At 44.8% G+C, this 72089-nt stretch overlaps 2 protein-coding genes across 2 annotated transcripts in view; one reads left to right on the top strand and one right to left on the bottom strand.

Annotated features, from left to right (window-relative positions):
* Positions 1–12865, bottom strand: part of LOC146662881 (V-type proton ATPase 116 kDa subunit a 1-like) — a 30208-nt gene extending 17343 nt beyond the window's left edge. The window contains exons 1-16 of the mRNA XM_085415452.1: positions 12785–12865; positions 11336–11492; positions 11119–11197; positions 10941–11038; positions 10687–10815; positions 9052–9134; positions 8052–8178; positions 7830–7912; positions 7370–7463; positions 6620–6832; positions 4865–5015; positions 4466–4605; positions 4201–4364; positions 3306–3396; positions 1826–1944; positions 1467–1683 (exon numbers count right to left, since the gene is read on the bottom strand). Of these exons, the coding sequence (XP_085271578.1) occupies positions 1467–1683; positions 1826–1944; positions 3306–3396; positions 4201–4364; positions 4466–4605; positions 4865–5015; positions 6620–6832; positions 7370–7463; positions 7830–7912; positions 8052–8178; positions 9052–9134; positions 10687–10815; positions 10941–11038; positions 11119–11197; positions 11336–11452 (1905 nt within the window). The 5' untranslated portion in view covers positions 11453–11492; positions 12785–12865. The remainder of the gene's footprint in view (positions 1–1466; positions 1684–1825; positions 1945–3305; positions 3397–4200; positions 4365–4465; positions 4606–4864; positions 5016–6619; positions 6833–7369; positions 7464–7829; positions 7913–8051; positions 8179–9051; positions 9135–10686; positions 10816–10940; positions 11039–11118; positions 11198–11335; positions 11493–12784) is intronic.
* A 5054-nt stretch (positions 12866–17919) lies between these two features.
* Positions 17920–57189, top strand: LOC146662880 (caveolae-associated protein 1-like). The gene is made up of 2 exons (XM_085415448.1): positions 17920–18781; positions 54245–57189. Exons 1-2 carry the CDS (start codon positions 18251–18253, stop codon positions 55121–55123), a joined length of 1410 nt encoding a protein of 469 aa, XP_085271574.1. The 5' UTR covers positions 17920–18250; the 3' UTR covers positions 55124–57189.
* The last annotated feature ends 14900 nt before the right edge of the window (positions 57190–72089 follow it).

The following is a 72089-nucleotide window of genomic DNA, read 5'->3' as shown; positions in this document are numbered from 1 at the left end:
GCTGGACAAAGCTGGACTGAAAGACAGCACAGAGGCACTAATCATGGCAGCACAGGAACAAGCTCTGAGTACAAGATCCATAGAGGCTGGGGTCTATCACACCAGGCAAGACCCCAGGTGCAGGCTGTGTAAAGATGAGACAATCCAGCACATAACAGCAGGGCGCAAGATGCTAGCAGGCAAGGCATACATGGAACGCCATAACCAAGTGGCCGGCATAATGTACAGGAACATCTGTGCCGAGTATAACCTGGAAGTCCCGAGGTCAAAATGGGAGATGCCCCCAAGGGTGGTGGAGAATGACCGAGCTAAGATCCTGTGGGACTTCCAGATACAGACGGACAAAATGGTGGTGGCTAACCAACCGGACATAGTGGTGGTAGACAAACAGAAGCAGACGGCCGTAGTGATCGATGTAGCGGTTCCGAATGACAGCAATATCAGGAAGAAGGAACACGAGAAGCTGGAGAAATACCAAGGGCTCAGAGAAGAGCTCGAGAGGATGTGGAGGGTGAAGGTAACGGTGGTCCCCGTGGTAATCGGAGCACTAGGTGCGGTGACTCCCAAGCTAGGCGAGTGGCTCCAGCAGATCCCGGGAACAACATCTCTGTCCAGAAGAGCGCAGTCCTGGGAACAGCTAAGATACTGCAGGACCCTCAAGCTCCCAGGCCTCTGGTAGAGGACCCGAGCTTGGAGGATAAACCGCCTGCAGAGGCGAGCGGGGAATTTAATGTTTTTGGTTTTTTAAAATGAGAAAATCCTAAATAAATTCAAACTTGTGCACTGAATTATTTTTCTTAGTCATTAAAGATGAAAGATGCTGAAAACAACTCAAAGGAATCATTAAAAGCCAAAATTACCATGATTTTAAGCCCCGTAATGAATGTATATACCTGACCCCAACTGTACCACTAGAGCGTTTCACTAACAACAAAGCATCCGTGCAGGTTGTCCATGTTCATGTTCTAAGGTGGAACTGTTGCATACTGTGTTATAATATATAGTATATAAATGAACCCCACTAGGTGCCAGCAGCACAACCATCATACTGAGAGGTGAGAATGATAAGGAATTTCAAATCACACACACACACACACACACACACACACACACACACACACACACACACACACACACACACACACACACACACACACCTCGATTTAAAACTGCAAAAAAAATTAACAATTTAAAACCTCGGCATACTGACAGAACGACACGACCTGCACCGTTATGAGAAGAGATGGTATCAATAAGCAAAGCTCAAACTGCTCCAAGCTGCTCTGTTTGTTTTTGTTCTACAGTGAAGCTCGACCTCAAGTTTCTGAAAAAAGGTCATCAGGAAAGTAAAGCACAATGAAATATCTGTTTGCTCTGTAGAACTGCTGAGAGAACGTCCATGCACGACTCTAACATGTCAGTGTGACGCGGATATGTTAGGAGAGGGTGGGTAATGGAAGGAGCACCTGTCCCTCGTAGAGGCGTTTGCTGGTGGGGTCACCGTAGTTGAAGAGACACATGTTGATAAAGTGGATGAGCAGGCTGGGAGCATCCTTGGAAGTCCGGGCGGTGTAGGCTGTCCACTTGTAGAAGATCAGCAGGGCAAGGTAGCCAAACAAGCTCGACATGAAGACAATCTCTGGGATGAAGCCCAGGAAAATGTTCAGAGGCTTCTTGAAGTACCTGCAGCACAGTGAGGTCACACATGAACAACAGAACAGCATGGTACCTGTTTGAAAATGATCAGCTGTGAATATGAAGCTAGACGGCACACAACCTTAAAAGTGTTTGAACATTCAGTATCAGCCCTCAGTGTGACTCTTACAGGTGGTTGAAGAGGCTGAGAGACACTCCAAATATCATGTGGATGACGCCCAGGATGACGGACATCTTCATCTTAAAGGAGTTGAGGAAAGTTAGCTTGTTGGTGGCAATATTCCAGATCTGCAGAGAGCACACAGCAGGTTCAACGAAGAGCACCCTGCTACTCTGACACAAGTACAAACAGGCTGACATACAGGTCTGTGCTGACCTCTCAGTGATCTCAGACAGATGGTCTTTTTTAAAGGTACAGTTGTTAGTTTATGAAACAGCTCTGGAGCTGGATATGAGGCGATATGACCAAAAGTATTTATCACGATATACATCTGAAAATTTGTGATAACGATATAACTGACGATGTACTTGACACGAGACAAAATACTTTACAACTCCACAACTTTATTAGTGAAAAAAAACCCCATCAATGTATTTTCACTTAAACAAGCAGCTGTTTTTTTTTATGTGCATTAAAGTTATATAAAAATGTAACAGTGCAAATGCAAATTCTTTGCTGACAGTTTAACCAAAAGGCATTTCCAGTGGAAACTGGCCGACACATCCTCAGCATAACCATGTATAACATCCACAAAACTTAAAAACAGTTATACACACACACAACACGGTAACATTATGTTGAAGCACAGTACGTATCACTCCGCGAGGCTCCGCCTATGATAGCCGTAATGCTCCCACAATCCATCAAGCGGTGCGGCTTCGTAGCTTAGCAAAGTCGTACTGAAACATTTGACAGATTTTCGAGCGCCGTGCACATAAAATCGTTTCGAGGTCAGTAAACACAACCAGAGTTCATACATAAGGCGCACGGGATTATAAGGGGCTCTGTCGACTTTCAGAAAAATCAAAGGATTGATTTTAAGTGCGCCGTATTTTCCAAACAACACGGTAATAACGACGGCCTGCTAGCATGCGCTACCAAAAAAAGTGCTTTGTTGTGTATCTGACGGACGAAAGCTAAACCAGTTCCACACCAGTGAAGTTACAGCATTTTTACAAACCAGTTCTGGTTCATCTGTTTCACTCAACGATCCGCTTTCGCCGCCATGCTTTTTCCGTCATGCGCGTATGAAAACAAAGGCACTGCGCCTGCGCGTTTTACCCATATTCTATCGCGATATCTCATTTTCTTATCGTTGCCCAACATTATACTGGTATCACCGTGAACGGTATGATGTGGCCCAGCCCTACTGGATACTGCAGTTTTCTCAGACAGGGTTCAGGGGCTAGTGACTCATTGTGTCACATGGTCTCACATCTGTGGGGTGTTTAATCATCTCTGTAACACAGGACCAACAGCTATGGAGCTCTGACAGGATCGATTGTTGCTTGGCTCACAAACTGGATTATTGGCATTCCTATCACTGATTTCACCAGCCCAAGATGAAATGAGCAGGTTGTCGTGCACTGGAGACAATTAGAGCCGGTAATTTGATTTAGTTGTTATAGTGAGTACATGTATTGTTTACCGGGTCAATTCCGAGTGGATAAGGTCCACCGAACACGCCGGGAATAGCAGGATCTAACTGGAGAACTGCATTTCCATCAAGAGTCTCAGACCTAGGACAGACGGAAGGAGAAGAACTACAATCCATGCTGCAAGATGAGAAACAGTTTAGAGCACGAACCTGCCAACACACACACACTGGCCACTTCTTTAGTTACACCTGGCTAGTAACAGGTTGGACCCATATGATGACATTGACTTCCTGTCTTACTTTGACAGTCAGTTATCTTGTGTTTTGTATAATTAGCTTTGCTGCATTTAAATTCTAACACTCTTAAATATGAGAGTTTGTGCAGAGATGCTCTCCTGCATGTTATTAACTTACTGCTACCTTCCTGTTAGCGCTGACATCAAACAGGCATTTTCACCAAAGAGCTGCTGCTCACTGAGATGATCTCAGCGGACCAGACCGTCTGGCACAACAACCATGCCGTGTTCAAAGTGAGTGATTGGCTGATTAGATAACTGTTAACAAGCAGCTGAACAAGTGCTCCTGACAAAGTGGCCAGTCAGCAGATCCCTGCCCGCTCTGACTACAGAAGCCTCCTTTAGGTTCCTGCAGGCTCACACACTGAACTGGATTACATGCATCAGATTCGTTTTTTCCTCTGAGGCTGTGTTTGTGCTACTGTTGGTCATTTTAAAGGTTTAGCTGTTACGTCCCAGCTACAGCCGGGTCGTAACAATAGTGTTTTCAGTTATTTCTTGGAGACTGAAGTAAGTTTAATCTTCTAGTTGGCTGCTTCGAGTTAGTGCTGGGGATGACATTCAGTACTGGTTTTAGTCTGGTAGTGGTCACAAACAGGAAAAGTGGAAATCTAAACTTCATTTGTGATGCAGAAAAAGCCTGAACTCACGTCCAGTTGGCTCCTTTGGGGCCAAACATGGGCCTGACACTCCAGCCAGACCCAAACATGTTGAGTGACTTAGAGAAACAGTCATTGTAAATGACGCCTGTGTAGACGGAGAAGATCCCCATCAGGAGGATGATGTAGCGCCCAGCAAAAATCATGTTGAACATCTACAGAAGCAAACAGAAAACACTGGAATATGATGCTTCTGCTCACTGACTGAACAACGATGATTTACTATATTGGATTACTTCTACTTGTGTTAACGTACCTCATTGTCACTCTTCTGGGCGAGGAGGCGACTCTCTCGAATGACCAGGTAGAGGGCAGCGCAGGTCATCAACAGGCCGTGGCCCATGTCACCAAACATGACAGCAAACAGGAAGGGAAAGGTGATGATGGTGTACGGAGCTGTAGGCACACAGGGATCCAAACAACCATCATCCAACTCTGCTGCTGAAACTTCACTAAAATGTTTGGCTAGAAGCAAATTTTACACACAAAGTAACGAATCCTTTGTAACAGAACCAAAATCACTCTGTTCGTTTGGTTGACACTCGATTAGTTTGGCCTGAACACTGAACTGCTGCAGAGTCAGCGAGAGCTTCACATTCACCGCAGTCACAATCACAAGTTTGAATGAACAGTCATTTCAATATGAGCCAATGACCTGGATTGATTTCCCGGTAACTTCCGATGCCGTAGGCGTCCACAATATTCTGGAAGCCTGATGTGAACTTGTTGGTCTTGTTGAAGGTGGGTGGAGTCTGTTTGGTCTGCATCCTGTTTAGGATGGAGGGCACTGTTGATCCACTCCTCTCCTGTGAAATAAAGCCTCGTTTAGAAAACCTCAGACCTCAGTGAGTTTCACAGTCACTGTGACCTCGCCCTGTACCAAGAACATGGCCATGTTCCTTATCCACAGGTCCACAGACCAGTGAACGTTGTCTTTACAGCTAAACACAGAGCATCTCTCAGATACTGTCCTCATCCAACTATCAGCGGTCCCCAACCCACGGGGGCTCGTTTGGTACCAAGAATTGAGGCTCAGGTGTGAAATTTATGGTTTTGATCATTAACTCGGTTTCCCTGGGTCTTTTCCCGTGTGCTATGAATAAATCTTCTCTTGGTACTGGTGCAAGATACCACAGTTTGTGTCTCGGTCCTATCACTTTATTGTGTTGGATTTATCCACGACACCTTAAAGGCCGGTCCGTGAAAATATTGGTCCGTGGTGCAAAAAAGGTTTGGGACCGCTGAGGTAACTTATTAGTCTAAAGAGGGAGATTCCCCGTCAGGTGTTCTTTAAGCATTACGCAGCTTTCTGAGGCTTTTGTTGCCCTGTGCCAACTTAAATGTAAAATATGACATATAGAAGTGTTTTTCTATACATTCCCTTCCATTCTGCTCAGACATCTCTTATCTCTGCTATGCAGATGATATTCAGCTGTACAGACAGTTTTCTTCAACTAAATCGAGACAAACTGAAATAACTGTCTGTGCAGCAGAAACATGTGTCTGGGATAAAGGAGACACTTGGACGTGTTGGTTCTGTGACTCCTTCCTGTGTTTATCATCTCAAACATAAGCTGCACTGTGTCACGTCCTGAACTGGAAATGATTATTCACGCTGTTGTTTCATCACATTTGGATTCCTGCAGTGCACACGTGTCTTAGCAAAACCTCCGTAGAGCGTTTGCTCAGAATGATCCCGACAGGCTTCGACAAAATCCTGATGCAGCTGCACTGGCTTCTGGTTTATTTCAGCGTGCAATATAAGATTCTTTTATTAACATGGAGAGCGTTTCACGTGCAGGCACTAGTTTATATCAGAGAGCTTCTGCACCCATGTGTACCTCGTGGTCCTGTGACCAGGGCCGGCTTGCGGCGCCCCACACTGAGCTGAACACAAAAGGATCAGAGCCGTGTGTTCAGTGGGCCCACGCTCTGGAACTCTCTCTTCGGACTTCAGATCAGTCGCCTCCAGTTAAAAACATATTGTTTTAAACCTGTTTTGTATTCACGTTTTTTATGCATTGTTGGCTCTTGTGAAGCACTTCGTGACTGTATTTCTTAAAAGGTGCCATAAAGTTTTACTGACTTACTGCTGGGTAGTAACTATGGGAACATTTCAACAACATCATCTGCTCTTTGCACTTCTGATTAGATGCAAACTGCACTTGGTTCACCCGTATTTATACATGTGTAATGACAATAAAGTTGACTCCTAACTAAGACACAGCGATTCTCTTTGGAGACATTCTAGTTTCTTTTTGCTTACTTTATAAAAATTCTCCAAAGTAGGACTAGAGATCCCAACCTGAGTCCAGGTTTGTGACCGTGGGTGTCTGTGGGCTCAGATGCACAGCACGAGAAGCAGAACAGAGAAATGTGCGACAGGCTGCAGAGACAGGACCAAACTCACCGTTCCTCTGCGCAGAGCAAACTGGATAGAGTCCAGGTCTGAGACAGGACACCACACCTCAGCTATCAGACACTTCTGCGTGACGTCGATGTTGCAGAGGTTCAGCGTGTGGTAGATGGCCTTCATCTTCCTCACCTTGATGAACCACACCCGCATGGTCTTAGAAGCAGCCTGCAGCACTCGCTGACGGTGGTCCTCGGTTTGGTTCAGCACCTACAGCAGCAGCGTGGAAGGATGTTTCATTCTGTTAACCTGACGCACGCTTCTTTGATTTTTCACGTTTTCTTGTTGAAGTTTGAAATGTGCAGTTTTAGCAGTGCAGAAAACCTCCGTCATATTCATTCACACAACTTGTATTTCAGTGTACTGCTCGGCTCTGCTGTGGCAGGGCGTCTGGCAGCATCAGACCGGTGCAGACCTTTCAAGCAGAACAGGCTTTTTTCCTGTCTTAATAAGGAGAAACGGGGGAACCACAGCACATAAAGGACGCGGCTCTTTCAGAGATAAGACGTGTAGCACAATGAAGCCTGTCTACACTACAAGGGCCTTTGTAATTTGACTGGAAATAAATGTTCTCAAGGAAAGGTGCAGGAGCCAGAGCGTCTCATGGATTTCATCTGGTTTAGTGAACAAAAGAAGTGCACAGCTAACAGCTCTGCGGCATCTGTCCAGGGTCGACTCCTCCCCTCTGCTTTATTTTTACAAGACTGTAAGCATTTGGCTGATGCCTGTAGGGCACACATAACTTACCATTTGGAGGTCATCGATGCGGCTGTTGACTCCAGCCAGCATCTCCTTCCTCTCCTGCGGGGTCTCTGGGCAGGGGTAGAGCGACGCACGGAACCTGCAGGAGCGCCACAGTCAGTCTGACCACACAGCGTGCAACACAGCAGATGGCCCCGCCCCTCCCTGACTTTATCACAGGCCATGTTACACTGGACATGTCGTACATTTCACTAGAATAAGATCAAAGCCTTTCGTGACGACAGACAGACGGGACATGTGTGTCACTCTCTACAGAAAATGTTCCACTCTGTGGATTTACAGCTGTCACACAGCGCTCACATTCCCACCTTCACTAGCACTCAGCTGTGATGCTACTATGTGATCGTGAAACGGTGTCAGGACTAAACATAAGCATGACGCTGCGTGATTCTACATTCTAAAACCTAACAGTGACAGCAGCAACGGTTTTTCATGCAACACCCACCCCTCACAGATCTTCTTCACCCGGTTCTTCAGCTGGTCACCCTGGAAGAAGATGATGAACACTGACTTGTGGACTTGGTCTCCCTGTTGAGAGGGAACGAAACATTAGATAGTGCTCTGTGTTCAACCCCACATGTATTATTCATCTGCTTTATTATCCCATTCTTGTTTGAAATTCTGTTCTCACTACTACTCTCCACAGCTCCACTGTTAGTATACTCACTGTAGTGGGGTCTTCTAGTGGGTCCTCGATCTCTGCCTTCCTTAAAAAGACATTACCACGGCACACCCTCCACAGCATCCGCTCAAAGGTGGGAATCCTCTCCCTGCTGATCACTCCAGCCACAAAACTGCACAGACACGAAACCAGCACGACAGAAACGTTGCAGCTTATAATCGATCACAGTTCACGAGTGACAAATGTGACCTTGAGATCCACTAAGACACAGGTGTCCAACTCCAGGCCTCAAGGGCCGGTGTCCTGCAGGTTTGAGACGTGTCCTTGGTCCAACACAGCTGATTGAAATGGCTCAATGACCTCCTCAACATGTCTTGAAGTTCTCCAGAGGCCTGATAACGAATTCATCATTAGATTCAGGTGTGTTGACCCAGGGGGAGATCTAAAACCTGCAGGACACCAGCGCTCGAGGCCTGGAGTTGCCTATCCCTGCACTAAGGGATCAGGATCATATATTTGATGAAATTCTGACGAGTACTGTGCCGACACGCCTTTAGCCAAATGAGCTAAACATGCAAACTCCCAGAGAGAGCAGTTATAAGAGACAACAGTCTCAGTACTTCTTCAGTACTGTGGTGAGCATTTAGCATCTAGCTCCGCTTGCATCAGCAGATAAGGTTGGCTTTTTCTGATGTTTAGACTGACTGTAGCTCAGCAGGTACAGCAGGTTATCTACTAATCAGAAGGTTGACGGTTCGATCCCTGCCTGCTCCAGTCTGCCTGCCAAACACTGTTCGACAAGATGCTAACCCCAAGTTGCTCTCTGATGCATCCAGTGGAGTGTGAGTGTTAGAGAGAAAGCCCTTCTGCTTGTGTGAACGAGGCGCGTTGTATAAAGTGCTCATAAGAGGAAGTCCTTTCACCATTAACCATTCCTTCACTGTGGACTTTATAGTTCCCCAGGATCACTTTCCATGAGAGAGCCAGAAGATCATTTTTAGTTTTTAAATTGATGTTACTTTATACATTTATCCTTATTATTTACCCCAGTCTGAGTGGGGCCCCGCGGCCCCCCTCACTACCCTCCATCAGAGCCGATGACTCCTCCAGCAGGTTAGGATCCTCCATCTGCCAACAAAATAACAAAAAGCACCTCATCAGGTGTAGGAAGTTAGCAGTTAGGCCCATGCATCACACAAAGACTTTTGCACTGCCGCTGCAAGGCCTGTAACAGCTGCACAGGGTGTGAAACATCAAATAAAGAGTTAACACATGTTCCAGTGAGTTACTGCAGAGTGCTGTGACTACTAGAACCATTCTTTTACATTTTATGTTCGAAAGCCGTTTTTAGGTCAGCTAGTCACAAATTTGTTGCACAGACTCATGTGACCTGGAACAGAGCAGGTGCATGGAATGGGAAACTGAAGAAGCTTATAGTATTTGTTCAACAGGAAAGTGATCCTGATTAAATAAAACAACGAATACATCACTGCCAGAGCGCACACAGTACAAGAAGGACAAAGGCAGGACTGAGGCCATACAGCATAGACACACAAGGGAACAGGTGTGCAAACATACAGGTGAAAACAAGGCAGTAAAACTGAGTGCAACACACACTGGACAACAGACTACCAAAATAAAACAGGAAGTAAGGTAACACAGAGACAGCGGGAAACAGGAGCTCCACACTATAACCACGAACAGAACTGGGACCAGGCCAGGACAGAAAAGTCCCAGAGCAGCTGGTTTGTGGGTCTGTCTGCATCCACTCTGGTGCCCAGTAACAGAAAAGCTGGCCTCACATTAATGACTGACTCTGATATTGAAGTTTTTCCCATCATGCTTTTGCAGTTAGTTTTGGGTCCTTTGCACTGTGGTGTGCTGTGTTATCAGTGTCTGAGCCCTTCACTGCACCACTGGTCACTTTGGTTCCACCCGTCCCAGTATGTCTGTGTACAGACTGTGAGAGTAATCAGTGCTTTGTTGTAAACTAGGCTAACGGTGGCGGTAGACTCTGACGGGGACACGCCTGCCTGAGTGTTTCTGTCCTGGTTACGTGTTATGAAAGGGTTTTTTCCTAATCATGGAAATAATTCTGCCATCATGCACTTTGTCTTCTCTCAGTCATCCATGTTGAGTTAACCGCCTCCTGCCTGTCTGACGCTGTAGGTTTATCCAGCCTAATGATGCCCGCCCTCACCTGCACTAACATCTCTTTCAGTCTCGTATTTAAAATTACCTTTAAAAGCAGCGAAAGGCATAAAACACTAAGTCAAGACTTTAAATCAACTTCAGAGGTTGTGTCTGCTTCCTCTGGCCTCACCAGGCCTGCACCACTGACAGCTGACTGATCTGCTGTCAGTCCACTGTCCCAGAAACTTGAAGGCTGTGGACTGTTTATGGACATAGCTGCAGTTCTTAAATAAAATCTCTCAAAAATGTCTGCACTTCAATGAGATACTCGATGTTTGATTTACAATCCAGTGTTCAGAGGTAAACCTGCAAAACTGTGTTTGTCCCAAACATTCTGGAGGCACAGCAGGCGGCTCCAGACAATGTTGTAGCTGCAAAGCTAATGTCATCGTCTGCTGTCTGACAGGGAACTGCTGCCTTAATCGATGCGTAAACAAAGCCACTCTAACACTCTTTGTTCTTCTGTGTAGTGTACGTGTGAGCAAACCTCGTTAAAAAACTGCTGCGTTCGGTGGAGGATGTGTTTGAGCTCCGTCAGCTCCAGGAAGTTCTTCTTCAGGGCTTCCTGGTTGGTGTTTATCTCCTTTAGTTCATTCTCCAGCTTCTCAAATGTGGCCTGCCAAACACACACAGTTAATTGTGATAATGTTGATACGTTATTTTGATAGATACAACATTTTGTACCAACTCAATAAAAGCGATGGACAAGAAGGAAACACTGTTTTGGAAATGGCTGATTACCTCCAGATCAATCATGTCTCTGGGAAAAGGTACTTCCGGGTTCTCTCCAGTGTCCACTGTCGGGATGTTGGCTTTTTTGATCTCCTTCTCAACAAACCCTGTTCATCAAGGAAACTCGGTGATTACCTCGTTACCACAACAAGGGAACAGAAAGTGAGTCAGACTCAGCAGCACTCACTCAGCTTCCTGTCCATCTCCTCGCATCTCCTCACTTCATTCACAAACTTGCGCTGGAACACGTTTACATCTGGATTCAGCTGTTGTTAGAAAAAGACCAGAAATACATGTTTCAAAATGTATTATTGGAATTTGTCATTCACTAAAACCAGCTTACACCATGATAATCAAAAATGACTTCTACATGTCAGTGTCAGTCTGGCACCATTCATACTCACATCTCTAAACTGGACCATGCCCAGTTCTCCCAGCTCGCTCACACAGCAGTAGGCTGCCTCTGACTGGAGAAAGAGCTGGGCCAGAGTCATCTCCTCACTTCTGAACAGTTCCCCCATGATGACCTCTGCACTCCACCTCAGCTAGGATCAACAAACACTGCAGCAACGACAGGAAGGTTCAATAACAAGTACACAGTGCACAATAACTAGATAATATAGCAAATATACCACAGTCTCATTATACTTGGCTGCCCTCTTCAGACTTTCCTATAATAAAGCGTAGTATGGTTTCAGGTTTATACGGGCTGCAGTTACTAATCATTTTCTTCAGTGTTTTATCTGTAAAATAATCAAATAGTTATTTGTGTCTTTAAACTGTTTGAGAGCGGCTTCAAGCTGCAGGTGAAAACCCTGCTGGGGGCATTTCTACACCTGTCCTCTCTGTGTGGGCTTCATCGGGGTCACCTCCCACACACCACAGACATAAGACGCAGTATTAGGACCAACAAAAAAATATTGTTGGTCAATTTGAGAATAAAGTGGGAAATCTGTTTTGAGAAAAACACTGAAATGTGGATTTGACCGTTGTTGTTTGGCTGCTACAGCCTCTACACAATGAGATGCAACATCCTCCTGATTGTATGAGGGTGTATGGATAATCTTGCATCTGTCCATTATCAGCTCTTTTTGTACAAGCTCTCAGGCACGCACTTTAAACTGCACGGTGCTGATGGAAGCGTCCTGCAGCAGCAGGAAGTCAAATAAGACGAGTGCACTGTAAAAACCAAAAGTCCCACTGACACGCCACAGACAGGAAACACCACACACACCTCATAAATCGTATAGAGGATGAATGCACTGGCAGGAGTCTGGTTTTAGCAGGTCTATGTCTCACTCGTGTGCTGTAAGTAAACGGATGATGCTAGAACAGGCTAAAGATGCTAATGCTCGTCTAGAGACCGGCTTTACGGGCACTAGGCCACGCACGACAGCGGGCTGGGCTCCACACCCCAGGACGATGAAAGCCACATAAGGAATCACGAGGATTAATAATCGTCGACGTCATAAATGTAGTTCCTGTTGGTGATTAGTGCATCAACAGAGGCTTACGGAGCATCGCTGACGTCACTGCATCCCTGCTGATGCAGCTCTGTCCTTCACTGCTCAAGGACGCTGCTGGCTCAGGCCTACAGCCGCTTCATTCACACTCATTTTAAATATGAATAACTATAAACAACGACGTAACTCCGCTGTGTGGCAGGATACCGAGTCCCCACAGCCTCATCCCGTGCCTCTACGAGAACACGAATCACTGCTCGTAAAACTAACCTTGAAACAGACCTCATTGCAAACACAGAGGAGCTGACCACCGCCTCACAGCTCACACGGACAAACGTGGACTGTGGTTCATAATCCTCAAACACCCACCTCCACAGTATCTACACTCACCTCACAAGCTGCAGCTCGTCAGCCCTCTCTTCACACTTCAGTCTCCTCCTGGATGCTGCGGTGGTCCTGCGCTGCGTCAAGTTAGATACACTTCAGCAGGAAACATGTCCGATGGGAGGATTTCAAAGTAAAATGACTGTATCTGTATCTCAGGGATTTCTTTCGTTTTGACGATGGACACAGAAGTGATATTCGAACTTACACATCTCAGATGTGAAGGATGTCCTGCGCAAAACACGCTAATACAGCAAATGGGGAAATCTGTTCAATGGGAATATATTTTGAAAATGTTGAAGGTGATTCACGGCTTTTCTGCGGGATACATCCCTTTGACCTATCACAGTGTGTGGGGTCGATTCTTACTGCTCAGTCCCACCGAGCCCTGATGTCTGAGCATTTTACATGAAGACACAGAAAACACTGAAAGAGCTCAAAAGCCATCAAGAAAACTTAGAAGCTTTGCATCTACACATCGTTTTTAGCTCCCAAATCTTTCATGAAGAGCTGCATATCAAGTTCTGATTAACTGATTGTCATGTTCTTACTTGTGCCTATACGATGTTTATTACCAGCTAAAGAGCAGAGCTACCAGAGCCCCTCTTCTTAAGGTCTAACAGATGCTGTGTCCACGACTAGCCAAATGTTGAGTCAGTACTAATGAGAACCTGTAGAAAGTTTCCTATTACGAAAGCCACAGTAGTAGTTTCAGCATCTCTCAGTTCCACATGGTGCAGGGTTTAAATCAGGACACTGGGAGGCTGCCAGTGAGCAATTTTGGAGCATGGAATTCCCTTAATGTACATAAATTACCACAGCAGACGACTGCATGGAGCAGCTTTCTGCCTCATTGTGTGTGCCATGTGTTTTTCATAACGTGTGCCATGGAGATGCCTTCAATAACCAAATATGACTGTATAACTGAAAGATGTTGGCTGGATTTCCACAGATTTAAAATCAGCCTCTTTTAAAAATCATATGTTAAAAGATTTTGTTCTCACAGTGTCATGATTCGTTGTGTGGCAGGCAGGAGAAGGACCCAAGATGCAGATTCAGAGACACGGGGATAAACTCAAAAAACACAGCTTTATTGCTGGCCACGAGAAGCAATACAAAATAAACTAAAACTGGGAAAACTAAAGCATGAGATGTACAAGGAACCGAACCACGGGGAGAATAACACACAACATGAGGGAGAACGCGACGCCGAACAGAGGGAGACTCAGACAGAAATACACAGAGGGTAAACGAGGAAAGTGGGCACACACGGGGAACACAGGTGACACTGATAATCATAACGAGACAGGGCGGGGTGAACTGAACATGACATGTACAGGCACAGAGGTTCAGACAGGAGGAGAGAGAGCACGGGGAAAACACAGACATAACGGGCTGGGGAAACATGAAACAACCACAAAGGGAGACGAGGGCTCATAAATACATAGAGGGCACACAGGGGGGAGAGAGCACGGGGAGAACTTAGACATAATGGGCAGGGGAAACATGGAATAAAACATAAGGAGAGACGAGGGCTCACAGATACACAGAGGGGCACACAGGGGGTAAAAGCCACGAAGGGAAAACACTTAGGGAACAACACAACAGGGCAACTCAGAAAACATGGCCTAAATAAGGAACGAAATACAAAAATACAAGGAACTAAGAATACTGGGCCCACATGGCCCAGGACCATGACACACAGCTTCTTGACTGTTATTATGAAGCAGCCCAACTTATTTAAGTAAACAGCTTTTACCTTTGGGATGGCTGTCATGGCGTAGAGGGCAGAGGTATCCTGTCATCATTAACCTTAACACTCAAAGTCAGTGCTTCAGTAAACTGTCTGTTCTTTACACTGACTCAGTCATAGATATGTACATTTGCAAAGTTTTGTTGCTAAGATTAGATTAGAAGAGATGAGAAATAATTTATTTATCCCAGAATCTGGGAAATTATTGTGGCACAACAGTTAAAGCATGAAAACATTTACCAACTCATTAAGATACAACATCAGAGAGCTAAACAGGTCAGATGACAAAAACAAAAATAAAATACAGTAAAGAAGGAGTTTAATTAAATAAGTGTTTGTATGTAAACACTCCACTGTGTGTCTGTAGCAGTTTCTGGGTTGAGTGCACTGCTGGGGTAGTTTTCACATGGCAGGTGAGCATGTTAAAATCCTATTCCATGCTTGCATGCCGTGGGGCAGGAACTGGAGAACAAAGCTGATCAGCTGATCACTCCATGGCTCCGAGAAAAAAGCACAAAGACATCATCTACAGAGACAGTACCCCATAAGGAGACAGCTCTCCAGCAGGTCATGGCTGACTGGAGCTCCATCAGTAAGGACATGGTGATCCTGGAGACGAGTCATCCTGCAATATGTGAACATGAAAATGAAGTAAGACTTGGAGCATACCTGCTGAAGCTGTTTCTGCTACTTTAGAGTCCCAAATCAAAACAACAGTTAGCTCAAAGCACTTCATATTGTAAGGTGAAGACCCTACAATCATACAGAGAACAATCAGATGAGCCTCTGTGAGTATCACTTGGCAACAGGGGGAAGGAAAAACTCCCTTTGAACAGGAAGAAATCTCCTGGAGAACCAGGCCCATCTACAGTGACCAGTTGGGGAGGAAGACAGGAAGAGAACCAGAGATTAATAATGATTAGATGTAGAGTGGTGTACAAACACAGGTGAGTGAAGAAGAAATGCCTGCCTATCTGTTCTCCCGCTACAATCAGCTGATTTCAGCTCGTGTGTCAGAGGAGGAAATAGTAGCGCAGTTTAGAGCACATGGACGAGACTTTTATTATTGTAGGAGAAAGGACGAGAGCGCGATTGTAAAGTGGAGACTGCTGCAGGACAGAAACAGCTGCATCATACTGTTAACACAACTTTGGCTCTTAGCAAGCACCTGCACAAACAGCATGCTAACTCTAATAGCCAAGAACGCAGAGTGATGCTGAAGCTGAGGAAGTGCTGACCCAGCACCGTGATAACCTGAGCTGCTGCTGAACAGCAGTCAGGCTACAGCTTCCGCTTCTACCTGTTCATGTTTGGTAAATGGCCTGTATTTATATAGCGCTTTTCTAGTCCCTAAGGACCCCAAAGCGCTTTACATAACCTGTCATCCACCCATTCACACACTGGTGATGGTAAGCTACATTGTAGCCACAGCCACCCTGGGGCGCACTGACAGAGGCGAGGCGTTTCTACAGTAGAATCACCGTGACAACCGTTATGAAGTCTCTTTGTGCTGGTTTTCATCTTTGCTTTGTGCTCATACCGACACACAGAGAAAGATCACGTGTGAGGTCATCAGGATGGATTGTGTTGGTGTGTGTGACTGTAGCCTGTAGGTTTATATTGTTCAGTGGTAACTATGTGACAGTGTTCAGATCTTACAGAGTAACATGAAAGTAACGAGTAGTACACGAATGTCTTTATCCTGGGTGTAATGAAGTAACGTACTGCATTACTTTTAAGACAAGTGTTCTGTGCAATATGTGCATTCACTTTTTTAACAAAATAATAATAATAATTTAATAAAGAAATCCCCTGTCATCACCGATCACAACAAAGCGGGGAACACCTCCAACATGCACGAATGTTCGATCACACAGCATGTAGTTAATGTGCATGGATGTAATGTCTTTGATATGCCGCTGAGAGGTGATGGTGACCCTCAAACTGGAGCCAATGAGAATCGATAGGGAATCGAATCGATAAGTGATATTGATAATGAATTTATAATCACTAAATTCTTATCAGTTCCCATCTGCATAACTGTCACGATTACGAGTGCATGAATCAAACACAGGACTCTGAATGAATTTATTTACACAGGTGTCACCAGGTGAGATATATACATATATACAGTGCTGGGGGGACGAAGCTGGGTCCAGGGCAGCCAGGGGAAGGTCCAAACTCCTCTTCACACGCTGACTCACACAATAATCCAGTCCAAACTCACTCTTACGCTTATCCACTCAGGGTCCACGGGGAAGGAAAACAGGCCAAGGTCCAGGGAATCTATACACACAGAGAGGCTGACGTTAGCACTAGGAGAACACAAGGACATCACTGGGTTACACTGAGGAAGTAGCACAACGACCCAGGAGGAATCAGACTCGTCTGAGGCCTTAGGTGGGAGCAGTCAGTGATGATGGATGCAGGTAAGTAATCATGATGTCCCGTGCCCTTTGTAACCAACAGCTGCACCTGTAATGTGCTTTATAGTACGTCCTCTTTAGTATTGTTCCCCCCTCCTTTTAAATTGCTCCTAGGTGCATAGGTGGATGTTGGTTCATGATGTGAATAATCCTGCTGATCTGACCCAGTTGCAGATGCAGCATTACTTCCTGTCACAAATTACACGACAGTGCTTGAAATGAGGAAGATTTACCAGATGGTAACCTGACTTTCAGAAAATTTCCTTGAGACATGTTTGATATGTCACTTTTATGGCATATGATATGTCACTTCTTGGTTAGGAAAGACATCATAAATTTCCTCCACAGCACCTCATGGTAGTTTTCTTTTCTGTGGAAAGAAGTTTATACTTTATCAGCGTCACGTGTAGAAAGAAATGTCTTTGGAGCCAACACAGCAGCTTAAGCCTCAGTCTAAAAAATAGTTGGTCTGAACTTGTGCTGCGGTCTAAACAAGGCCTCAATCTTAACTGAACCCAAAAGGGCCTGATCGCTAAGATTCAAGCTGTGGTTGAAAATCTTGGGACAACTTACCCTAATAGTATTAAATGTTAGACTTTAGAACTGTAAGCTGTTAGCTTTTACAAGCTGCTTTCTATTCTTTGTGTTTTTCATCCACTGCTGCTTTCCATGTTGTGGAGAGCAGGGAGACAGGAATGGAAACAAGAATAGCTCCAGCTTGGCATTCCTCCTTCGGCTGTGCCTCAGCTTGTATACGAGCAGATCAGTGCAGCTCTGCTAACTATTTCAGCCATGCTGATGGGACAAGGCTAGGCCATGTGGGTGTGCCATCGAGTCATGAGGGGCTGGACTTAGGTGGAGTCATACTGAAATTTGTAAATTTAGGGAGGAGATAAAGGAGGGGTGTGAGGAGAGGAGGAGAGCCCAGTGGAAAAAAGGGAGGGTGGGTTGGAAAAAAAAAGCGCTGCCGGCTGTAGCTTGACTGGAGGATCTCTCTGCCTGGTGAGACATTTACATCCTAACGCTCATGTGGTCACATCCAGCATCGCTCGGCTTCCCCTGATCACTGGCCCGACTCCAGGAGCTTCAGACAGAACGGACAGATAGCCGAGAAAGACAGGCTCTATGTATGTGTGCTGGAGAGGGATTAGAGAGTTTGTAAATAGGAAGTAAAAAAGAAGAGGCTGCAGAGCAGAGCAGAGGAAGACGCAGGTGGGAAGATAAGGAGTGAGAAAGTAATCCAGAAGAAACTGTGGTGAAAAAGGTTGATTACACTTTATAAAATCTACCAACATGGCAGCCATGGAAGCACTGGAGTTTGGAAGTGCCCAGCTGGAGCCTCAAACTCTCACTGAGATCTCTGATGATGAGGTTAACCTTCCACCTTCAGATGATGAAGACAACGCCCTTGCCGCAGCCAAGAAAGAACTGTCCACAATGGGCACAGAAGGGGACGCCGCCGAGGACAAAGATGATGGCGTTAAAGCTGATCCACAGGTTAACGGGGTCATGGTGCTCTCACTGCTTGACAAGATCATCGGGGCAGTGGACCAGATCCAGCAGACCCAGAGCGGGCTGGAGGCCAGGCAGCAGGAGATGGAGCGTACGGTGACCAGCATCCAAGGCGAGCTCACAAAACTCACCAAGAGCCACAGCACCACATCCAACAGTGTCAACAAGATGATGGAAAAGGTGCGCAAGGTGAGCGTCAATGTCAAGACAGTGCGAGCCACGCTGGAGAAGCAAGGAGGCCAGATCAAGAAGCTGGAGAACAACGAGGCGGAGCTGCTCAAGAGACGCAACTTCAAAGTCATGATTTATCAGGTGGGAGAGTGTTTGTGTTTCAGTATGTGTTAGTCAGTCTGATGTGGGAGTGAAACCCTGAGAGATGGGTGTGGTTCATGGATGAACCGAATAACCGAGCAAGGTTTTGGTTTGTGAGCCATATCACTGAAAACTCCTACAAAGGTGGTTTAGTCTGGTGAAGATGTTGCTGGGATGCTGAGGGCTTCAGGGAGTGGTTCTTACTGGAAGCTGCTTTCACTCTCAGACACACCAGTAAGACTTTTCTCTGGACAGATGATAAGAAAGAAAGTCTGACCTTTGAATTACTCTGACTTTGCAATGTTGCTCAGAATAATCACTTAAGATGGACAAAAAAAATGCAAAGATAGTGTTTTTGTTGTATAGACGCGCCCTCGTATTGCATTTCAAACACCACCCTGATCATCCACAGACTTTTAATTTCCTGAAAAACAAAAAAATGATCTTTTAACAGAAACGTTGTGTTTCTGCATGGAAATAAAAGCAGAGAACTGTAATTATTATGTAATTATTACCAGGCTTTGCAAAAGGAGCCAAATGCTTGTGGAACTGCATTAGAGTGAAGCGATCAACCAACGACAGCATTAGACTGAGGAGGATGAACAGCAAACAAGAGTTTGTAAATCATGAACCAAATGACTCCAAATCACACTTAATAATTAAAGTATGAGCCAACAGAACAAAGCTAGAGCGATGGTAACAATTTATCCGAAAACACAGCTTCCTCTCTTTCTCCAATTTATGATACATTTCCTGAGTTCACCCCAGGTCTTATCATTAATGCCCTTTCTACTGGCATTAAGTTATTAGACGACACAGGGAAGCAGAGATCATGGCTGTGTGTGTGTGTGTGTGTGTGTGTGTGTGTGTGTGTGTGTGTGTGTGTGTGTGTCTGTGTGTGTGTGTGTCTGTGTGTGTGTGTGTGTGTCTGTGTGTGTGTGTGTGTGTGTGTGTGTCTGTGTGTCTGTGTGTGTGTGTGTCTGTGTGTCTGTGTGTGTGTGTGTGTGTCTCTGCAGCTCCACCTTCTCAACACCAAAACTACAGCAGTTAAAATGAATATGCAGCTTCAGTTTGCAGTACAGGTGGCCTCCAGGTATCTCTTCCATAGCATGCTGTATGTAGGACAAAGAGCCTTCGCCTACTGGCAGCTCAAGTCAGACGAAATCGGTTCAGAAAGTCATTTCACTCTTTCCTCACTATTTCTAAAAAGATGGAAAATACCACGAGCATGCGTCAGGTCCAGTTTAAAGCAGAGGATTGGGGGCAGATGTTTCTTTTAAGAAGGAGCACGTTTTTTTCTTTGAGGGGAGCTGAGGAGAGCCCTGTTTCTTTTTTTAGCTTGAGAGGCTGCACTGTGATGTGTAATAGCTTGCAGCTTTTTTGCACAGTGGCGCGAGAACATTCAGAGTTTCCACCCTTGACTCAGACATCGTGGCTTGGACCCACCTCACTCTCTCTGTTTCCCTCAGTCAAATGAGGGCTCCATCTTAGGCGCTGCAGACTGCCTGACTGCACACGGTCGGACTTGAACTCTGTGCTAAAGGACTTACACAATGCTGCTGGCGTCTGTGCCTCGGTCTACGAGTATAAGACTTTTTTTTAGCAATCAGCAGATGAGCAGGGCAGGACTCTGAGTGAAAAACAAACTTATCTTTTCATCACATATGAAGGAATTCAATGACTGAACTGTTTCTCAATCTGAGAACATCGTAAATCTACATTTTAATTAGTCCCCGATAAATTGCTGAAGTTGAGGGCTGAAAGCTTCCAAAACAGTCTGTTTGGAATATCAGAGGTTGGGATTTTGCTAACGTTAGCCAAGCGCCCTGCCCCTGTGGCGAGAGAAACTCCCCCTGAAATGCCAATCACCGGCTCCCTCGCTAACTCAAAACACTGGCTTTGGTTACAGTTGCCAACTATGACATAAGATCAGATTCATCTTCATTAAAAAAGCAAAGCCACAATGTGTTGTTCTGTTTTCAGTTTTCTCTGCTCCTCTGTTGCCCTTTCAGGGCAGATTCTTTTTAAAAGTCAGACAGTAAACACTTGGCCAACACCCCAGCATGGGACACACACTGATACTTGGAAACATTAACACTGTCAACGTCTTCGTTCAGTCTGAACACAGAGGGAAAACAGATGTGTGACAAATTAGAGGAAAAAAAGTGTCTGAATAATGTTTTGGGCCCTCGTGTGAAGAGTGATCCCCCGACGATCCTTCAGGTCTCCTGGTGGAATACCAGCACTGTTCATGTTCACTCAGTGTTTGGATGAAGGTGCTGTCTATCATGCAGATCAAAGATCATAGGAGCCGAGGGCCCCGTCATGCTGGAGGTGATCGGACATATTCTAAACCGTTCTTTATTGTGTATGGAGGGTGGGGCGGGGCAGCAACTAAACTTAAAGTAGAAGTGCATGGAACCACCAATGGACACATAGAGAACAATCACTCATGTGCATATTTTTAAACATCAAATGTGCAACATTGTTTCCACTACTTGTAAATCATTTGGGGAAAATTTAGGATATTGAATCTCAGCTGCAAACGCTGCAGTGTATCAGGCTTCCAGCGTTCACAGGAAAACTAGTCTTTTATGGACTGGTTCTGCCTGGGCACCCAAAACGCTTTACACAACTTGCCTCATTCACACAGGCACATCTAACATCACTGTCACACACTGAGAGATGCATCGGAGAGCAACTTGGGGTTAGGAGATAGTCTGGCATCCCAGGAATCAAACCACCGACCTTCCAGTTAGATCCGCTCTACCTCCTGAGCTATAGCTCATCCTATATCGCAGCATAACAGCATGTAAAAGTCTACATACTGATGGCTGTGCAGAAATATGTGCTGACGTGATTTCTGTGGGTTACCAGCATCAAGGTGACACGTGGAACATGCACCACATTTAAGCATCACCATGAGCTTTACACAATGCTGCTGTTCAAAACAATATACACAAAAGCAACATCTCATTTCACACGTGCGGTCCAGTGCAAGCTAACAGCCATGCGGCATAAGCAGTACACAGCATACTAACAGCATTAGTATTCATTTAAATGGCTTTACTGCATCTGTAGTGCTAAGAATATATTTTCACAGCTTGGATTGCTTCACGTGCTGTGTTGAAATGTTATTACAAAATCAGGACGTAGCGGTCTAACCCCAAGGCTCTGAGCGTATTTGCAGCCTAGAAACACACAGCTTTCTGATGTGTCTCAGGTATTTCCCACTTTTCACTCACACTTGTGCTGCTGGTACCCTGAGGAAAGGCCCTGGCCTGGTGCTCTGCTGGTAATAAAAGCACAGTTGCTGTTCCAGGGGCCGGCTCACACAGTGAGGAAACAGCACGAGGGCTTTGTAGTGAAGCACAGGGGGCTGAATCTGTGCTGTAGTCTGATGCTGTCCCTGCTAGGCCTCCCTCACAAGCTGAGATTGATATAAGTGATGATTTCACCATGAGTGAAGGCTGCCATTGACTTCAGGTGTCATGTATAGTTTAATATATATGTAAATGCACCCTGGAAGACTAATAATCACGGAGGATAGCAAGATTGTGTCTTTCTTGGGTTTTATGACCTCAGTCATATTACATTATATTACAGCCAATCGAAAGTAATGCCACCCCATGCTGCTGGCACGTGTGATGAGCTACGATACAATGTGTAGGTGGAAACTAACCAGAGGGCGTTCTGTCAGCACGTGAAGCACCTGCCTCCCTGTTAGCATGAGCAGCAGCTCTCCTCCTCCGGTGTGTGTTTGTGTCAGCCTGTGTGCGTTGGGCTCATTGAGCTGCTTGTCCAGCAAGCCTGAGATTTACTCTCTTACATCTGTGTTCAGTTCCTTGACAGCTGAGGCCATACGCTGCCAGACGAGAGCTTACTGCACTCAGTGAGGATCTGGCCTGGAATGTGATACTCTACACCACAGTAGCGTGTGAGAGCGCTGAAATGCAAGGTGCACTGATAAGTTTAAAGAGTTTACACGCAGTGAAAATGATCACCTTGCGTCTTGCATTGTTTTGGTTTCCTGGCTCGTATCTTTAAACCCCATCAGGTTTCGGATGCAGCTGACCACAGGAAACATCAGCACAGCTCACAGCTCCACACCAAAAGTACACAGCATGTTTTTCTTAGTCCACATCACACTTGTTACGTTTCACATCACTCTGGGTGCTCCTTCAACAAAGTCTTTCTACAAGTTCCTCTCATCACTCCAGCTCTGCTCTGCGCTCTCCCGGGGCTTCCTTCAGCTTTAATCATCAGTCACATTTGTCTATTTTAACTTAAAGTAACCACAGGTAGCAAAACTCTGTTGACTTTAAACTTTTCTCAAACTTGAGGCAGCCAGTGAGAATAGAGGTTTAGGAATATCTGCTACTGACAGCAACACAGTGATGTGCTGTGTGGACGCAGCTTTAGCTTTTATTATCTTGTTGCTGCAGATGTCCATGCTGTCACACTTAAACACACCATCAGCTCCACTGACCTACAAAAAATAACTCGACAGCCAATCAGTAGCTAAGAAAATGTGCACCCACTGATTACTGATTACTTTGCCTTGCTACTAGCCGGTTCTTGTGTGAAGTTTAATTTTTGCAGGTTTTAAAAGCTCAGTCAGACATCATGTTCAGGTCGTGGTGCTGAGTGAGAAGCTTGTTTCCATTGTTGAACATCGCACTCATCTGTGCACTGAGCAGAACCATGAACACCTTTAAGGACAGACTGTTTTATAAAGTTCAGTGTGATGATGTTTAGTTTATACCTGAACACATGTGGCTCGTTGACCTGAAGCCAGCTAGTGGCAGTATATGATAACCAGGACAGTGCCTGCTGGTTTTTCTAACCCTGCACTTTAAGTCTAAATCTGCTACAACACCAGCAATAAAGACTGTGGGCCCAGTGCAGCAGGTTGGCCCGAGGGGCTTCATTCCAGCACTGTAAGGAGGGTGGAATGATAAATAGCATGTCACGAAGAGGAGGTGTGCATCCCTACCTCCTCTTCTTGAGGGAGTGAATGGGTGTGTTACGATGAAGAGCAGGGATCATATTTAAACAGCTGATTCATTGCACAGGCATCCCCAACTCTCCATTCTAACCTCCACTCCTCCTGATGTGGAACCAGTCACGGCCCCATTCCTCCACCTCCCTAGCTCCTCCAGCCACCCGCACTTCACCCTGCGTCACACCTCATTCCTTTTTCTATTTCTCCCACTTCTGTCATTCAGATCAGTTCCTCTGATGAATAAAGCGCTCGTATTTAGTCCTGAAGATTCAAAGCTAATCATGGGAAAGACAAATGAATCTGAAATGCTGCACGTGGAGGTTTTACCATGACCACGATCTCTAGCTCCATTTAAACTCCAGTCTAAAGGTTCTAGTCTGTAAACTAAATCAAGAAGCACCACTGTGGGTTTTATTATGATATTAACACAAAGTAGCTCTCCAGGTGTTTAAAGGGCGTGTGTGTCTGTGCCTAATGTGCTAAAAACTGCAGCCCTTTAATGTAAATGTAAAAGGCCAGGCTTCAAAACTACAAACTGTCTAACTTTAGAACAAACTTTACGGTATGTTTGAGCACATCTGTGGCTGTGGATACTTTCCATTTTATAACAACTCTAAGGAGAGGTCTTTTCATAACTACACCACCTGGACCGTGGTTATGTTCAGAATTAGGACTGTGGCTGTTGTGACTCCCAGGTGTGATGCCACAGGTAGCTGTAGCTGATAACTATTGGTCAGTGCTCTGTTAATCAGGTTCACTCACCTGGACCTCTTGACAGTGCTCACCTGGTGCTCTAACCAAAGACGGAAGCACACGCAGGGACAGATAATCTGGTTGAATAAAATGGAATTATATTACTTTAGGCTGTGTTATTTAAAATGCCTTTGATATTCATAAATCCAGGAGCGAGTAGACAAACATGAATGAAATGTGTTGGGCTCAGGTCTCCTGCTCCTGTCTCAGTGTCCTGTTTGCTGTTTTTAGCTTTTCTGGTAATAAAATGAGCATCCTCAAAGTCGAACGGTTTTCAGAATGAAGTCAGTTGGTCTCTGTGCAATGATGTATTTAACATAGCTTTTTAATGGAAGTCCATGCATACAATAAGATGCTTGGATCATCGGGTGATCGTGGCTCAAGAGTTGGGAGTTCGCCTTGTAATCGGAAGGTTGCCGGTTCGAGCCCCCGGCTTGGACAGTCTCGGTCGTTGTGTCCTTGGGCAAGACACTTCACCCGTTGCCTACTGGTGGTGGTCAGAGGGCCCGGTGGCGCCAGTGTCCGGCAGCCTCGCCTCTGTCAGTGCGCCCCAGGGTGGCTGTGGCTACATTGTAGCTGCCATCACCAGTGTGTGAATGTGTGTGTGCATGGGTGGATGACAGGTTGTGTAAAGCGCTTTGGGGTCCTTAGGGACTAGAAAAGCGCTATACAAATACAGGCCAGGCCATTTACCATCTAAATCCCTGACTTTAGCAGATTTAATACCACAGCGCCGTACGTCTGCTCCTCCTGACCTGTGGAAAGAACATCGCACAAACAATCTGTCAGAACACATTTTGCTCATCCTCAACCTGAACGTTTCAGCTCTACTTCCCTCTGCGTTTACAATTTGAAACACCTGTTTCTGCCATACTCAACATTTCAGTCAGGCATGTTTACATCTACCATCCTACTACGTGGATTACAGCCAGTGTTGGTCAAGTTACTTGAAAAAAGTAATCAGTAACTAATTACTGATTACTTCCCCCCAAAAGTAATCCCGTTACTTTACTGATTACTTATTTTCAAAAGTAATTAATTACTTAGTTACTTAGTTTTTAAAAACACGATTTACAACCTGAAAAGGTGATAAAGCGATAGATCTTTCAGCCCAATTCTACTTTTTCTGCATAATCTATCATACAAAATGTAATCAAATGGAAAAGTCTCTTTTTTTTTAACTTGTTTTATCAGTTTTAATCTTTTAACTTTATGCATCAAGCAAAAATTTAATTATATGCAACATTCTCTGAGTTGAATAAATTAGTTTAACATTTAAACCTATTTTCTGCACATTCCAGCACATAATTTTTTTTGTGTGTGTTTACACTCACTCTTTCAAATAGATGCAAGTAAAACACAGCAGAAAATAAATAAAGTCAAAGACTCAGCGGTCCTGTTGCTCTATTTTCACCTGTAAAGCAGGACTACGGTAGGCGGAGGTTTACCCTGGTGCAGGTGTGCCGCGGTCAGTTGAAGAATCCGCGAGCTTCTTTGTGAGTTTCCCATTACATCGTTGCACACTCGTGCTTGCTTGGAAGTTTAGGGGGTTTTTTTTCCGCTGTAAAAAGAAGTTTTCTTCCCACGCACAACGGACACTAATGTTTTTGTCACTTTTTATGGAATCAAACTCAAAGTAAGGTCAGTACTTCCACGCTTTAAACGCTGCACGCTCATACTCTCTCCACACTCGATATATGATCCATTGTTGATCTGCACACAGCTGTTGTCACTAACGGCGCACTCGCTTACGTCACTGTCATGAGACATTCTTGCAAAAAATCAGGGTTTTAGTAACGCAGTAACGCAGCGTTCCTACGGGAAAGTACCGGTAATCTAATTACCGTTTTTGCAATAGTAATCCCTTACTTTACTCGTTACTCGAAAAAAGTAATCAGATTACAGTAACGCGTCACAAGTAACGCGTTACTGCCCATCTCTGATTACAGCATCAGTCAGACCTTATTCTGAAAGTTTTGCTTTAACCAGGCCTGCAGCACTGTAAAATAAAAGTCTGAGCCTGGGAGCCTCTCGGCTCTGTTTTGCATGTAAATTCATCAAGTGAACCCATTCTTCTCACTCAGGTCGGTCCAGGTCCATATATGGACATGTGAGCCTCAGTGTTCCCTGCTCATTTTACAGGCTGGATCGTGTGTAACATTGCTTCAGCTGCACCAATGTTTTCAGGCTTTGGCACAGTAGGAGTGGCAGGAATGGGAGTATGGAGCACAGTCCAGTCCCTGTGTAGGGGACATTATTGACTAACATGATAGGACAGGAAAGAGGGGATGAGGGTGAGAGCAGAGGAGACAGAATGGGAGAACGATCTAAAAATAGCAACTATCACATACTTGTTTGATTGTGAGAAGGAAAAGGCCTTTAGGAGATGTTGTTCCTGTTTGTGTTGGAGACGGTGGCGTACTTGTTCAGATTTGGTTTCTGCCTGATTCTCAATGAGCCTTACACAAATAACATCATCCAATATTACTGTATAAATCATGAACTACCTGTCTGAATTTAGTGCTTTAGATATTTCAATTTAATAAACTTCTTTGTTATTCTTTCAGCTATTTCAGAGCGGCTTGCTGTGTAAAGTCTGAGGCCTGAGTCATTCTAGTATTTCTATTTTTTACTAACATTTACTTTCCCATACAAGCAAACTGGATTCTTAGCTGACTGTTAAATGGAGACCGTTTTACCTGCCGAGGGAATTCAGCACTGTTATCATCATAGCCATGTGCATCCCCCCAGCATAAACACAGAGGAGCCCCTGACTGCTCTTTGTCAGACCATCACTGAGCTGCGACACACACACACACACACACAGACACACACACACTCACACACACACAGACACACACAGACACACACAGACACACACACACAGACACACACACACACACAGACACACACACAGACACACACACACAGACACACACACACACACTCACACACACACACACTCACACACACACAGACACACACTCACACACACACACACACACACAGACACACACACACAGACACACACACACAGACACACACACACAGACACACACACACCATGTGCAGGTATTAGCATCACAGACCATCTGTCTGTGATGCTAATACCTGCACATAGGCAATAGAAGCCTTACAGCACTGCTTTGAATGCACTGGGACATGTTCAGAGCTGCTGCCACTGATAATCAGCACACTAATGTGGACAAGTAGCATTGCAATGATATTTGCTGACATCCAGAAATGCACAGAAGACCACTGTGTCATGAATAACATCTCCACTAGCGCCAAAAACAAACCATGGAGCAGGAGGTCAGTGAAAAGCTAAAAGTGCAGAATACTGTTTTCAGATCTGGTGATGAGGCTGAGCTCAGAACAGCGAAAGCCAACCCTAACCGTGCCATAAGAACAGCAAAGTGTGCCCGTACTGGAACGCATCACACCCCAGTAACACCAGGTGCATGTGGCAGAGGACTCGGGTGGTAACACTGTGTGACAACACAAACCTTCCCAACTAACTCAAAACCCATTCTTCACCCCGATGAGATGGCGTGGCCACATCCAGACGCCTTCCTGACCGCTCCGCTCAGACTATGCACCTTTTGAGTGGTTTACTTATTTTTTGCTCTGGTTTACCTCCCAAAATCCTCTAGTTTTATGGTCTACGACACCAGATCACTTGTAAACATCGGTGACAAGGTTGCACATTTAATCTTGGGCGCTTTTAAACCCGACCCGGCTGCCTGAGATACTACGCAGCGCAGACAACAACAAAGGACGGGCCGCTCACCCCAGGCGCAGAACAAAGAAGCGCCAGGGGAAACGTGCTGGCGTTCGAAATAGACTAAGACAGCAGGCGCATCACGCACCACTGCCCAGTATCCTACTGGCCAATGTACAATCCATGGAGAACAGGGTCGATGACCTAAGAGCAAGAGTCACCTTCCAACATGACATGAGGGACTGCAACATTCTGTGCTTCACGGAGACATGGCTGACCCCCACCGTGCCGGACCAGGCTGCAACTCTGTCGGATTCATTCTTTGTGCTCCGCGCGGACAGAGTCAAAACCAAAGGTGGAGGAGTGTGTTTCATGGTAAACAGAAAGTGGTGTGATGCCAGGAGCATTTCTGCTCTCTGCAGTGGCTGCTTGCCACATCTGGAGTTCCTGAGCATTAAGTGCCGCCCTTTCTATCTGCCCTGTGAGTTCACCTCAGTCATTGCCACGGCTGTCTACATCCCACCCCAAGCGGACACAGGTATGGCTTTGTCCGAACTACATGATGTCCTGAGTTCGTTTCAAAACAAGGACCCAGGCGCAGCCCTCATTGTAGCAGGAGACTTTAATAAAGCGAACCTCGGACAAGTCATGCCAAAATTTTACCAGCATGTCTCGTGTCCGCTGAGGGGGGATCGAATTTTGGACCACTGCTACACGCCATACAAGCAGGGCTACAAAGCTGTCTCACACCCGGCTTTTGGGAAGTCTGACCACAACGCCATCTTCCTCATTCCCCAGTATAAACAAAACATACGGAGGGAAGAGGTAACCACGAGGGAGGTAAAACATTGGTCTGCCCAATCAGAAGCTACGCTACAGGACGCACTCAACAACGTCGACTGGGACATGTTCAGAGCATGCGCAGTCGACATCAACGAGTTTACGGAAGTAGCAGTATGCTTCGTCAATATGCTAGCGGAGGAGATTATCCCCACTGCGAGAGTCACCACATTCCCAAACCAGAAACTGTGGATGGACAGATCGATCCGCACTGCAGTAAACGCCAGGACCGCCACCTACAACATGGGTCTTGGCACTGGCGATATGAGCGCCTCCTACGGCGTGCGGCGAAGGATGCCAAATACCGGTACCTGGAGCGCGTGGAGTCTCGCTTCAACCGACACACAGAGTATGTGGCACGGACTATGCACCATTACGGACTACAAAAGGGACACTGCACCGATCAACGCTGACTTTGCATTCACCAACGAGCTTTACCAGTTCTACACCTGTTTTGAGGTTAGCCAGTTGGCTAATGCTAACTACCGCCTGACTACCGAGGACAGTGCAGTCATCAGCGAGAGACCGGTGATCAGCATCGTGGAGCACGACGTCCGAGCTGCTGTACTAACCAGCTAGCAGGTGTGTTCACTTCCGAAGTCTGTGGTCCCCACATGCTTCAAAAGATCCACCATCATCCCTGTGCCCAAGAACAGCAAACCCTCATCCCTGAACGATTACCGGCCAGTTGCACTGACCTCGGTAGTAATGAAGGTGTTTGAGAGGCTGCTGAAGAACATCATCTCCTCCAATCAATGGAGCTCCAGTGGAGAGGGTGCAGTCCTTCAAGTATCTTGGTGTCCACATCTCCTCAGACCTGACATGGGCTGCCCACATTCAGGTCCAGACCAAAAAGGCTAGGCAGCGCCTGTATCACCTACGACAACTGAGGAAGTTCAGGGTCTCTCCAAAGATCCTCAGGACTTTCTATACAGGCGCTGTGGAGAGCATCCTCACACAGAACATGACATCCTGGTTTGGGAACAGCTGTGTTAAGGACCAAAAAGCTCTCCAGAGAGTGATCTGTACAGCAGAACGTACATCTAGCCGGACTAGAGCAGATACTGAAGGACCCGTCCCATCCTGGCAACAACCTGTTCCAACTTCTGCAATCCGGTAGAAGGTTCAGCATTCTCCGGGCTAGGACAAAGAGACTCGAGAGGAGCTTCTATCCCAACCCGTTCTCACTCCCAAAGCGTAACATTTTACGCTAGGTGACAAATCGTCACCATATTACCTTTTCGGCTACCCACCACGTTCCTAAATGACGACCTCGGAAAAAGAGGAAATATGAGAACCGTCTGGACTGAACCTACACATGTTCGCTCTTTTTCTTCAAATCGCTTAGAAACACGCTATTTAACATCATTAAAGTCCTGGTTAAGGTCAGGAATAAGGTTATGGTCAGGGCTAGGGATAAGGTTAGGTTTAGGGCTGGAATACAGGGCTGGAACGTCTACTACCGCGGGAGCGTCATTGCACTGGATTCCAGCCTTAACCCGCCGTGTACCATAAGAACGCCGAAGGTCTACTTTCGCGTTCCTCAGGAACGCCGCGGGACGTGACAAAACGTCGACATGTTACGCCTCGGGAGTGAGAACGCTCTGTCTATCCCCAAGCCATCCGGGCCCTAAGTGACTAAGACAGGACTCTCTTCTAGACACTCTAAACCCACCGGCACAAAGTACATTTCAAATTCCTTTAATTTTAAATATGTTCATGTTGTCTATTTTGTAAAATGTTCAGATTGTCTATCATTAAGTGAATTATTTAATTCACTTAATGTACAGAATTCACCTGCTTGCTGCATACATGCTACTACTGCACATTCACCTAATGTATATAATATATAATGTTCTTCCTCTCTCCCCCCTTTTGCACAAGTCGAGGAGCGTGTCAGGCTACATTTCACTGTGTGTTTTACTTGTATAACTATGCATGTGACAAATAAAGAACCTTGAACCTTGAGTCTTGAATCTTGAATCCCTGAACGGGTATGACTCCATCAAACTACTGACTGAAAACCATGATAAAGATGCACAAAAGTCAACCATGGCAAGTACCTGCAGAAGGAGTCATTCATTCACACATCACTGATTATGCATTTAAAAAAGGGACTTTATCACTGACAAACCCTTCAGTGTTTGGTCATTTCACAAATACTGTCATATTTTTCAGCTGGATCTGCTCCAGTACTGGTCACTTGACATCAATAGAGTAATTGTCAGTGACTCACAGTGAAAAGCTGCGGTTTTTGAAAACATTAGCTTGTTCCTCATATGATCCACTCTCTCATATGATTCCAGGTTCGAAGACTCTCATTTCCAGTCACATTAGTGGCCCTGAACACAAGAGCATTTGTGATAAGTCACAGAGTCATCAACCTCTGTTATGACTTCAGTGTTGCTCTCGCTTTTTTAACACCTTACACTGACCAAAGTAAGCTCTATTGCCATTAGACTGCAAAGTGTCTTACTTATTCTTCAGAGTACTTTTGTATGAAACTGCGGATTTTTGGAAGCTTTGGGAGCATGAATGTTGCTTAGTAGTCACGTAAAGTCTTCATGTGACATGACAGTTTTGACTATCTGTTAACAGACGTCCAGGCAGGTGAAGCAAAGGTCTTGAAACCTCCTGGTAAGTTGACCCTGAAGTTTTTGTCTCATTACAGAGTTGGAACCTGGCTCCATGGTGAGACAAATCCACTGCCTTTAAATCAGTGGGAGCCTTTCTGTGTTCTCCCTGTGAATGGCCAGTCAAACTGGGAAAGTGTAATGCCTGTCCCAGTTCCAGGGACCAGGACTCCTATCCTCCATATAGCTTGAAAAATAAATTTTTCTATATTTCATGAATGTCTGCATCAAATCTACACTAACAAAAAAGTTGGACAATTTAAACCAAACCATGTTGCTATTACCACCAAAGTTATTTTTAAAAAGCAAGCCTCAAAGCAAAGTCACCCACAGACACATTCCCAGTATACATATCTGCTGTTAGCAGGGGTTCAGTTATTTTCATTAACAGGGTAATCAAGGATTTAGTGTGCTAACTGCAGCAAGAAGAAGAACCAGAGCCCGTTTGTTCCACTACAGCATGGTATGGTCTGAGATAGACATGGGTGCTGAACTTGAGCGAGCTTTTATTTGTTTTGTCGCTCCAGCTCATCATCTGGACATTTTATATTTTAGTTTTTGGCTAAACATTTATGATTAACTATCTGAATTTGAAGGGTAAGGTAGCTATACTGTGTTTGCAGGAGAGAGTGGAAGGGAAGCAAGGCCAGGAGCATTGCAGATATATTCAAAGGGTTCTACCGTGGTGTAGAAATGGAGTAGGGGTAATCTTGAAGGAAGAGTGTGGAGCTGAAGAGAGTGTCAGACAACTTAGAAGATGGAGAGAAGTTCTTGAGAAAGTTGGAGGAAGTGGCAGAGAGTTTCCCCAGGGTGTAGACAGTGGTGACTTCTATGGACATGTAGGTGAAAGGAACAGATGTGAGGAGGTGTGTTTGAAGGAGAGCAATTCAAAAGGACAAATGTTGGTAGACTTTGCTAAAAGCATGGAAATGGTTGTGGTGAACATGTACTTCAAGAAGAGGGCGCACAGACGGTGTTTCTGAGTGAAGAGAGTGTTTAGAGAGGATGGAAGGAATACGCTGAGGAGCTGAATGTAGACAAAGAGAAGGACAGTTAGTGAATCGAGAAGTGCAGAGGATTACGAAGGAGGAAGCGATGTCAGCTATCAGTGTAGGCCAGAATAAACACTGCAAACAGATGCCACGAGACAGTCGCTGTACATTCACTGCTTAGTGACTTTACTGTCCAGGGTGATGAAGAAAATGAAACAAATATGGTTACCACGATGAAAGGGTCAGTCACCATCACTCATCTTTTTCTTAGCTTTAAACCTGATCCACAGTGACCGACTGTCTATTCTACCTCACAACAGGTGACACACTGGTGTGTTGAAACAGATAAGGCTCTCTCATCTAGAGCTTGGCGTTCATGTTTATAACAGAGTGGAGTCTGAAAGCAGGGCAGGGGGTCAAATGAAAAATTGTGGGAAGTATTTTCCAACATTTTTGGAGCTTGACTCATACCAAACAATAAAGCCAGGATGTGAAGTCATTAACAGTAATGACCAGTTGGTCGTACACCTCTGAAAACCAGTGTCCACCAGTGTGACTGTGCTCTTCTGTAGCCAGAGCAACAGCAGAGCACAGTCACAGCTGAGGCTGAGGAAGAAGGCAGTTGTTCGGCAGCTCCTCTCCTTACACACCAACCTCCTCATTGTTTTTGGAAACAGTAACACAGGGTGACCATGGAAACGACCGCTATCATCTCTGTCCGTCCAAGTGTGGGGACATGTACACAGAGAGGCTGCCAAGCTCCAGATACTTGCCCCTTTCTTTTTACTGGGCTCGAGCTGAGGCTTGTGATTAGAAGCTCATCGCGTAAAAATGAAACATTTCTGAGAGGAAGGCTTATCTCAAGCTTTGCCTAAAGTACACAAACTTTTGAAAATTACAGATAGATTCATTGTATTCATTTGGAAGCCATCAGTCACAGGAGGCATTATGTTTACTAATCACACTGGATTGTGTGTTTCTTCGGTTACCTTCATACACTGATATGTGCTTCTGCATGAAAGTACATGATCAGAATACTCATAAACCAAAGCATGCCATGAAAACAACCTCCAGTGATAATCCACAATGGCAAGCTGTGTCTTGCAGTAAGAGTGAGAACAGCACCAGGCTGCCTCTCACACACACACACACACACACCTGCAGCCTTGGAAACACTTCAAGAAAACTTTATTGGTTCATTTATGCAACTTTACAAAGCTCAGCTGGTTAAACAGACGAGAGCTTTTGTCATGGATCGCTGTGTGGCAGGCAGGAGGAGGACCCAAAATGCAAAACTCACAGACATGGGGATGAACTCAAAAATTACAGCTTTAATGCTGGAGAGGCAGAACGTAGGAAATACGAAACTAAACTGGGAAAACTAAATACAAAGCTCGCCAAGAAACACAGGGAGGAACACACACAACATGAGGGAGAACGCGACGCCGAACAGAGGGAGACGCAGACAGAAATACACAGAGGGTTAACGAGGAAAGTGGGAACACACGGGGAACACAGCTGACACAGATAACCATAACGAGACAGGGCGGGGTGAACATAACACTGACGGGAGACGGGCAGAGTCAAACAGGAAGTACAGAGGTTCAGACAGGAGGAGAGAGAGCACGGGGAAAACAGACATAACGGGCAGGGGAAACATGGAATAAAACATAAGGAGAGACGAGGGCTCACAGATACACAGAGGGGCACACAGGGGGTAAAAGCCACGAAGGGAAAACACACAGGGAACAACATAACAGGGCAACTCAGGAAACAGAACCTAAACAGGGAACTAAATACAAAAATACAAGAGAACTAAGAATACTGGGCCAACACGGCCCAGGACCATGACATCACCCCCCCCATAAGGGCTGGCTCCAGACAGCCCAAACACAGGAAAACAAAAACCAAACAGAAAACGACCCAGGGCGGGCGGCGGGGGCCCAGGACGGAGGGCTCGGAACAGAAAACAAAAACAACAGAAAACACAGGAGCACAAGACCATAGTTCAAATAAAGTTCAGGGGGCCGACCCAGAGCCCACCGGCATAAAAGTTCACGGGTCACACGGTCGGGGGGCCGACCGGGCGGGTGGCACAGGTGACAGAGCTGGTCCGGAGGCCGGCCGCGCGGAAGGCAACGGCGGCGGCGAAGGAGACGACTGAGCAGTTCAGGAGGCCGGCCGTGCGGAAGGCAGCGGCGGCTCTCCAGTGCCAGGCGTACTGGCCGAGGCCCGGTGGGCACAGGACCAGTAGAGGCGGGACCAGTCGAGGCGGGACCAGTCGAGGACGAAGACTCCGATGAGGCTGGGCCAGACGAGGACGAAGACTCCGATGAGGCTGGGCCAGGCGATGCTGCCGATGCTGGACCAGGCGATGCTGCAGAGGCTGAGGCTGGACCAGGCGATGCTGCAGAGGCAGAGGCCGACGCCGGACCAGCCGACGTTGAAGGCGATGCAGAGGCCGGACCGGGCGTGGGAGATGCGGGGGCCGGACCAGGCGATGACGGGGCCGGACCAGGCGAAGCACAGGCTGAAGCTGGACTAGGCGAAGACGTGGACAGAGACACGGAGGCCGCAGCTAGCGTGGGTGAAGACACGGCTGCTGCAAACGTGGACGAGGCTGCCGGTGAAGCAGCTGGTGGCTGAACGGCCCCCTCGGACCCTCCAGCGGAGACGAGGAGGTGCTGGCCGGGCTGACCTGAGCCGCCAGCGGAGACGAGGAGGTGCTGGAGAGGTTCCCCTGAACCCCCAGCGGAGACGAGGAGGTGCTGGCCGGGCTGGGCAGAGCCGCCAGCGGAGACGAGGAGGTGCTGGCCGGGCTGGGCAGAGCCGCCAGCGGAGACGAGGAGCTGCTGGAGGGGTCCTCCTGAACCCCCAGCGGAGACAGATGCAGAGCCAGCTGGTGCGGAGACCTTTGGCTCAGCGGACGCTAACTGTAGCTGCACAGGGCACACAGTCGGCTCGGGACACAACGGCTGGGGCTGTGCAGGGCAAACAGTCTGTCCAACGTTTGTCAGTACCATGCAGTCCACAGCTGGCGGAGAAAGCTCACAAAGGCTCCCAGCTGAGGTTGGCAGTAACTGAACAGGTTGCTGAGCTACTAACTGTGCTGGTGACAGAGTTAATGACTGAGCTGATAACCAAACAGGCACTGGAGCAAGAAACTGAGGTGGTAACAGAACGGGTAATGGAGCTGCAAACTGTGATAAAGACTGGACTGGTGACAAAACAAGAAACTGTGCTAATAACTGAGCTACTGACTGCGTTATGGACAGAAATGGCAGTTGTAGTGGTAGTTGCGCTTGTGGTTGAGCAGGTGTCTGACTCTGGGTTGCTTTCCTTCTGGGAACAGGAACGGGTGCTAGGCCTGGCCGAACACCAGCCATCCCCACCCGAGAAACAGATACGGGTGCAGGGACGAGCTGGGCTCTGGCTGCCTTTACCCTGGGGGCCGGTGTGGGTGCAGGAGCTAGCTGGACCTCTGTCGCTCCCACCCGAGGAACTGAGACGGGTGCAGGAGTCGGCAGGGTCACGGCTGACCTCACCCGGGGAACCGGAACAGGCACAGGCGACGGCTGGGTGTCCATCAACCCCACCCGAGGGGTAGGTACGGGTGCCGGGATGAACGGAGCCTCTGCCAGGCTGGGGATAGAAGCAGGGACCGGCTGGACCTCAGCCACCCTCTCCCGAGGAACTGATACGGGAGCAAGGGAAAGCTGGGCCCGCGCTGCCCTGGTTACAGGAACTGGAGTTTGAGAGCAGAGTTCAGGAGCAGCAACAGACACTGGGAAAACCAAGTTATTGACGCCAAACTCAGTTTTAGGAGATCTAGGTTTAAAGCAAGCAGGTCCTAGGAAATCCACTGCTATAACACTCTCCAGGTTAGCGCTAGCAGTCCTGGAGGAGGTTAGCTCAGGGACAGTCACCGAAGCAGTTTCAAAACAGACAACATCAACAACTGTCTCTTGAGGAACGGTGTGCTGTCTAACACAGGTCAGAGAAGGAAGAACGCCAGAGACAGTTCTTTTCAGAATCAAGGCTGGAAGGACAAACACAGGTTGAGAAACAAAGTCAATTTTCATATAGTCCATAGGTGAACCAACTCGGCAGGCTGACTCAGATCGAACTGGATGGGGAGCCACACAGTCCAGGGACGAAGTAACACCCACAACAGTTTTCACAGCAACAGGTTCAGAGGAGTAGCGAACAGGATCAAGCATGCGTTGCCGTGGGTCACAAAACTTGACCTGATCAAGCAACTCTTTAACGCTTAACCCTAGTCTTTCAGTTAGCTTAGCAAAGGAAGCGACCATCTTGTTACCGCTCACTCGAGAAACTGAATGATTAAACACTGGTTGTGGACCTGACTGGGCACCACTGGACATGTCAAAAGACAGAACGGGTTGGCACATGAAACAGTTACTAGAAGGAGCATCAGTTACAGAACACTCAGTCTCAGATGGTTTGGCTGATGATGGTGGTGGTGTGTGGCTGAGTTCAGACTGGAAAACCCCAGAGTGTACAGGCTGGTTAAAACAGTTCTGTGGGGCTGCAATGCTGGTAGCAGTGTATGGGTGAGTCTGGTGTAGGATAGCTGTCTTAGGTTCAGCTGTCTCTACATGTAACACATTCATATCGGTTAAATCAAAGGACATACTGCGAGCTTTACAAAAATCAGAGGGCTCAAAAACACAAAGGTTGCTAGCAACTGGTGAATGATCCGACACCGAGGTGCCTCGCTGTATAGTGTCTCTAGAGTCCAAACACACAGTGGTGGAGTTATCCGTTTCAGGAAACACAATGGCGGGCAAAACAGAGTTACTCGCAGTGGTGGAAAAGTCATGAAGTCCGGGTCCAGAAAACTTGGGCTGAGAGTGTGACGCACAGTCACTCTCACCCAGGGATGAAAACTGCTCCACTGCTCGGGAACGCCGGCGACGTGAACGTCGTTTTCTCCGGGAAGGGGGAGGAGACGAGCCGGACCGCGAATCCTCCAGCGGACCAGGCTGAACGTCCTCCGACTCTTCACACCGGAGAGGCAGCTCCGGGCGGATGCTTACGGTGGAAACGAGGAAGTCCCGGATGTGGGGGTGCAGCGCGCCGAACAGCCACGGGAGTCCGGACACCATCCGCTGTAGACGGACGGCTACGACCTCCCGGTGTTCGTCTCCTGGCAGCACTTCCCACTCCTGACAGTGATATTCCACCGTGTAGATTAAATCCTCCCGGAGCTCAGCGGAGGGGTTGTGAGTTGCTGGGTCCATGTCGTGGTCGCGTTCTTCTGTCATGGATCGCTGTGTGGCAGGCAGGAGGAGGACCCAAAATGCAAAACTCACAGACATGGGGATGAACTCAAAAATTACAGCTTTAATGCTGGAGAGGCAGAACGTAGGAAATACGAAACTAAACTGGGAAAACTAAATACAAAGCTCGCCAAGAAACACAGGGAGGAACACACACAACATGAGGGAGAACGCGACGCCGAACAGAGGGAGACGCAGACAGAAATACACAGAGGGTTAACGAGGAAAGTGGGAACACACGGGGAACACAGCTGACACAGATAACCATAACGAGACAGGGCGGGGTGAACATAACACTGACGGGAGACGGGCAGAGTCAAACAGGAAGTACAGAGGTTCAGACAGGAGGAGAGAGAGCACGGGGAAAACAGACATAACGGGCAGGGGAAACATGGAATAAAACATAAGGAGAGACGAGGGCTCACAGATACACAGAGGGGCACACAGGGGGTAAAAGCCACGAAGGGAAAACACACAGGGAACAACATAACAGGGCAACTCAGGAAACAGAACCTAAACAGGGAACTAAATACAAAAATACAAGAGAACTAAGAATACTGGGCCAACACGGCCCAGGACCATGACAGCTTTATGGAAACTGTCGGGCTCTGAAGTCCCACATAGGCTTAGAGACGCACTGTGGGCCTTTAAGAAACGTACAAAATGACATAAAAGAGACACATCTGACCAAAGCAGCAAATGCATTTGAATGACGATTGTGTGTTATTTGTCTTTAATTAATTAATTAATGAATGAATTAATTAATGTGTATGTGTTAGTCCCCATAGGGAAATAGTTCCTCTGCATTTAACACATTCACCCAGTGAAGCAGTGGGCAGTCACCAATGCAGCGCCCAGGGAACAGTGTGTAGGGACGGTACCTTGCTCGTCACAGATTGGCTTATTATTTCAAAACCAGACAAGAACATTAAACAAATACAGAAATATGCTCACATTTCACAATTATACTTGAAGGTGGCTTTCATGCAATTCTAATCACTTCAGTTATTAAAATAATGAGTTAAATTGTATTTGTTAAGGAGCTGTGAGGTGAAGAGCCTACAGGGAAAATCCTGAAAATCTGCAAACCCAACATGAGCAGCACAAACAGAACCGCTCGTTATGACTAAACTTGCAGAACGTTTTAGTTTATAGCATTTTTAAAATCATCATCATCATATCCAGTACATGATGGTGCATGAAACAAGCACTTATGTATCAGGAGTCTCTATTAATAACTACATGGTAACGACCAGCTGAGTATGATGGTGAGAGACGCCAGAGATTTGATCACCGTCTTTGTTCTCTGCTGCATTTAGTCTATCCGGTCGTTAAGTCTGACGTCACTAGCTGTGTCTGGGTCTAAACTCCGCTGCAGGTCCATATATCAAACGATCACTATGGCATTACTGAGAGTTGAAAAACTGTCTAAAGTCTTTCATCTTTAATAAAATGATCAGCGTTCTGCTCTACCAGGTGTAACAATTGAGTTTAACATCCAGGCATCCATGAAAACGGAATTTATGACATTTAACGGAGTTAGAAGTTAGCAGGAAGTTAGCTCGCTAGCTTCTATCTAAATACAATATAGCATGTCCTGACTGCGGGGTTTTAGAAACAGATTCAAACGTACAGCTCTGTTATCACTTCCAGCATAAATGAAGATTAAATAGAAGAAAATACAAAACATTAAACATGTTAACAACACAAAAGCCATATTAAACGCAGACTACTTTAGACCCGGAAGTAGGATTCGTCACGTCATCACTTAACGACCGGATAGGAAGACAAGACTTCAGTGATCTGGGCAATATTCACAATAAAGCTGAATGCTAGTGGGACGTTATGTGTTCAAAGTATGTGAACAACCTATATGAGAACAAAGCAAATTTAAGACAAGTGCAGTGGACACAGCAGGAGCTGCCTTGTAAGAAGGCACCAGACATAAAGAAAAACCAAACAAAGCACAGCTATTACACTTAATGTTCACTTAAACCACATTCAGCTACATTTACCTTTCAGCACAGCCCTTTACCTGCCTTACATCTGCACTTACAAACTGTTTATTTGATCTAATATGAACATGTGACTGATGAAAGCCAAAGACTATGAAAATTAATCAGAAATAGAATAACTTGGCCAACAACTGGCACATAATATTTGTTCAGTTGCTCTGGAGCTGTTATGCCAATCTGACTCATTGCACAGTGATCCCCGTCTGACCACGTGGTACCTCAGGGAGGTACTACACTTTGGAAAGGACAGAGAGAAAGAAAAGAAAAGAAAAAAGGGAATTTGGAAAAGAAGGCTGGTGCTGCGCTCCAGTGCAACTCTAGGCCTGGTGACTCATCCCTCTTCTCCCTCAGGGACCTGCGGCATGCCTTCACTTTATATAGCAATCTGTATTTCTCTCTCTTTGGTCCCATGTCTCTGATTAAAGGGGATGAGTGGAAAGCAGGAGGAGGAGTTTTATGCTCTTTCTGAACATCACTTTTTCCCATGGCATTCAATAAGAAATACACACACACACACACAGTCTAATAGGGTGTTCATTAACATTAGACTGATGTGTGCATATTGTTACATTCAATAGAAAAAGATATCAAGCGGTTCATGGAAACTATCTGTTACAGCATGTTAACTTAGAAATAACACCTCACTCTTTTCTAAATGATGAACGCTGATTTATAAATGTTTTATGAAACTGCAAATATTTGATGTCTCGTGTTAAATGAGCTTTGAGCTGCGTGCACAGAAACATTTCTCCTGCAGAGAAAATACAGTTTTTTACAGACGCTAGGACACATGTCTCAATACTTAGGTCACTTTTGCAAAACTCTTCACACAATCCTCCTAACTGACTGTCAGCTTGGCAAAGCAGTTCATTCCACATTCAAAATGCACTACAACTACCAAAACACTTCATTCAGGTCTCAAATAAACTCATTCTTCCAGAACACTAGCAAAGGTTGACAGCCGACAAACACACTTTGTCACCCACAAAACAATGACCTAAAAAACACTAGCAACATGTAGCATTACACAGTGTTTTCTTGTGTAAAACAAGGACACATCTCTGTTTATAATTTCAATATATGTTACTGGAATGAATCAGACATCATGCAGAATTCGTTAATATTTGTTTATGTATTTTTATTTTTTTGCACTAAGTAATCCCAAAATAGAAAGTCAAAGTCAAAAGTCAAAGTCAACTTTATTTGTCGATTCTGCCACATGTACAGGACATACAGAGAATAGAAATTGCGTTACTCTCAATCCCTAGATAAATAGCAAATGAACATTTAAATATATTTAAATATAAAAGTGATTAAAAATGCAAGTAAAATAATTAAAAAGTAAAAATTTAAATAAATAAAATTTTACATATAACAGAAAGCTATACAATATACAATATAATGGGTAAGTGACATTGAGTGTAAACCAGGCAGAGTAGTGCAATTAGGCAAATAGTGCAAATGGAGATTTAGTAATGTACGGTAAGAGAAAGTGTAACAACAAAGTCTTATGAGTCTTATACAAGAATTTGTATACACACCATCCACTGATACACATACAATAGTAATGCTATTCTACTCCATTTCTGGCTGGGTCCATGTTTACATCACAAAAAAACCTATTCAGCAGTTGTCTCCTTTTGTAATGAAATTGAAGGAGTAACATCTGTGCAGATGTTCATCTACAATGAGAATCAGCTGTGGCTGGTTAAACTGCATTTTTAGATTGGAAATATGTTTCAATAAAATATTGCTGTTGGATTTTGCTGTCTTATTCAGTTTTGCATTATGTTATTGTTTTGGCCACAAGTTTAACAGTTTTGAAAACAGTATGTAAGCACATGCAAAATGTCCTGTACGTACAAAGATTTTTGGCAGTTGTTGTGTCTGAGTGAGAAGATAATTCATGAAATTTGAGAGATGTAGTCATTGAATGCATTTTGTGCCAAAACAATGATAACTGGTCCTCAGTTTAGCCCACATAGACTTCTGTTGTGCTCACTGTGTGAGGAGTTTTGCAAACATGACCTAAGTATTGAGAAATGTGTCCTAGCATCTGTAAAAAACTGTAACACGAGACATCAAATATTTGCAGTTTCATAAAACATTTATAAATCAGCGTTCATCATTTAGAAAAGAGTGAGGTGTTATTTCTAAGTTAACATGCTGTAACAGATAGTTTCCATGAACCGCTTGATATCTTTTTCTATTGAATGTAACAATATGCACACATCAGTCTAATGTTAATGAACACCCTATTAGACTGTGTGTGTGTGTGTGTGTGTGTGTGTGTGTGTGTGTGTGTGTGTGTGCTGCTGAGATCAGCTGGCTAATGCTCTGTGCTGTCAGCAGAATTGTTTTTGTTTAATGATGAGTGTGCACGATGACTCCTGTGCCACGGTCCATCTCAGTGCAGCTCTTTGGTCAAGCATTTTCCTTTGTCATGCTTTTCCATGTGACTTTAACTGGTCTGATTTCCTTTTTCTAGGACACACTGTTAAATCCAAAAATCCAAAAATTGTTGGGTTTCCTGGGTGTAGCCAGCGGGGTCCATGGTAGCCATGGCAGCAATAACAATGCCCGAACAACTACCTCAGCCAAGTATCTGCCAAATGTGTGTGTGTGAGCTTCCTGCTGCAAACTGGATACAGTTACAACATTATATCCTTGGAGATAAATCTGTGCATGTGCACTTCATGACACTATTGTTGCGTCGTAGTTTGCGATGACAACAAAAATCATTCTGGAAGCAAAGATTTCCAGTTTCACCACCAAAGTGCTGAATTGAAGTTGTGTTTCCATGGTAACAGGGACGAGGCTGACTGGAACTATAATGTTTCCAGATAAAAGCAAAACAATGTTTACTAGTCAGGAGCCGTAATTTGTGTGTGTGTGTGGTGGGGGGCGGGGTAGGAGCACCATGGAAGCTTTCCACTCTCACACAGCAACCACTCATCAGGCTGATGCAGAGCGAGAGGAATCCGGCAATAACACACCCTTCTCTGTTTCTGTTTTCCTGTTTAAACTCTAACCACCGAGAGTTCCCCTACTGCTGTGGAAAAGCATGTGTGTGTGTGTACCTGTGTGAGCAGCATGCATACTCTACTGTACTAAGCTCTAGGAGTCCACATTCCATTACACACACACACACACACATTCAGGGGATTTTCCAGTAAATCCAGGAAAAAGGGGAATCCTCGTGATACAACTGCTGATGCAAAGAGTAACTGAGGGCAGGCTGAGAAGCAAGCGAGGACACTGTGTGTGTCTGAGTGTTTTCTGGGGGACTGACATTTAAAGAACAACTCACAAGCCAACTGTCATGGAAATATACATTTTGTCTTGCTACTTTTTCAGATCACATGTTTAAGAGGAGCCATTAAACAGAAATGATTTTTGTCAACCTTCTAAAGTCGAGAATTGAAACGTTAACCTCATAACACCTGTGGCTCATGGCTATACTCACAATAGGTTTGACCAAGTCTAAGCATGGAAACAGTCATGGAACACTGTGGAGCTTTAATGCAGTGCTTAAAACTCAGTGCATAGTTCTGTGCAGCAGGACCAGCAGCTTCAGCCTCGTGAGTTAGTTCATGTTTTGAGGTTACAAAAATGTTCAGTTGTTTCATGGTAACTTCTACTGTAGTACTAACCTGCTCTGGAGGATGAGATGTTCAAGAAAAGAGATCAACTTATACAGAACCAGCACCTGTGACCTATCAGTCCTCAGGAAAATAGCAACTCAGATAGCAGGAGGATCAGTTTATACAGACTGTCTCCATACAAGCAGACACCTTCCCACCACACCTCAGACGATTTGCACTGACATGGCAACAGTGAATGACTTTAAGCAGATTGAAGCTACTAGGAGTGAAATAATGTGAAGTGGCAACATGAAGTCGGGGGAGCCGAGATAAACCAAGCCAAGCGACTGGAGCAGCCAACGAGCCCGAACACTGTTGACCTGTTGGTGAATATGTTAGATACATTTACAGTTTTTTACAGATGCTAGGACACATTTCTCAATACTTAGGTCACGTTTGCAAAACTCCTCACACAGTGAGCACAACAGAAGTCTATGTGGGCTAAACTGAGGACCAGTTATCATTGTTTTGGCACAAAATGCATTCAATGACTACATCTCTCAAATTTCATGAATTATCTTCTCACTCAGACACAACAACTGCCAAAAATCTTTGTACGTACAGGACATTTTGCATGTGCTTACATACTGTTTTCAAAACTGTTAAACTTATGGCCAAAACAATAACACAATGCAAAACTGAATAAGACAGCAAAATCCAACAGCAATATTTTATTGAAACATATTTCCAATCTAAAAATGCAGTTTAACCAGCCACAGCTGATTCTCATTGTAGATGAACATCTGCACAGATGTTACTCCTTCAATTTCATTACAAAAGGAGACAACTGCTGAATAGGTTTTTTTGTGATGTAAACATGGACCCAGCCAGAAATGGAGTAGAATAGCATTACTATTGTATGTGTATCAGTGGATGGTGTGTATACAAATTCTTGTATAAGACTCATAAGACTTTGTTGTTACACTTTCTCTTACCGTACATTACTAAATCTCCATTTGCACTATTTGCCTAATTGCACTACTCTGCCTGGTTTACACTCAATGTCACTTACCCATTATTAGAAATGGGAAATATAACAGAAAGCTATATTGTATAGCTTTCTGTTATATGTAAAATTTTATTTATTTAAATTTTTACTTTTTAATTATTTTACTTGCATTTTTACAGTTTTTTACAGTCGCTAACAAGCGTTTGTCCAAACAGTTGTCACATTTGCAAAACTCTAAACACAATTAGCACAGCATCGGTCTGTTGTGGCCATACCAGTCACACATTTCATGTCGTGTTCACCCAATATGCAGTCAGTGAACACATTTCCACAATGCTTACATTTTCTTAACAGACAAGCTATACCTCCCAGCAAAATCATGAACTGTTTTTGTAGTATCTACGAATGTTAACACACAACATCCCACAATAGCAAAAACAATATCCCAAACCTTAGATACAGTATAAAAACCTCTGCTTCTGCAATGATATGTCGGTGGATCCGACATACCAGGCGGTTTTATCCCAGGTGCATCGACTTGGATAACATCAGATGTGATGTTGATGAAAACATGTGGCCTAACCCTGAAGATCGCAGAGATTAGATGCAAATCTTTTGCCTTTTTATAGCCCCCCTCCCCCTCCCCCCCTTTTTATCTTGGCTTTTTGCTGTTGTTTTTTTGTTCAGAATGCTCTTGTGTGTTTCATGGATATTTTGTTCACTGTAAGCAATACTGTAAAACTTTCTCTGTCCTATCATACCGTGTTTCTACTGTACCTCCTGTGGTAAACAGTAAAGAAACAAAAACTTGTTTGCTTTTTACTGGAATGCTTTTGAATGTGAACATTACTGTACATGTGGACATACAGTTACCAACCAAGACATTTCTGGTGTCAATATGGTGGATTGCATGTTTCGCATGCAAATACCTGTGAAACTGAAACATAAATGTCTATGCAGTTTTTGTAATGTCAATAATAGCCAGTATTTTGAAACCTGGTGTACTTTGATTGACTGCATGTACCTTGTGAAGTGAAAACAAGTGTTATTCTTTGACAGACTAATTTCATTTTGAGTCAGATTTATAGTGTTTTTGTACAGTTAGTGTGTGCAGAGAAAGATGTGTTCTAATTTTGAAATGAGGAGTTAGTATATATTTAACAAAGTGTATTTTTGGGAAGGATATTATCCATTTGGCCAATTGTGTTTTGTAGGTGTGGGTCTGTGTTAAGAGTTTAGAAAAGGTATCTGAAGTATGGGTAGGCGCTTGTTAGCGACTGTAAAAAACTGTAATCACTTTTATATTTAAATATATTTAAATGTTCATTTGCTATTTATCTAGGGATTGAGAGTAACGCCATTTCTATTCTCTGTATGTCCTGTACATGTGGCAGAATCGACAAATAAAGTTGACTTTGACTTTTGACTTTGACTTTCTATTTTGGGATTACTTAGTGCAAAAAAATAAAAATACATAAACAAATATTAACGAATTCTGCATGATGTCTGATTCATTCCAGTAACATATATTGAAATTATAAACAGAGATGTGTCCTTGTTTTACACAGGAAACACTGTGTAATGCTACATGTTGTTAGTGTTTTTTAGGTCATTGTTTTGTGGGTGACAAAGTGTGTTTGTCGGCTGTCAACCTTTGCTAGTGTTCTGGAAGAATGAGTTTATTTGAGACCTGAATGAAGTGTTTTGGTAGTTGTAGTGCATTTTGAATGTGGAATGAACTGCTTTGCCAAGCTGACAGTCAGTTAGGAGGATTGTGTGAAGAGTTTTGCAAAAGTGACCTAAGTATTGAGACATGTGTCCTAGCGTCTGTAAAAAACTGTAGTGCAGACACACACACACACACACACACACACACACACACACACACACACACACACACACACACACACACACACACACACACACACACACAAGCCTCTTAGTGAGGACCTTCATTGACATAATGTTTTCGGTAGCTTCTTACCCTAACCTAACCATAACCTAATTGTAATCCTGACACAAGTATAGTAGAATGCAGATTTTGGTCCTCACAAAGATAGCTAGACAGGAACACACACTCACACACACACACTCACACTCACACACACACTCACACTCACACACTCTCACACACACTCACACACACACACACACACTGAGAGGTTGCCAATCCTTACGTACCTCATTGGTCTATTTTCCGTGACTCTGAGTGTGCTTTCCTGTCTTTGGCACAGCATCCTCACGGAGAACAATGTCCCATTAAATTAGCAGAGTCAGGAAGTCAACACACCAAGGTGACTGCCTGAACTTCCTCCTGCGCTCTTTCCATGTACTTTAGACACACACACACACACACACGCATGCACGCACGCACGCGCACGCGCACACGCGCACGCACACACACACACACACACACACACACACACACATCTTTACCAAACTGATAGACTGACTTTGGGCTCCTTAAAGACAAGACAATCATTGACATCTCATTTTAAGCAGAACACTAACACTAAGTTATTGCCACAACTATTTTTATATTCTCTATAGTCCATCCATGCATCCACTTTCTTGTACTCATCTAAAACTAAACTGACTCTGTGATTCTCTGTGGTCTAAGACAACATGCAGCATCTCCATGAGAAGCCTTTCAGTGATCATGTGACAGAAAACAAAGCAACCAATGAGCAAAGAAGTCGCTTCAGTCTCCAGATCCTCCAAAACTCTGTTTTCCAGTTTTCTGAACTATTTATTTTGGATAACAGAAATATTTTTATAGAATAAAAAACTGGTGTGTGAACCGTCCATCACAAAAAAGTATTTAAGTCAACATTATAATCTTATTGAAGTAGCTCAATAGTGCACAGGTTGTATATTCAAATATATTTAAGGTACAATTTTTAATGACACTTTCTCAGGGAAGCACAGTGGCACAGTGGGACTGTTGCTCCACAACAAGAGGGTCCTGAGTTCAATTCCACCATCAGGCCGGGGTCTGATGGGGTCTTTCTGTGTGGAGTTTGCATGTTCTCCCCGTGAGTTCCCTCCGGGTACTCCAGCTTCCTCCCACAGTCCAAAGACATGCAGTTTGGGGGGGATTAATCCAAATTGCCCATAGGTGGGAGTGAATGGGTGTCTGTCCCTGTGTGTAACAGACTGGCGACCTGTCCAGGGTGTACCCCGCCTCTCGCCCTATGACAGCTGGGATAGGCTCCCGCGACCCTGAGAAGGATAGGCGGAAGCGAAAGGATGGATTTTCAAATCATATACGAGATTTCATTGGCTTATAATTATTGATTTATTGATGTGTATATCTCTTCCATGTTGATAATTGTCATTACTTGTATATCGCTCTGTGCAGTTAGATCTATAATGAATTTGCAGAACAAAAAAAATCTTTAGAAGAATTTGTTTGTAAAAATTAGTGCTGCTGTCCTGTGATGGCTCAGATGGTGTCCTAGCCAAAGCAAAATACCTTCTCTGCCGGCTGAAAGGATCCTGATGTTTATTTGTACGCAGGGCCGTTGCTAGCCATTTGGGTGCCCTAAGCACAAATGCTTTATGGTGCCCCCCCCGCCACTGAAAAAAAAAAAAAAAACATTAATACTTTTGAATTTCTCAGTGGAATTTGTTTAATTAAATAACAACAAACATGACAGTTAAACAAATAAATAAGGTTAAAGGAGGTTAAAAATACTGTTACAAATAAATACTGAAACAAAAATTGAACATTGGAACAAGAACAAAGAGCCTGGCAATAATGTGTAATTTTTTTTATAAAAAAATAATATATATAATATAATAGTATTATTATTAATATATTTACAAATAGTTTCACAATAGAATTTAAATAAGAAACTTAAATAAGAAAAATAAGAATTTGAACACAAAAGCCACATTCCTTAAGTAACTATGTTAAACATTTTTACAATTCGTTGTCAGAGTATGCCCTAGACTCTAGGGCATACTCTGACAACCAGAAAATGCAGGCGTGGTGTGCCTCTCTAGGGCCTAGAGAGGCACACGCCTGCATTTTCTGGTTGCAAAATCAGCTATAAGGTCATCATATGATAGCTTCTGAGCCACGTCACCATTGATGCTGATAACAGCCAGACCACTTAAACGTTCCTGCCCCATTGATGAACGCAGGTACGTTTTAATGAGTTTGAGCTTTGAAAAGCTTCGCTCAGCAGAGGCAACTGTGACAGGCAGGGTCAGTGCAATACGCAGAGCAATCCACAGATTGGGATATACCTCTTGAAGCTGATTGTCATGTAAAAATGACAGCATTTCCAAAGCAGACGTCTGTGGTGGCAGCTGAGGAAGGTTGATGATTTCCTGCATCATCTCAGGTCCATCAATGTCAGCTACTCCCTTATCTGTCAGTGTCTTCTGTACTTCAGTGCAGTGTTTTTTTAAATCCTCCTTGGACATCCCATTCACTTTGCTGAAATCAAGCAGCACTCCATATTTCTCCTTCACTTGATTCATGGTCTCAAACCTCTCCTGTAGGGAGATTAAAGCAGAGTCCACAACACAATTGAAAAATGTGACCTCAAGCTTTTTAAGGGCATCATGGAGGGGCTCATCAACAGCTTCATATGCAAACTGCCTTTTTGTGCTCCTGAGCCTTTTCTCCTTCAACTGTGGTTCTATGTTCAGGGCCTCACAGAGTTCTTTGGCAGCTGACACAGCCTCATCAAACCCAGACTGTCTGTATTTAGAGAGGTTACTTTTGGCAGTGTCAATGAGCCTGACAGCAACATCGAGCTGCATGGAGCTGGACTGTAGTAACTTGTTCACCTGGTTTGTGATTGTAAGAAGTTCACACCACACGATGGAGCAAATCAAAAATCGAAATGAGGCTACTTCCTCAGCAAGCACTTGAGCCTCCACCTTTGCGACTGCATCACTTACAGCTTCTCTGGCCTCCAGGAGAGCATCCCTCACTTCTTTTGTCTGACTCCGGACAGCAGTTACACTTTGAAGCCTGCTTTCCCATCTAACGTCACTCCAAGATTTAAGTGTCAATTTCACATGTTTTGTTAAAATGGCCCATCGCTGGGTGGCACTGGAAAAGAAATTGAACAACTTCTGCAAATACCCAAAGTAGCCAGTTGCATCTGGAGAGGACTTGGCAGCATCAGCTATGACCAGATTCATCGTGTGAGCTCCACAAGGCACAAACAATGCTCTCGGGTTTAATTGTAGCAGTCTGGCCTGAACACCTTGCTTCTTCCCCTTCATGTTGGCCCCATTGTCATAGGCCTGTCCTCGACAGTTTTCAAATGGAATGCCAAGCTCCTTCAACTTGTCAAGGACAACATTGGACAGGTTAAGGCCAGTTGTTTGCTCCACATTTATATAGCCAAGAAAGTATTCTTTAATATCTGGTTGTGCTTGGAAACAAACAATGCGTACTATGACTGACATTTGTTCAGTGTGACTCACATCTGGAGTACAGTCAAGAATGATGGAGAAGTATTTTGCCAACTGGATTTGCTTCACAATGGCGCGGAATGTTTCTGAAGAGATAATCTGAATTAGTTCGTTCTGTGTCTCAGGGCTGAGGTAATGTGTGTGGGAACCTTCATCTTTTATGTTGGCCAAGTGATTTGCCATTACAAGGTCATATGTTGCCATAAGCTCTACTTCCTTCAAGAAGTTGCCATTGTCCGGCTCATAAAGACAGTCAGAAGAGCCCCTAAAAGACAAATTTCTGGAAGCCAGTGAGAGAGTTATTGAGAGTAATCGTTTGAGAATCTCTCGCCACTTTTTCCTTTCTGCCTCTAGTAAGGTCAACTCCTGTTGATCTATTGCCATGCTTTTCTTTAGCCGTGTGTCCAGTTCTCTCCACTTAAGCATGCACTGTATGTGGTCTTGGCTACACTCATGACCCCTCAAACGGATGTTGATGTTCGACCAGTCACTGAAGCCCTCTGTACTCAGCTTTATATCCTTCACACTGAAAAGCTTACATGCAAAGCAGAACACAGCATTGTTCTGCGGTGAGTACACTAACCAGCTCCGGTGAACCTTTTCTCCATTGGGAAGAATTTTGAACTTAAGGCTAGTGTGAAATGCTCTTCCATCAGGCCCCTTTGGAAAATTAAAATCAGAGCTGACATTAAAAGGACCTCTCCGCACAATTTCAACACGATCAGCATCTACAATGTGAGCTGGCCAAAGAGCAGGATCGGTTGAAGGGGGCACACATGTCTCCACAGTGTCACTTTCTGATAGTCTCTCAGTGACAGGACTCTCAGTGGTACTTGTGTATGGAACTGTACCTGAACTGGTGGTTGATGGTTCTTGTTCTTCTTGGCTAGGGATTGTTGCAGGGTCTACAATGGCTGGTGGTTGATGTCCAGGGATGGCACTACTACTGGATGGTTCATCCTGTCCTTGAGATCCTCCTTGAACATATTTAAGCATTGACCCTGCATACAAGAGAAAATATTCAGGGATTTTACAGAAATACAATTTTGAATCTACAGTAGGCCTACGAAAGATTGCATTATAAGACTAATAAATTAAGTAAGTCACTGGTACATTTAAAAATTACTAACTATATTTTACATGTATAGATTTTCATAATGGCAAATGGCAATATAAACATGCTGTACATAATTTGATATAAATGCGCAAGTAGGAAATCTATATTACTGGAAGATATAGGTTTCATATTACAGTTTCACCAACAGATGTCGCCCTTGATCTATGAACCTAAAGAAAGACGAGAACTATTTATGTGTTCAGACGTCAATGGCATAAATAAGATATGCGTCTTTATAGATATCCTGAAATGCAGCAACATACAAAGTAATCTTGTCTAATCTGATAATAATACTTGACTGCATCACTGACCTATCCCAAAGTTAAGGTTAATCAGTAGCATGCATGACGTTAGCCAGCTAGCAACCTGAGGAGGGAAATGCTAGTCTCACGAATCACGATAACGTTAGCAATCGTGAGTCACGATTGCTAACGTTATCTGAAAACCGTCAATTGAGTGACCATGATGAGTTGCTTTTAGTAGTCCATTCTATATTCATATCCACAACGTAAACAAACTACCCAACATCAATCATTTGCAACATTTGTTAACACAGTATGAACACTGCTAACAGGAGCTATCACAGAGTTGACGGACATGAGCGTGCAAGCAAGGGCTACAATAATGAACTTTTTTTATTATTATTATTTAAACATTGCCTTACCGGCAAGCGACGCCTGAGTTTCATCACGCTTCCTCTTCTTCTTTCTTTTCTCCGCTCCCGACTCCTGTTGCCGTTTCGAGGCCATGTTCAAACAGGTGTTTACCAATTATAGAACAGACCACTGGGAGTGGGGGGGCACCAGGAGGAGACTGGAGACAGGGCACAAAGCAGATTCACCCCTTTTCTCGGGAAAATTGTTTTATGTTGCTTTTGTATTGTTTAACCATATTAATGCATATGATATTTATAGTATTAATATGGTTTACTTTTTTTTTTTACGACCCTGATTTTTTTGGTGCCCTACCGGCCATTTGGTGCCCTACGCAGTGTGCGTTATGTGCGTTTGCGGAGCTACGGCACTGTTTGTACGTCATTTCTTTAGAGGATTTAAAAATATTCTGATTCTGATAGATAAAATATGTAAAAATGTCATTACAAAGATATGTGGAATGACCCTTTTTTACTTAAGCACCTATTTGTGCTGTTGATGTATGTGATGAATATGGGTGCAAACGGCAAAAGAAGCATGTTGGTTTGTATAAAACAAAAGCCCATCCTGGAATCTGGAATACCAAATCTACTGTTTACTGGGACATGCAAATTATTTCTGGAATAATAAATGGTGTGGTGTCATTGGAAGGAAGTGTACCTGGGAGTATTTTAAGTGTGGAGAGATCCAGGCTCGAGGTTTAACCTTTCTTAAGTGATTTTCAGCACCCACTGCATTGTCCTTGACTTCAATATAAGACACAATGAATTGTAACTAGGCAGGTATTTTCCAGCACCCCCGCCCGGCAGGAAAGCCAAAATCCTTCATCTAAGGTCAAGTTTACCCAAGATACTGCAGCACAATACCTCAATAAAACCACGAGAACAGAACACAATGGATGCAGACCCCCCCCCCCCCTCCTCTACATGCTCACACTTAGCTCTCAGTGCTACCTTCCAGCTAAGACTTTGATGCTATCATCTTCCTGCGGACCAGATGGTTTTCCACGACTCTTAGAATCATCCCATGTGTGCAATTAGTCGTTTCATACGACAGCAGAAAAGCATCTCCACTTTCCTCACCTGACCATCCCCCATCCCTGCTAGTCCTTTGTCCCGGCCCCACCGAGTTCCTGTTTTGACAATAAAGGCAGTGTAAGGGGAGACAAACACACAATACATACAGCAAGTACTACATTCAGTACACAAGGTACATGTCTGGAGCCCAGTTGGATTCAAAGTTGCCGTGATGGAAAGAGGAAGACCCCCGCCCTCTCTTCCATCCCTGCATTTGCAGGCCAGAGTGCTGAATTTATGAGAAAAGAGAAAGATAGGCTCCCTTGGCTGGAATGTTATTGAGAAAGGGAAGATATGGTGGGTGGAAGATGGAACAGAGAGGGGAATGAATGACTATGGAGGCGAGCGTGAAGTGTTTCTATACAGGAATGCTTTACAGGGCGGGCCAGGGTCAGGCGAGGCAGGTCACACATACAAAATATTCCAAACAAGTAAAGTTCGGAAACTGCAAAGCTCACCAGATGCAGAGTGATAGGACCGCTATTCCAGAATGTCGCCTCCAGACAGTGTGCTAGAAGTCACGAGGTAATAAAAACCACAATGGTTCATCTCAGAAGCAAATGAGTGCAGAAATAAGAATCCCACTACCTCTCCTGCTGAGAGGTCCCGTCTCTGGAGGACGATGATACAGAGTTTCCAGGTTAACACGACATGACAGAGAATGAGAGCATGCAGCAGCCTGCAGAGACAAACATGGTTCAACCACAAAACTTTAAATGTCCCGGAGCACTCTCCTCCCCTCCGCATGTGTGTTAAGCACATCTTAATGATGTCAGCAGAAGGGTCAGAGTAGCTTTGTGCGCACACTGTAATTATGTTGTTTGCCCCTTTTGTCACAGCTGACATCCCACACAAACGTTTTCCTTTCATTCCTCTGAGACAGCTTCATGTCTTTACTCAGAATCGTCTCTGTTTATGATGGCCTCTAATGGCTGCACTGTGTGGAAAACCTGAAGTGAGTCACACGGCTCGGCTTGGTTAGCCTGTGAGTACTTGCACACATCGACAGAAAGAGGAACAATGCACAAACACACATAAAGCACTTCATGATAGCAGAGACATACCACTCCTTTTACCAATACTCCTATCCTAAAGCTAAAATTTGAATTGTGACTTCACCACATTAATCAGTCTTTTAATCCTGTATGAATCTGGATACACCAACCAGCAGAACCACAACGCTGCTCTGGACTGTGATATGTAACAAGACACACTATCAGCCTTAAAATGTGATAATATGTCAGTAATGTGTTTAGCTACAGTACGTTAACAAAACCTCTATCAGAAGAAATAATGTCATGATTTATGCTCTTTTCTCCACAGGATGAAGTGAAAGTTCCCTCGAAACTCAGCATTTCAAAATCCATGAAGGTTTCCGAGTCTGTGTCGGGAAGCAGAGGAGGCAGTCTGCTCGAGCTCAAAGAAGCTGTGGAAGAGCCCGGAGAAGAGGGAGAAGAAGGAGAAAAGGCAGACAAGCCTCACGTGGACCTCTCATCGGACGAAGAGGGTTTGGAGATCGAGGAGGCCATGGAGGAGACTCGTGCCGAACGCATCAAGCGCAGCAGCCTGCAGCGTGTACAAAACCTGAAAACTGTTTTCTCAAAGGAGAAGATGGATAAGACCAGAGCAAAGACCAAAGAGAACCTGGAGAAGACCAGACAAAAAACCAAGGAGAACCTTGAGAAGACCAAGCAGAAGACAAAGGAGAACCTGGAAAAGACAAGGCAAAGAACCAAGGAGAATTTAGAAAAGACCAAGCAGAAGACCAAGGAAAACCTGGAGAAGACCCGCCACAACATTGAGAAGAAGATGGGAAAACTCGGGACACGCATGAGCGTCAACCCTGAGCGCAAGCAGAAGATGAAGACATCCAGCGACAAGATGAAGAAAGCCTTCACACCAGACCATGTGGTTTATGCCCGGTCCAAGACCGCCGTGTACAAAGTGCCCCCCTTCACCTTCCACGTCAAAAAGATTCGCGAGGGTGCTGTTGAAGTGGTTCAAGGCACTGAGATGGTCGAGGTGTCACAGGATCCCGAGCCCTTCAGTGAAGTGGACGCGGAGGCTGAGGAAGGAGGGGTGGAGGTGGAGATGGAAATGATGAATGGAGGTGGTGATGAGGAAGAGGCTGATGAGGATGAAGAGGAGGACAGCCACGATGCTTTGCAGGAGCACGAAGACAGAGACAGAGATAGCGATTAAAGATATAAAGCAGATGCTAACAAGATCATTGTTAGCATTAAGATTAAGATACCACAGAAAATTATGAGGCTAATTACAACCTGGGTATCATTATTATTATTATTATTTTGATTTTGGCCATGATTCCTGCCAATTAAGACAACATTGTGTTCACAAAAATGCTTTCTGGGAACATGTAATTCTCAGATTATCCGACAGGTGGTGCCCAAGACAATAATTCAGCCTAAAAAAAGTGAGCATTCAAACAGATTGTAATCATTCTCTGCAGCAAAACAGAACAATTATAAACACAACCAAACTAAGTCAGAGCTTTTGCAGGAGGCCGGTGATGTCTTTAACTGACCTTTGGCTCTGTTTGCATCTCACCTACATGTCTGCCTGCTTCAAAGCTCCACTGGCCCTGATTGTTCTGCACTCACAGTCAGAGTCAGTCTTTGTGTTAGGATTTTTAAAAGTAGCACCTGAGAACAGAGAGGAAACCCTGGAGCTATAACCATGAAGAGTGCTAACACATTTGGCTTTTCAGCTCTATAAGGTGATCATCTACAGAGGCCCCTCCCCCAAAAGGTCCTTTTTATGGACCACGTGCTAAAGGCTGCGCTGTTATTAAGACTACAACAAGTTATATTTTTTCCTTTATTTGATTACACATTATGGCTTAAGAATCACTATCCAAAGGAATATGTGACATTCCTCTCAGATTTCCAAAGGTGGAGATGATCATGAGCAAAGACCAGGATAAAGGGGAGAAGATGAAAGTTTGTTGTGAGCAGGGCTGAATTATTCTTAGAAAGTGTCCCTTTTTCCTTTGTCTGACTCACAGCTGGAGAAATGTTTGTTTAAAGGATGTCGGGCTGCAGATTCCCGACTGATAAATGATAAATTCACAGAGTAAATATTCACGCTTATCCAGAAATATCAAGTATCACACATGCTATGCTATTCCTTCCACCGTCTCTACTTACTAATGTTATAGTATTCTGCTTAATTTACTCTTTACTTAGAAGCACAATGATGTCTGTTACCAAGTTATTGTTGAGTATTTGTGTATTTGTATGTGATCACATTTTATATCAGGCTAATGTTCTTACTGCTGACAGACTGTAGTAGACTCGCTGTGTCTTTGTTGTTTTTACAGAACATTGTACGGCCATTTCTCCCAAAGAACAACCGTTATGAAAATGAAGGTAGTTAGGTCCATTACATTTCTTTGAGTGATCTTCTCCTGTGTTGAAAAAAGTCTTCTGTCATTTTTTATTGTTTTTTTTTGTTCAAAAGACCGTCTGATATGAGTTGGGTAAAGAAGCTGCCACAAGGACCAACGCATCCTCAGCTTTTACAATCACTGTGTGCTCTCTGGAGCTTTTATGTGACTGCTGCAGACTGACACTGACCCCTAGTGTCTGGTCATTTCATCATATTTTCCTCTACACGTGTGTTCACCAATAAAACCAACAGCTCTTTTTAAAAGTCAAGAATTTATGTTGATTTGCATTTGAATGTTCTGCTCTGACTGCATCTCTGTAGCTCATTCATCATATATTTCTACAGGTGTTCTGTGGTAAGGGCAGGGGGCGTGGCCAGAAGCCAGAAGGCTACAAATACATGACAAATGATTCTAAGAGAGCTTCATGTAACTGTTCCCAAAGGTTTCTGCAGTGTTTGTCAAAGCTTAGTTCCCAGAGTCATCACCATTTGCTGTTCATCTTTGTATATAATGTGAATCCCAGCCAGTGCGCTGCTGCCTGCGCTTCTTCCACATTTACATGTCAAACAATTGTGATGTTTGCACAGCTTGCAACAAATGACATTTATATGTAAGGACGGCTGAAATATTTTAGCATTGTCGATGTGCAGCTGAGACCTTTGGTGATTTGATGCTCAAACCACCAAAAGGGGGAAACAATGCCATGTCTGTGAGAGCAGTAACAACATGCAGCTGCACTGAAGCCTGTGCCAATGGAACAAATGTTCTTTACACTTAACCGTTTGCTTGCTTTTGTTTCCTTTGTAATGTTACTTTGCTTAACCACTAATGATTTCATTAAAATGCTATTTGGTTCACAGCTTCTTTGTCTTTATTGAACATTTTCTGCTGCTCTTGTATTTAAAAACGACTAAAACATTGATATTACAGAATTTGAAATGCAAAGGCATTTATTCATATATATTATATATATATTATATCCTGTGTGTGAAAACTTTGCACAATAAATTAGGACATTTGTTTGGTCAGTGACGTCTTTGTTGGGAGATGCTTCTTAGCCTGTTAATTTCCCCTTAAATGGCGCGTCACTGAAGGGAGAATGCATTCGTGAGTTGAGCAGCAGAGGTGAGGATGTCGGTTGTGCCTATGAAAAACTAACTTGCCAAATCTGCCAAAACAGAACATACATAAAAAGGCACATTTTTCTTTATACATGTACAATGACAATAAAGGTCTTTTCTATTCTGTTCTATTTTTCTGCTACTGGCTCTTGTTTGGTGTCGTTTATTGGATTGAAAGATTGAAGTCTGAGGATTTAACAGTTTATTCATTAAACAAACAGAAGCATGTCAAAGGAACCATCAACAGCTGCAACATACTCAAAAATAATCTGTTCTACTTCACTGAATGGGTTTTATTATGCCACCATATTTCCATCTAAAACATTAAAAAATTGTTATGTGAACATGACAAACGTTCACTGGTTACATTTTACAGAGTTCAGCTATTTAGCTCCAGTAAATCCAACAAGATTGATGTTAAATTAGCGCAATAAAATACTTCAGAGCAACATTTTACATAACATTTTCTTTCTTGTATCAAATTTTATGTACTTTGTGTAACAAGTAGTGTTATTGTTAAATGAACTTATAGACAGAAGATATTACAAATATCAACATTGTAGTTTCAATTAGATTCGTTTACTCAAATAACAAAATTGACCACCGATGAATGACGTCAGAGTTAACAGCATCCAACATTATTGTTATAACTAGTTCTTCCCCTTTTATCTTTCAACCTGTTGGTCTTTTATACTAAACTTTCTTCAGCTGTTGTCTACATTCCACAGAATTACTTGAGCATCACTTTGTGCTGAGGATGTCTGACACTGTCACAGTTGTACAGACGAATACAGATGTTGGTAAAGCAAAACACACACAACAAAATCACAACAAAAGTCACCTCAAGGCGCTTCATAGATACAGAGAAAAACCCAACAATCATATGACCCCCTATGAGCAAGCACTTTGGCGACAGTGGGAAGGAAAAACTCCCTTTTAACAGGAAGAAACCTCGAACAGAACCAGGCTCAGGGAGGGGTGGGGCCATCTGCTGTGATTGGTTGGGGTGAGACAAGGAAGACAGGATAAAGACATGCTGTGCAAGAGAGACTATGGCTGTGTCCCAATTCAGGGTCTGCACGCTTGAAGTATGCATTTCAAGTGCGGGTACGTCACCGCCACGCGACGACGGCTGTCCCAATTCGAAGTGTACTTCAAATGCATACTCCAAATGCGCCGTCGATTTCTCCAAATATCAAACGTGGTCCGGTGCACACTTCGTGGTCCCATATATCCCACAATTCATAGCGCGGCGGTGGGTGTGGATAATTTTGCCGCAAAATACGGCAGAAGGGAGCGGCCGAAGAGGTTTTTTTTTTCCCCCAAACTTTATTGAACTTATAAAGCGAACAGTCAGTCATTCCAGTTCGGTTTGTACAGTAGACATACAAGGGAAATAAGAGTAACAATATACAGTACAATGAAATAAGAAGGATAAATAAATAAAGGAGAAAAAAAGAAAAAAAGGGGGGGAATGTGACAGACTTCATAACAACTTTGTACTTGAAAGTGTCATGGTCCTGGGCCATGTTGGCCCAGTATTCTTAGTTTCTTGTATTTCGTTCCTTATTTAGGCCATGTTTCCTGAGTTGTCCTGTTTTGTTGTTCCCTAAGTGTTTTCCCTTCGTGACTCTTACCCCCTGTGTGCCCCTCTGTGTATTTATGAGCCCTCGTCTCTCTTTGTGTTTGTTCCATGTTTCCCCTGCCCATTATGTCTATGTTCTTCCTGTGCTCTCTCTCTCCCCTCCTGTCTGAACCCCCGTGTACTTCCTATTTTATTTTGTGATTCCCGCACCTGTATATGTCATGTTATGTTCACCCCGCCCTGTCTCGTTATGATTATCAGTGTCACCTGTGTTCCCCGTGTGCTCCCACTTCCCTCGTTAACCCTCTGTGTATTTATGTCTGCGTCTCCCTCAGTTCTGTGTTGCGTTCCCCCTCATGCTGCGTGGATTTCCCTGTGTCTCTCTGCGAGTGTTAGTTTATGGTTCCCAGTTTAAGTTTTGTATTTCCTGTGATCTGCCTTCCAGCATTAAAGCTGTGATTTTGGGTTTATCCCCTGAGTCCGTGAGTTTGCATTTTGGGTCCTCATCCTGCCTGCCACACAGCGAGCCATGACAGAAGAACGCGACCACGACATGGACCCAGCAGCTCACAACCCCTCCGCGGACCTCCGGGAAGATCTGATCTACACGGTGGAATATCACTGTCAGGAGTGGGCGACGCTGCCAGGAGGCGAATACCGGGAGACCGTAGCCGTTCGTCTACAGCGGATGGTGTCCGGACCAAGGTTATTATCGTTAACGAAAACTAACGAAATAACGAAAACTAGAAGTGAAAAAACATTTTCGTTAACTGAAATAAAAAAAAAAAAAAGGAAAACTAACTAAAACTGTAATGAGTGTTCACAAAACTAACTAAAATTAACTGAATTTATAGCAAAAATGTGTTTAGTTTCATTGATGTGTGCGTGTCATACAAGAGTCAAGGGTGAAAATGAAATTTAGTTTCCAGATTTTTTTCTTGCTGTCTCATTATGCCAGCAGGTGGCCAGTACGTTAGTCGAGTCGTCTGTGTTGCTCCGTCCACGCGCAGAATCATGTCAGGAGAAAGCGCCAGAGTCCAATTTGGGATTACTTTGAATATGACTGTGCTTTGGATAAAGCAAGTGTCTTGTAGTGGAAAGAGACAAATTATGAGGAACATTTTTAAAGGGAAAAAAATCCCACAAACCTTAAAGTGCACTTGAAAAGCTCACACAAGAAGGCTAACCTAGCTTACCTTGAGAAGGTTAGGGAGCACACTCAACCCTCATCCCCAGAAACAGAAGCTAACCCCAGGTAAGGCAGCGTGATGCATCCCGAGACAACAGGACGGGGACATCTACATAACTGTGTGAGTCAATTGCCTTCAAAAAGTTTATCAATTCACTTGAACCAAAATTACGAACACCCGGTGCTGCAAGAGCTAATAGTCTCATTGGGGCCAAGATATACATTTTATAGTTGCCTGGTATCAATGGTTGTTCATCTGTCTTTATTTATTTATTTATTTAAAGAACCCATAGGTGGGAATGTGAGTTGTCTGTCTCTGCGTGTTAGCCCTGCGAGAGACAGGCGACCTGTCCAGGGTGCAGGGTATGGTAGCTGGAATAGCAACATACCCAAGGATAAGCAGAAGAGAATGACTGATATGATGAAACTGGGATTTTGTTACACTTAATTATTGCAAACACAAACTATAACTGAAACTAATCAAAACTAAACTGAAACTAAGGATTTTCAAAAAATCTAAACTAGCAAACAATTGGTAAAAACTAATTAAAACTGATATAAAATTGAAAATCTGAAGTCAAAACTAAATAAAAATAAAAACTAATGAAAATTGCAAAACTATTAAAACCCTGGTCCGGACTCCCGTGGCTGTTCGGCGCGCTGCGCCCCCACATCCGGGACTTTCTCGTTTCCACTGTGGGCATCCGCCCGGGGCAGCTGTTCCAGCATGAAGAGCCGGAAACGGTCAGAATCGGAACTATGAGGCTCACCACCGTTACACTGTCTGTTCACGTTTCGCTTCCACATCTTCGCCACCGCCTGACTACACTACGCGGAGCACGGAGATGCCAGAGGCAAGTGACTTCAGTGAAGAGGAGCGGCAGCAGGTGTTACGGGCGTATCGGGAGGACGAGCTCCGTCGGAAGCCCTGGCTCAGTTCCGAGGAGGAGCTCTCGTCAGCTGCCCCACCTCAGACCAACCGCCCACCCTCGTCTCCTGCTTCCTGCCTGGTACGGATGTGGTCGGAGGGCGAGGAGCCGGTCGCCACGGAAGGCCAGGCTTTGCCCACGGCCGCTCCAAAGAGAAAGCGGCGTTCCCGCCGCCGTCGCGCACCGCCACGGCCTGTTTCGCCCTCCACTGAGCAACACAAGGAAGCTGTGGGGGGCATGGACGTTGACCTCGAGGAGCAGCAGCGCGCCGCATGCGCGCAACTGGAGGAAGAGCTACGGGAGGAGCCATGGCTCGCTCCTGACTACGGAAAGGTTTTTCGCGTTTTCCTATTTTACTTTGTGATTCCCGCACCTGTATACGTCATGTTATGTTCACCCCGCCCTGTCTCGTTATGATTATTAGTGTCACCTGTGTTCCCCATGTGCTCCCACTTCCCTCGTTAACCCTCTGTGTATTTATGTCTGCGTCTCCCTCAGTTCTGTGTCACGTTCCCCCTCATGCTGCGTGGATTTCCCTGTGTCTCTCTGCGAGTGTTAGTTTATGGTTCTGTTAAGGTTCACATAATTGAGGAAGGAGAGTACAAACAACCAGGTCCAGAAGATCTTGGTCAAACAATTGATTTTAATGAATACACGCGTGGGAAGACAGGAATTAATCTTCGACTTAATCAAAGCATATACAGATTTTTATAGCATCAGGGTTTGAATTAATGACGCCCCTTCATACGTCATAGACAGAATACATACATACGTCAAATCAAAACCACAATGACTTTTAACACAGTTTAAAAGAATGTTGTCTTCTATCTTCATGGCCGGTACTTCCTGTCACTGCCGGATGCTCTCTTGTCATCTTGACACCTCAGCAGCAGTTCTGCGACAAACTGCTCTTTTGCAACCCCAAGCAAAACATGATTAAACTTCCACCTATAAATGATTCTCTCTAACTGAGTGTGTGTGTGTCGTCCTCAAATGCTCTCTAAATTCACCCGTTGCACTTCTGACCTTTTACCAGACCAGAGGCTCATCCTTATGTGTAATAACCTAACTGAAACTATATGTGCTATATTGAATAAATGTTATAATCAAGAACCTCTACTAAAAGCTTAATAAAAGAATATAAAAGTATAACAGACAATTTGAATAACCTAGTAATTCAAATAGCCTCGTCTAACCTGCTCCTCAGAATAACTTAGACTCTGCTTTCACTCCTGCAAACTCTCTGCAACTTCCTGTCAACTGCAACTTAGTCTTTCTGAAAGACACACACACTGTTTAAATCTCTGAATACAATATCAATGCTGCAGATTATATTATTAATGCAATAGTAATAATGATGATTATTTACCAATAGCAGTAAAATAATTTCCCTGCTCCACAGTTCCTAGTTTAAGTTTTGTATTTCCTGTGATCTGCCTTCCAGCATTAAAGCTGTGATTTTGAGTTTATCCCCTGAGTCCGTGAGTTTGCATTTTGGGTCCTCATCCTGCCTGCCACACAGCGAGCCATGACAGAAAGTTGTGACAGTTCATTCGTTAAACATTTCTGAATAAATTTCAATCAATGATAAACCTTTTTTATTGGAAGTTAATTTAAGAGAGCTTAAGTAATATTCAATTTCAAGTTCCTGTACACTATGCCGGCCACTTGGTTATGGCGTTCCATGTATGCCTTGCCTGCTAGCATCTTGCACCCTGCTGTTATGTGCTGGATTGTCTCATCTTTACACAGCCTGCACCTGGGGTCTTGCCTGGTGTGATAGACCCCAGCCTCTATGGATCTTGTGCTCAGAGCTTGTTCTTGTGCTGCCATGATTAGTGCCTCTGTGCTGTCTTTCAGTCCAGCTTTGTCCAGCCACTGGTAGGATTTCTGGATATCAGCCACCTCCTCTATCTGCCGGTGGTACATACCGTGCAGGGGCCTGTCCTTCCATAGCGTAGTGGTTAGACTACACGCCTTTGGAACAGAGGATCGCAAGTTCGATTACTGCCTGGGGCGTCTGTATCCAGTAAGGGTCCTAAGGCTAGACCCCCTATGCTAAGCAAGCCTACCGCAGACATGAGCGAGACAGATAAATATGAAGGCATGCCGGCTCGGACGTCGCCCGGATCAACAAGGTCCGCGTCAGGTGTTGAGGAACCAGGGCACCCTGACGAAAAGTGGGCTACTGGAACAAGAAGGCATCGGTGGGCAAGAGACGAAAACAGGGCGTTGTTGGAATGCAAGTAACCCCGGCGGAAGGGGCTACATGAATAGGATGAGGGACCTATGGAATATATATATATATATATATATATATATATATATATATATATATATTTTTTTTTTTTTTTTTCACACAGCATCCCAACTTTTTGGAATTGGGGTTGTTTGGATATACACTCAACAAAAATATAAACGCAACACCTTTGTTACTGCTCCCATTCCCCATGGGATGGACGTAGAGACCTAAAATTCATTCCAGATACACAATATAACCATCCCTCCCAAACAGTGGTCACAAATCAGTCCAAATGTGTGGTAGTGGGCACATCTGCTATATTGAGATAACCCATCCCACCTCACAGGTGTGCCACATCAGGATGCTGATCTGACATCATGAGTAGTGCACAGGTGTACCTCAGACTGCCCACAACAAAAGGCCACCCTGGAATGTGCAGTTTTGTCTCACAGCAAAATGCCACAGATGCCACAAGCAATGAGGGAGCGTGCAATTGGCATGCTGACAGCAGGAATGTCAACCAGATCTGTCGCCCGTGCATTGAATGTTCATTTCTCAACCATAAGCCGTCTCCACAGGCGTTTCAGAGAATATGGCAGCACATCCAACCGGCCTCACAACCGCAGACCTCGTGTAACCACACCAGCCCAGGACCTCCACATCCAGCAGGTTCACCTCCAAGATCGTCTGAGACCAGCCACCCAGACAGCTGCTGGAACAATTGGTTCACACAACCAAACAATTTCTGCACAAACTGTCAGAAACCGTCTCAGGGACGCTCAACTGCATGCCCGTCGTCCTCATCGGGGTCTTGACCTGACTCCAGCTCGTCGCCGTAACAGACTTGTGTGGGCAAATGCTCACATTCGATGGCGTCTGGCACGTTGGAGAGGTGTGCGCTTCACGGATGAATCATGGTTCACATTGTTCAGGGCAGATGGCAGCTGAGAATGTCCCAGTTCTTGCATGGCCAGCATACTCACCGGACATGTCACCCATTGAGCATGTTCGGGATGTGCTTGACCGGCGTATACGACAGCGTGTACCAGTTCCTACGAATATCCAACAACCTCGCACAGCCATTAAAGTGGAGTGGACCAACATTCCACAGGCCACAATTGACAATCTGATAGACTCCATGCGACGATGTGTTGCACTGCATGAGGGAAATGGTGGTCACACCAGATACTGACCGGTTCTGGGTCCCCAGACCCCCAATAGCGCAAAAAACTACACATTCCAGGGTGGCCTTTTGTTGTGGGCAGTCTGAGGTACACCTGTGCACTACTCATGATGTCAGATCAGCATCCTGATGTGGCACACCTGTGAGGTGGGATGGGTTATCTCGATATAGCAGATGTGCCCACTACCACACATTTGGACTGATTTGTGACCACTGTTTGGGAGGGATGGTTATATTGTGTATCTGGAATGAATTTTAGGTCTCTACGTCCATCCCATGGGGAATGGGAGCAGTAACAAAGGTGTTGCGTTTATATTTTTGTTGAGTGTAGGTTGTCTGTAGGTTATAGTTCTCAATATTAATATGAAAATGAACATTAACTAATGGTGAAAAGTTACAGAAACATTACTCACCAGTCCCCCGGCCCCCTTCCTTGCGCTTAGCGTACAGCCTCAGGGTGCTGGACTTGGGGTGAAACCCTCCATGCATGGTAAGGAGCTTTCTTGTCTTTATGTCAGTGGCTTCTATCTCCTCCTTTGGCCAGCCTATTACCCCAGCAGGGTACCTGATCACGGGCAGGGCGTACGTGTTGATGGCCCGGATCTTGTACTTACCGTTCAGCTGACTCCTCAGGACTTGCCTGACCCTCTGCAGGTACTTGGTGGTTGCAGCTTTTCTAGCGGCCTCTTCATGGTTCCCATTCGCCTGCGGGATCCCCAAGTACTTGTAACTGTCCTCTATGTCTGCAATGTTGCCTTCTGGTAGTTCAATCCCCTCAGTTCTGACTACCTTCCCTCTCTTTGTTACCATCCGACTACACTTCTCCAGTCTGAACGACATTCCAATGTCATTGCTGTATAGCCTGGTAGTGTGGATCAGTGAATCGATGTCTCGTTCACTCTTTGCATACAGCTTGATGTCATCCGTGTACAGGAGGTGGCTGACAACTGCTCCGTTCCGTAGTCGGTATCCGTAGCCAGTCTTGTTAATGATCTCACTGAGGGGGTTCAGGCCTATGCAGAACAGCAGTGGGGACAGAGCATCTCCTTGGTAGACCCTGCACTTGATGGTGACTTGTGCTATGGGCTTGGAGTTGGCCTCTAGTGTTGTACGCCACATCCCCATTGAGTTCCTGATGAAGGCTCTTAGGGTCCCATTGATCTTGTACAATTCTAGGCATTCCAGTATCCAGCTGTGGGGCATTGAGTCATAGGCCTTCTTGTAATCAATCCAGGCAGTGCACAGGTTGGTCAGTCTGGTCTTGCAGTCTCTGCTGACTGTTCTGTCTACCAGTAGCTGGTGTTTTGCGCCTCTGGTATTCTTGCCAATCCCTTTCTGTGCCCCACTCATGTATTGACCCATGTGCCTGTTCATCTTAGCCGATATGATGCCTGACAGGAGCTTCCATGTAGTACTGAGGCAGGTTATTGGTCGGTAGTTGGATGGGACTGGTCCCTTCTTGGGGTCCTTGGGGATCAGGACCGTCCGACCTTCAGTTAGCCATTCCGGGTGTCTCTCGTTAACTAGCAGCTGGTTCATTTGTGCTGCCAGACGCTCGTGGAGTGCAGTCAGCTTCTTTAGCCAGTAGGCGTGAACCATGTCGGGCCCTGGTGCTGTCCAACTCTTCATACTGGAGACCCTTTCTTGGATATCTGCCACTGTGATGGTTACTGGACCCTGTTCAGGGAGGTCACTATGGTCTGCCCTCAGATCCACTAGCCACTGAGCACCATTATGAGCCACCGTTATGGGTTGCGTCCTTCTCCCATATGCTCTTCCAGTATTGCTCCGTCTCCAGCCTTGGTGGTGCTGTTCTCTTATTGTTCCCTTGCCACTGAGAGTACACCTTTGCTGGTTCTGTGGAGAACAGCTGGTTTATTCTCCTGCCTTCTATCTCTCTGGTGTACCTCCTCAAGCGGCTGGCCAAGGCTGTGAGTCTTTGCTTGGCAGTTTCCAAGGCCTCAGGTATGGACAGTTTGCTGTATTTCTTATGCACCTTCTTTGCCGCACCTTTCTGCAACTCCGTTAGTTGGCTAACCTCCCTCCATGCTACTTTGATCTTGCCCTCTAGCCTCGTTGATCAAAACAATCATGTTTTATAGTCCTGTGGTCTCAGCCTCAGATACGCAACTAATCAAAGTTATGTCATGACAAAAATGAATGACTAACAAAAGATTTTTCTCCTTCATTTTTGTCACACAAAGCTGTATGTAACGTGTCTCGCGGTTAGTATCATGGTTGCTAGGCAACCTGAGCAGCACGACGAAGCGTATACTGTCCCATTTCACAAGCCTCTCACTTCCGCACTTCTCGTACTTATAGTACGCACCGTACGTAGTACGCGTAGTGCGCGTACTTCAAGCGTGCAGACCCTGAATTGGGACACAGCCAGAGGTTAATAACAAGTACGATTTAATGCAGAGAGGTCTATTAACACCCAGTGCATCATGGGTGTCACACACCAAGGAATAAAAAGGGGTTTTAAGATGCATTTTAAAAACTGGACAGTGAAGGGAGGTCTGAGTAAGGATGAAGCTCAGGTAAAAAACAACAACAAAACAAACAAACCACAGAATTTTAAAATGAACTTGAAAACATACAGGCAGCCAATGGAGTCTGCCTGGAGGAAAATCAGGCTTTGCCAAGCACCTTAAATGATAAGAACTTGGCAGTAGCCCTAATTTGAGTGTCCAATTCAAAAATCACTGTCCATCTTAAAACCCAAGTTATTAACAACAAGTTTAAAATACACTGCCAGGGGTCCCAAATGAACAGAGGAGGAATCACAGGGGCTGCTAGGCCCAAACACAATCACCTCTGCTTTGCTTGAATTACATTTTAAAAGTTCAGGGCCATCCAAGTGTAACAAGTGCAGCATGACAGTCAGTCAAATTCTACAAAATCATTAATACAATGATCCAGACATGAAGGCTAAAATAGTCCAGTGTCCTACTTGAGTACAGAATAAAAAGCACACAGTCCAAGTCCACTTTAACAGGGACCAGCAGGTGTCCTCCAAGACCCACCACCCTGTAAGAAGGAGGCCAGTGATCACTCCGGCCTCAGCAACTCCACTCTGAGGCATAGTGTAGGTGTTGGCCTGCACAGAGACAAACTATCACAACCCACAGAGGAGCAAACTATCCATCATAAACATATCAGGTCATATTTCATACCTGCACAGAGAGAAAAAATATCACAGCAGTGTTTGTAGTGCGGGCTGTAAGTAGACAGGGCATCAGTGTAATCAAATACACCTGCCTTCAATTAGTCCAACAACATCACAGCCAGTGACTCACAGCAAATATGACACACAAAACCACTGCTAAACTAGTCGCACAAACAGAGATGAATTAATAAAGGCAACATCAGTCCACCATGTTAGACAAGTGTTAATATCTTCTGCCAGAAGTGAGTTAATACAGAAGGCAGCTTTCTGCTTCAGAGGCAGATAAATCTGGCAGTCGTCAGCATGACAGTGGAAGGATATTCCATGATCTCCAGCCCTGTAAATACAATGAAAAACAGACCTAGAATTGAATTCAATTTTATTCATATAGCGCCAAATCACAACAAAAGTCACCTCAAGGCGCGTCATAGATACAGAGAAAAACCCAACAATCATATGACCCCCTATGAGCAAGCACTTTGGCGACAGTGGGAAGGGAAAAACTCCCTTTTAACAGGAAGAAACCTCGAACACAACCAGGCTCAGGGAGGGGCGGGGCCATCTGCTGTAATTGGTTGGGGTGAGAGAAGGAAGACAGGATAAAGACATGCTGTGGAAGAGAGACAGAGATTAATAACAAGTACGATTTAATGAAGAGAGGTCTATTAACACCCAGTGCATCATGGGAATCCCCCGGCAGCCTATGCCTATTGCAGCATAACTAAGGGAGGATTCAGGGTCACCTGGTCCAGCCCTAACTATATGCTTTAGCAAAAAGGAAAGTTTGAAGCCTAATCTTGAAAGTAGAGATAGTGTCTGTCTCCTGAATCCAAACTGGAAGCTGGTTCCACAGAAGAGGAGCCTGAAAACTGAAGGCTCTGCCTCCCATTCTACTTTTAAATACTCTAGGAACAACAAGTAGGCCTGCAGAGCGAGAGCGAAGTGCTCTAATAGGGTGATATGGTACTACAAGGTCATTAAGATAAGATGGGGCCTGATTATTTAAGACCTTGTATGTGAGGAGCAGGATTTTGAATTCTGGATTTAACAGGAAGCCAAAACAGGAGAAATCTGCTCTCTCTTTCTAGTCCCTGTCAGGACTCTTGCTGCAGCATTTTGGATTAGCTGAAGGCTTTTCAGGGAGTTTCTAGGACTTCCTGATAATAATGAATTACAGTCGCCCAGCCTGGAAGTAATAAATGCATGAACTAGTTTTTCTGCGTCACTCTGAGACAGGATATTATGGAGGTTTTTAAAACCTGATTGGAAGACCTCTAAGATACCATTCTAATTTAAAAAGAATAAAATCAATTGGGAATATACAATTTTCTCCAGGAGACAGAAAAGGCAGCTTGGAGATAGTTAACCACTACAGTGTGGTCCACATTAGATTAGACTGAAGCAGTAAAGTCAGGGTCAGACTGTCACAGAATAAAAACGGGTTTTAAGACGTGTTTTTAAAAAAAATGGACAATGAAGGGGCCTCCCTGGGAAAGAAACAATTCTTAACTTTATATGTCAGCACTTTGTTACTAGCAGCCTGTCACAGGTAATTTGTTCCCAATTCTTGAATGAAAAATGCCAAAAATAACAGTTTAAAAGTATAAACTTGTATTTTTACGCCACCAAAGAGCTATTATCTGAAAACTTGGCACATCTCAGGATAGTGTGCAATGTGTCCTTAAAAAGTCTGAAAAAATTGAACAAGTGGAGAATAGATCTGCTATAGTTTACAGCAGATGCTGTTCATTAGCTGTAAACTATCTACAGCAGATGAACTGCGTCTCAAAGTCACGCCCTTAAGAAAGAGGATACAATCCTGGACAGACCTGAGAGATGGCCCTTCAGCTAATCCATCTTCTATTCACTGAAGCCTCATCAGAAACGGTCTCAGCGGAAGGATTGTGTCAAGAAGCCATTTTTAAGGAAGGAAAATAGGGGAAAAGGCTGAGGTGTGCCACATTACACAAGAACTGGACTGAAAATCAGTGGCTATGGATGTGATGGAGTGCTGTACCATCAGATTTTGATCCACCATGTTGCATCATCTGCAGCCTCTAATCGGCAACAGCATCATTTTTCTTCATGACAATGATCCCAAATGCACCGCCAATGCAGTAAGAGCATGCTAAGATAAATCCACACGCACATGAACTCACTCATTGATTGGCCTCTCCAGAGCTCAGCATTAAACTGTGTGGGATCATCTTGACAGAGACCAAGTAAATCGCAGAAATATTCAAAGAAGAGCTTTGACTGTCCTTCACGAAGCTTGGAGAACTATTCCTGAAGGAATTACAACGCCATTGTCAGGATTGCTGTGTGCAGCAGGCAGGAATGGAGGACCCAAAATGCAGACTCGAAGGCAGAAACTTTACTCAAAAGACAGCTTTATTGCTGGCACCAAGAAACACAAAACTGGAATGGCAGCCGTAGGTGGTTGAGCTGGTGGTTGCACCGGTGGCGCCGTGGCTGCCACAGGTGTTTAAGTGGCTGGTTGATCTGGTGGACGGATGTCTCTCCAGAGCCCCCAGTGGTGACAGCTGAACGGGCTCTACCGTTCCCACAGTGGACACGAGGGAGTACTGGAGCCACTCCCATCCAAGGAGTAGGTACGGGAGCAGGAGTAAGCTGGGTCATGGCTGCCCTCACCCTACGAGCCGGAACAGGCACCAAAAACAGCGGGACGGGTGGAGCTTCCGCCGGCCTGGGAGCCAGAGCAGGGAACAGCCTGGCCCTAGCCCCCCCTCACCTGGGAAACTGATGTGTGCAGGGGAAGGCTGGACCGCGGCTGCCCTGGGAACAGAAACACGGAGAGAGGTGGAGGTTTAGAACAGACTGACTCAGAAAACATCATTTTTAAACTTTATCGACCACAATGAGCAGGTTTTGAAAATACAGTCTTTGAGTTAACAGTCTCAGAGAGAACACAACTCAAGGCTCAGAAGGAGCAGTGTGAAAACAGTCCAATGAATCAACAGGTTCAAAATAAACAGTCTTGGGTTTGACAGTCTTAACAGTTTTTGAGGCGTGATTATTGTCTTTAATTATAACCAGGAGCATGAGAAAAATAGTATTTGACTCAACACCGGGAGTTATATCAGCCACTGAGGGACAGCGGCGGGAGCGCCACTTCCTCCAGGAAGAGGAAGCTGATTAGCCAGGTAGCTTAGCCTCCAGCTCGTAGTATGGCGGGCTGTGGCTGGGAAGCACAGGTAGGAGTGAACCGGAGTAATCCAACTTGAAGCGACCAAGACTTCGGTGCTGGCGGAGCAGCAGGTAGAGGTCCACGGCACACATCTCTCTCTCTCGCTCTCATTGAGCACAAAGACAAGAGCAACTTAACATGAAACGTGGAACACGGGGAAGCCAAGGTAACAGAAACCTAAGCACTAGAACTGAGAACATAACATGAGCAGAAAACAATAATGAGCAGTGGCAGTCCTAGCCTGTTTGGTGCCCTGGGCGAACACTCCCTCTGCCCCCCCCCCCAATATATATATTAGTGCTGTTTCTTAAATGTGTAAAATCTGTAACTTAAGGTACTGTTTGGAGTTTAGTCTGTTACTGTTACTATTTTTACCATTGGTTCTTGGAGCAACTGTAACCCACATAATTTCCTTAGGGATTAATTACGTATTCTGACTCTGATTGTTTCAGGATGACCTGCCATTATCCAATCACACATCTGCTTACCTGCATCTTTTGCTTGTTTCCCCTCCTCTTCTCTTCTCTTTTTTTCTAAACTGAGCACCTGATGGCTTTGAACTTTTCTTGTCCATCTTGGTTTTAATTTTGCACTCCAGTATGAACACAAATCCCCCAACTCGAAGATCACCACAACATAACCCAACAGACCTACACCTTAGTTCACAGATTCACTTTGTCTTTATTTCTGGGATTTCACACAACCCAGGCCCCTCCCCTTTCGACGGATTGTGTGTGAGACTTTAAATCATCAAACTGTAAATTATACATTTTAAATTGTTATTGATCCTTTACCCCGAGTCCTAAAGTGTATATTTATTTTCTTACTCTTCTTATATTTATTGTTTGTTTACTTGCACTGCTGTAACTGGAGCCTCATCATCTCGTCTCTCTATATACTGGACTGTATGTAGCAGAGATGACAATAAAGTTTAAATGGTAAATGGCCTGCATTTGTATAGCACTTTTCTAGTCATTAAGGACCCCAAAGCGCTTTACACTACATTCAGTCATTCACCCATACATTCACACACTGGCGATAGCAAGCTACATTGTAGCCACAGCTGCCCTGGGGCGCACTGACAGAGGTGAGGCTGCCGGACACTGGCACCACCGGGCCCTCTGACCACCACC

This window comes from Rhamphochromis longiceps, linkage group LG8, assembly GCF_057381845.1.
Source record: "Rhamphochromis longiceps isolate RC_006_pf linkage group LG8, R_longiceps_female_GT1.1, whole genome shotgun sequence".
NCBI lineage: Eukaryota > Metazoa > Chordata > Actinopteri > Cichliformes > Cichlidae > Rhamphochromis > Rhamphochromis longiceps.
The sequence above is the reverse complement of the archived record's forward strand: the minus strand, read 5'-3'. Positions and strand labels throughout refer to the sequence as shown.

Excerpts from the sequence above, each read along its gene's own strand:
- LOC146662880 (XM_085415448.1), top strand. The coding sequence starts at position 18,251 with ATGGCAGCCATGGAAGCACTGGAGTTTGGAAGTGCCCAGCTGGAGCCT. Across the intron at positions 18,782-54,244 it reads TCAAAGTCATGATTTATCAG|GATGAAGTGAAAGTTCCCTC; the intron begins GTGGGAGAGTGT and ends TTTTCTCCACAG.